This window comes from Bufo gargarizans, chromosome 3 (assembly GCF_014858855.1).
Source record: "Bufo gargarizans isolate SCDJY-AF-19 chromosome 3, ASM1485885v1, whole genome shotgun sequence".
NCBI classification, from domain to species: Eukaryota; Metazoa; Chordata; class Amphibia; order Anura; family Bufonidae; genus Bufo; species Bufo gargarizans.
Genome location: NC_058082.1, coordinates 492453020 through 492525108, shown reverse-complemented (window position 1 = coordinate 492525108; position 72089 = coordinate 492453020).

Sequence of the window (72089 nt, the reverse complement as noted above, 5' to 3'; positions counted from 1 at the left end):
CTACGCGACTAGTTTTTCAACCATAAATTCTCTTTACATTGTTGTCTTATTACTGTACTTGCAGTAATTCAGAAATACATAATAGTGCCACAATACTGAAAACAAGCTAACAGTGCTAGAAATTGTCTCTAATAATTATAAAGGTAAACAGATGGTGCCATATACAGTAATAGTGCCCCAAATTGTGCCTCAGGCTGTAGCCTCCTAAGCATTACTAGTACCGATATAGTACTCCATATGTATACAGGCTTTGTTTACATCAGCTTATGCACCATGGCCAAAACCCAAAGGACTCCATTATGGTTGATGGGATTTGTCAAGGGCCTTCAGTGTCTGCCTTTTGACAGATTTGTGATCAAAAGGCCAAGAGAGGAGAGAAGGCGCTCATAGGTGAGGGTAAAACAAATTGATGTCTCTTCCCCCTACCCAGGATGAGTGAAGTTACTCACCTGGTTTGGTTTGCACTGATTGTGGTGCAACCTTAGTGGAGGGAGGTTCGAATGGTGGAGGTTGTCTGGGTTGGTGCTGCCAGTAGGTGTCCGAGACGACCCTGGGCGGGGGCCAAACCGCCGCTTGGGTAGATATGTGGATATATAAAAAAAGGTATCGTCTGCACTGGATTAGTGCGGTGAGCCGATGGACTTAAGGCGCAAATCACAACCCGAGCTTGGATACGAGATTTTTATTTTGAAAAGACGACGCGTTTCGGGGTACTCAGGACCCCTTTATCAAGTCTGAAAAAACATATAGTTATTACAGTAGTCTGGGCAGTGTAAGTGATCAAAAGTTCATAGTAGTTGGAAGACAGTAGTTAAAATAGTGTGTATACATATGTGCATACATGTACACATACACACAAGCACGCATTTATATTTCTAAAAGCATGAACATAATGTATATCCATAAGTAGTTGTTGGTAGCTTCAATATTTTAGCTGGATGATTGGTTAGACAAATATTTAAATAGAGGGTAGAAGTAAAAAAGAGAATCTCTCTGAGTACCCCGAAACGCGTCGTCTTTTCAAAATAAAAAATCTCGTATCCAAGCTCGGGTTGTGATTTGCGCCTTAAGTCCATCGGCTCACCGCACTAATCCAGTGCAGACGAGACCATTTTGACATATTTGTCACTGCAATTATTTTAGCTTTTTGGTTTCCGTTCTGGCTCCAGCAGAGGGAGATTCATTTCAGTTCATGTCTATTTCATTTCTAATTCATTCTGCTGCAATTTCTGTATTCCTGTAGTTATTAGTTAGGTAACAGCGCTATCTAGCGGTGGTAAAAATGTATTGCACCTTGTTTTCTTGTTAATAAAGATTATTGTATATGTGGGAGGTGCAAAGCATTGTGGGAGTGTAATGCATGCTGGGAAGGAGAAGCCCAGTCTTCAGTCTCTATGTTACAGGACATCAGCAGAGATGTCTCCTCCATTTTTCCTTCCTAAACTGCACCATCTTTGTGCAATTATATCTGGTTAGTGACATCTACCTTGTCTCAGGAATAGGGATGAGCGAACCAGAACTGTATATTTTTTTAAAAATTTTGGGGTGTCCGTGACATGGACCCGAACCCGAACATTTTCGTAAAAGTCCGGGTTCGGGTTCGGTGTTTGTCGCTTTCTTGGCGCTTTTGTGACGCTTTCTTGGTGCTTTTTAAAAGGCTGCAAAGCAGCCAATCAACAAGCGTCATACTACTTGCCCCAAGAGGCCATCACAGCCATGCCTACTATTGGCATGGCTGTGATTGGCCAGAGCACCATGTGACCCAGCCTCTATTTAAGCTGGAGTCACATAGCGCCGCCCGTGACTCTGCTCTGATTAGCGTAGGGAGAGGTTGCGGCTGCGACAGTAGGGCGAGATTAGGCAGATTAACTCCTCCAAAGGACTTGATTATTGATCGATCTGCAGCTGTGGGTCATTGAGCTGCTGATACTCAATTGCTCACAGTTTTTAGGCTGCCCAGACCGTTTGTCAGTCACTTTTTTCTGGGGTGATCGGCGGCCATTTTGTGTCTTGTGGTGCGCCAGCACAAGCTGCGACCAAGTGCATTTAACCCTCAATGGTGTGGTTGTTTTTTGGCTAAAGCCTTCATCAGGGTGAAGCTGTCACACCAAGTGCATTTAACCAGCAATAGTCTGTTTATTTTTTGGCCATATACTACCATCTACTATTGGCATGGCTGTGATTGGCCAGTGCAGCATGTGACCCAGCCTCTATTTAAGCTGGAGTCACGTAGCGCCGCACGTCACTCTGCTCTAAACAGTGTAGGGAGAGGTTGCAGCTGCGACTGTTAGTGCGAGATTAGGCAGTGATTAACTCCTCCAAAACACTTAAGTCAGTGATCGATCTACAGCTGTGGATCATTGAACTGCTGCTATTCAATTGCTCACTGTTTTTAGGCTGCCCAGAGCGTTTTTCAGTCACTTTTTTCTAGGGTGATCGGCGGCCATTTTGTGTCTTGTGGTGCGCCAGCACAAGCTGCCACCAAGTGCATTTAACCATCAATAGTGTGGTTATTTTTTTGCTATATCCTACATCAGGGGCAAGCTGTCACCAAGTGCATTTAACCATTAATAGCGTGGTCATTTTTTGGCTATATCCTACATCAGGTGCAAGCTGTCACCAAGTGCATTTATGTCACGAGGGTGTCAAGAGCCACGTCTGACTCCGTTGTACCCGGGGTCAGGAAGTCGCAGCGGGTGGCTGCGCGCTCTATGTCTAAAGATCACGCTGTTTCTTAATGATAGTTTTCTGTGTTTGCCTTACTATCCTTTTTGTCTCACTCAGGGATCCGTAGCTTCTCCTCCTCAGCTGTTTCTTGTCTGTCACTCCCAATCTCCTTATATTCTCCTCTCTCACTTCTCTGGTTGCCAGATATAGAGCTTCCTGCCTGGACTTCTATACTGACCCACTGGAGCTGTGAATCCTGGTTGTTGTTCTAGAGTGTTACCCTCCGGATCCCTGTTGGGCTTTTTTGTTGTCTTCTGTTGTCGCCCACCTGGGATTATATGTTGTCTGTATTGTCTGTCCTCCCCTTGGTGTTTTCCTTTAGAGTTAGTGGTGCGGACTAGTGTTCCCACCGCCCTATTCACTATCTAGGGCTCATCTTAGGGAAAGCCAGGGTTTTAGGCACGCGATAGGCGTATGGGTGAGGAACCCGTCTAGGGACGTCAGGGCAGTCAGGTGCCAGCCTCAAGGTGAGATAGGGGTCACCACCTTTCCCTCTCCCTTGGACAGAGCCTTCCCTTTTCCTTCCCTTTGTGTCACGTATGTGATAGGCACGCCGGTCGTGATAATTTAACCATCAATAGTGTGGTTATTTTTTGGCTATATCCTACATCAGGGGCAAGCTGTCACCAAGTGCATTTAACCATCAATAGCGTGGTCATTTTTTGGCTATATCCTACATCAGGTGCAAGCTGTCACCAAGTGCATTTATGTCACGAGGGTGTCAAGAGCCACGTCTGACTCCGTTGTACCCGGGGTCAGGAAGTCGCAGCGGGTGGCTGCGCGCTCTATGTCTAAAGATCACGCTGTTTCTTAATGATAGTTTTCTGTGTTTGCCTTACTATCCTTTTTGTCTCACTCAGGGATCCGTAGCTTCTCCTCCTCAGCTGTTTCTTGTCTGTCACTCCCAATCTCCTTATATTCTCCTCTCTCACTTCTCTGGTTGCCAGATATAGAGCTTCCTGCCTGGACTTCTATACTGACCCACTGGAGCTGTGAATCCTGGTTGTTGTTCTAGAGTGTTACCCTCCGGATCCCTGTTGGGCTTTTTTGTTGTCTTCTGTTGTCGCCCACCTGGGATTATATGTTGTCTGTATTGTCTGTCCTCCCCTTGGTGTTTTCCTTTAGAGTTAGTGGTGCGGACTAGTGTTCCCACCGCCCTATTCACTATCTAGGGCTCATCTTAGGGAAAGCCAGGGTTTTAGGCACGCGATAGGCGTATGGGTGAGGAACCCGTCTAGGGACGTCAGGGCAGTCAGGTGCCAGCCTCAAGGTGAGATAGGGGTCACCACCTTTCCCTCTCCCTTGGACATAGCCTTCCCTTTTCCTTCCCTTTGTGTCACGTATGTGATAGGCACGCCGGTCGTGATAATTTAACCATCAATAGTGTGGTTATTTTTTGGCTATATCCTACATCAGGGGCAAGCTGTCACCAAGTGCATTTAACCATCAATAGTGTGGTTATTTTTTGGCTATATCCTACATCAGGGGCAAGCTGTCACCAAGTGCATTTAACCATCAATAGTGTGGTTATTTTTTGGCTATATCCTACATCAGGGGCAAGCTGTCACCAAGTGCATTTAACCATCAATAGTGTGGTTATTTTTTGGCTATATCCTACATCAGGGGCTTGGCTGTGCATGCTATTTTATTGAGGGGTGAAATACAATTGCCAAAATAGCAGTACCCTAAATCTGGTGTTTCAGCTGTGGCCAGCCAATTGTAATACTGTCTGCTGTCTAGCAAAGGATATATTTTTGTTCAGGGTTGAAATACAATTCCCAACTTAACAATTTCCTACATTAGTGGTTTCTGCTGTATCAGGGCTACTTTAAATCTATTCATTAAAAGGGTATATTAGATTCAAGGTGCTGATAGGGTCATTCTCAATAACTTCACACACACGCTACTGTGCAATTCCAAGTCTAATTCTGTCTGTAAACGTATACCTGTCACCCAGCGCCTAAATAATAGGCCTCAAATTTATATTCATCTAAATCTGTGGTTATTGCTGAGGCTGGTCAAGTTATTTTGGGTCCGTCAAAGCACAGTTTTTGTTCTGGGTTGAAATACAATTCCCAACTTAGCAATTCTCTAAATTAGTGGTTTCTGCTGTATCAGGCCTACTTTAAATCTATCCCTAAAAGGGTATATTAGATTCAAGGTGCTGATAGGGTCATTCTCAATAACTTCACACGCATGCTACTGTGCAATTCCAAGTCTAATTCTGTCTGTAAACGTATACCTGTCACCCAGCGCCTAAATAATAGGCCTCAAATTTATATTCATCTAAATCTATGGTTATTGCTGAGGCTGGTCAAGTTATTTTGGGTCCGTCAAAGCACAGTTTTTGTTCTGGGTTGAAATACAATTCCCAACTTAGCAATTCTCTAAATTAGTGGTTTCTGCTGTATCAGGCCTACTTTAAATCTATCCCTAAAAGGGTATATTAGATTCAAGGTGCTGATAGGGTCATTCTCAATAACTTCACACACACGCTACTGTGCATTTCCAAGTCTAATTCTCTCTGAAAACGTATACCTGTCACCCAGCGCCTAAATAATAGGCCTCAAATTTATATTCAGCTAAATCTGTCATTACTGCTGTGCCTTTATTAGTGTAATACGGTACCTAAATAGATAGCCAGATAGTGTTAGGTGTCTGTAAAAAAGGCCTGAATTTGAATTCAATACATTGGGCCAAATAATATTTTTCTTATTGTCGTGAACGGTAACAATGAGGAAAACATCTAGTAAGGGACGCGGACATGGTCGTGGTGGTGTTCGTGGACCCTCTGGTGCTGGGAGAGGATGTGGCCGTTCTGCCACAGCCACATGTCCTAGTTCACAAACTACCTCAGGTCCCAGTAGCGGCCATAATTTACAGCGATATTTGGTGGGGCCCAATGCCGTTCTAAGGATGGTAAGGCCTGAGCAGGTACAGGCATTAGTCAATTGGGTGGCCGACAGTGGATCTAGCACGTTCACATTATCTCCCACCCAGTCTTCTGCAGAAAGCGCACAGATGGCGCCTGAAAACCAAGCCCATCAGTCTGTCACATCACCCCCATGCATACCAGGGAAACTGTCTGAGCCTCAAGTTATGCAGCAGTCTCTTATGCTGTTTGAAGACTCCGCTGGCAGGGTTTCCCAAGGTCATCCACCTAGCCCTTCCCCAGCGGTGGAAGACATAGACCCCACATGGAATGAAGGTCGTGCCACTGACTTTCACAGTTCGGAGGAAGAGGCAATGGTGAGACCGAGCCAACAGCGTAGCAAAAGAGGGAGCAGTGGGCAAAAGCAGAACACCCGCCGCCAAGAGACTCCGCCTGCTACTGACCGCCGCCATCTGGGACCGAGCACCCCAAAGGCAGCTTCAAGGAGTTCCCTGGCATGGCACTTCTTCAAACAATGTGCTGACGACAAGACCCGAGTGGTTTGCACGCTGTGCCATCAGAGCCTGAAGCGAGGCATTGACGTTCTGAACCTTAGCACAACCTGCATGACCAGGCACCTGCATGCAAAGCATGAACTGCAGTGGAGTAAACACCTTAAAAACAAGGAAGTCACTCAGGATCCCCCTGCTACCTCTTCTGCTGCTGCCGCCTCGGCCTCTTCTGCTGCTGCCGCCTCGGCCTCTTCCTCCGCCTCTGGAGGAACGTTGGCACCTGCCGCCCAGCAAACAGAGGATGTACCACCAACACCACCAACTCCGTCACCAAGCATCTCAACCATGTCACACGGCAGCGTTCAGCTCTCCATATCACAAACATTTGAGAGAAAGCGTAAATTCCCACCTAGCCACCCTCGATCCCTGGCCCTGAATGCCAGCATTTCTGAACTACTGGCCTATGAAATGCTGTCATTTAGGCTGGTGGACACAGACAGCTTTAAACAGCTAATGTCGCTTGCTGTCGCACAGTATGTTGTTCCCAGCCGGCACTACTTCTCCAAGAGAGCCGTGCCTTCCCTGCACAACCAAGTATTTTGGTTGGTCGCCTGTCTGCGCTACAGCGTAACTTCGGCCTTCCCGCTCACCGCCTCATATGCGACGTGCCCACCAGGTGGAACTCCACCTTGCACATGCTGGACAGACTGTGCGAGCAGCAGCAGGCCATAGTGGAGTTTCAGCTGCAGCACGCACGGGTCAGTCGCACTGCAGAACAGCACCACTTCACCACCAATGACTAGGCCTCCATGTGAGACCTGTGTGCTCTGTTGCGCTGTTTCGAGTACTCCACCAACATGGCCAGTGGCGATGACGCCGTTATAAGCGTTACAATACCACTTCTATTTCTCCTTGAGAAAACACTTAGGGCGATGATGGAAGAGGAGGTGGCCCAGGAGGAGGAGGAGGAGGAAGAGGGGTCATTTTTAGCACTTTCAGGCCAGTCTCTTCGAAGTGACTCAGAGGGAGGTTTTTTCAACAGCAGAGGCCAGGTACAAATGTGGCCAGCCAGGGCCCACTACTGGAGGACGAGGAGGACGAGGAGGTGGAGGAGGATGAGGATGAAGCATGGTCACAGCGGGGTGGCACCCAACCCAGCTCGGGCCCATCCCTGGTGCGTGGCTGGGGGGAAACACAGGACGATGACGATACGCCTCCCACAGAGGACAGCTTGTCCTTACCTCATGGCAGCCTGGCACACATAAGCGACTACATGCTGCAGTGCCTGCGCAACGACAGCAGAGTTGCCCACATTTTAACCTGTGCGGACTACTGGGTTGCCACCCTGCTGGATCCACGCTACAAAGACAATGTGCCTTACTTCCTGCACTGGAGCGTGATAGGAAGATGCGCGAGTACAAGCGCACATTGGTAGACGCGCTACTGAGAGCATTCCCAAATGTCACAGGGGAACAAGTGGAAGCCCAAGGCGAAGGCAGAGGAGGAGCAAGAGGTCGCCAAGGCAGCTGAGTCACGGCCAGCTCCTCTGAGGGCAGGGTTAGCATGGCAGAGATGTGGAAAAGTTTTGTCAACACGCCACAGCTAACTTCACCACCACCTGATACGCAACGTGTTAGCAGGAGGCAACATTTCACTAACATGGTGGAACAGTACGTGTGCTCACCCCTCCACGTACTGACTGATGGTTCTGCCCCATTCAACTTCTGGGTCTCTAAATTGTCCACGTGGCCAGAGCTAGCCTTTTATGCCTTGGAGGTGCTGGCCTGCCCGGCGGCCAGCGTTTTGTCTGAACGTGTATTCAGCACGGCAGGGGGCGTCATTACAGACAAACGCAGCTGCCTGTCTACAGCCAATGTGGACAAGCTGACGTTCATAAAATTGAACCAGGCATGGATCCCACAGGAACTGTCCATCCCTTGTGCAGATTAGACATTAACTACCTCCCCTTAACCATATATTATTGTACTCCAGGGCACTTCCTCATTCAATCCTATTTTTATTTTCATTTTACCATTATATTGCGGGGCAACCCAAAGTTGAATGAACCTCTCCTCTGTCTGGGTGCCGGGGCCTAAATATATGACAATGGACTGTTCCAATGTTGGGTGACATGAAGCATGATTTTCTGCTATGACATGAAGACTGATTCTCTGCTGACATGAAGCCAGATACTCTGTTATGGGACCTCTCTCCTCTGCCTGGGTGCCTGGGCCTAAATATCTGACAATGGACTGTTCCAGTGTTGGGTGACGTGAAGCACGATTCTCTGCTATGACATGAAGACTTATTCTCTGCTAACATAAAGCCATATTCTCTGTTACGGGACCTCTCTCCTCTGCCTGGGTGCCGGGGCCTAAATATCTGACAATGGACTGTTCCATTGGTGGGTGACGTGAAGCCTGATTCTCAGCTATGACATGAAGACTGATTCTCTGCTGACATGAAGCCAGATTCTCTGTTATGGGACCTCTCTCCTCTGCCTGGGTTCCGGGGCCTAAATATATGACAATGGACTGTTACAGTGGTGGGTGACGTGAAGCATGATTCTCTGCTATGACATGAAGACTGATTCTCTGCTGACATGAAGCCAGATTCTCTGCTATGGGACCTCTCTCCTCTGCCTGGGTGCCGGGGCCAAAATATATGACAATGGACTGTTCCAGTGGTGGGTGACGTGAAGCCTGATTCTCTGCTATGATATGAAGACTGATTCTCTGCTGACATGAAGCCAGATTCTCTGTTATGGGACCTCTCTCCTCTGCCTGGGTGCCTGGGCCTAAATATCTGACAATGGACTGTTCCAGTGTTGGGTGACGTGAAGCATGATTCTCTGCTATGACCTGAAGACTGATTCTCTGCTGACATGAAGTCATATTCTCTGTTACGGGACCTCTCTCCTCTGCCTGGGTGCCGGGGCCTAAATATCTGACAATGGACTGTTCCAGTGGTGGATGACATGAAGCATGATTCTCTGCTATGACATGAAGACTGATTCTCTGCTGACATGAAGCCAGATTCTCTGTTATGGGACCTCTCTCCTCTGCCTGGGTGCCGGGGCCTAAATATATGACAATGGACTGTTCCAGTGGTGGGTGACGTGAAGCCTGATTCTCTGCTATGACATGAAGACTGATTCTCTGCTGACATGAAGCCAGATTCTCTGTTATAGGACCTCTCTCCTCTGCCTGGGTGCCTGGGCCTAAATATCTGACAATGGACTGTTCCAGTGTTGGGTGACGTAAAGCATGATTCTCTGCTATGACATGAAGACTGATTCTCTGCTGACATGAAGCCAGATTCTCTGTTATGGGACCTCTCTTCTCTGTCTGGGTGCCGGGGCCTAAATATATGACAATAGACTGTTCCAGTGGTGGGTGACGTGAAGCCAGATTCTCTGTTATGGGACCTCTCTCCAATTGATATTGGTTAATTTTTATTTATTTAATTTTTATTTTTATTCATTTACCTATCCACATTTGTTTGCAGGGGATTTACCTACATGTTGCTGCCTTTTGCAGCTCTCTAGCCCTTTTTTGGGCTGTTTTACAGCCTTTTTAGTGCCGAAAAGTTCGGGTCCCCATTGACTTCAATGGGGTTCGGGTTCGGGACGAAGTTCGGGTCGGGTTCGGATCCCGAACCCGAACATTTTCGGGAAGTTCGGCCGAACTTCTCGAACCCGAACATCCAGGTGTTCGCTCAACTCTACTCAGGAATATTATGTTATGCAGCGATGTATAGCTAGCTGTAGTATTACTTTTTTGGAGGACAGGAATGGTTTATACTGAATGCCAGACTGCACACTGTGTGAACATGTATGAAGACAGAACAGTTTCTATAATGGAACAGAAAAATGGAAATATGGACTCAGATATGAGCCTAGCCCACAAGTGTCCTTCTCTGTGCTCCACATACTAACGATACTCACTTTTGACCCCACCCTGTAGCAGTGCTTCTCAAAGTTCTCCCCACAGTAGTTACATTGCCTCCTTTGAGTCCCACATAGTAATAACAGGCACACAGAGTTAATGAATCCCTTAGTGCTTCACTACAGTAAAAATGTCTCATTTTTTGTCTACAAAAATAACTAAAATGTCTACTGACATAACCATAACCTGAACTGATATTCTTGGATCGGTGCTCTGCTGCCACATAAACTCTTCAGGATGTTTTTTTTATCAGCTGTGAACATATCTTCTTACTTGCGCTTCTGACTTGATTGTTTTTTTCTTTTCTTTTCACCCTGGCGGTTCATGTTTCATACTTGTTCCCACTCTGCCCACTTCTCTGTTTGCGCTCTCACGACACTCATCTTTCTCATTGTGCTTCCACTGCCCCCTGCTCTTATTCCTGTACGGAAACATTTTGTTTCCCTCTATTTACTCCAAAAGTGGTCAATTTTCTTACTTGTAGATCTGCTGCTATTGATATCGACTGAGGGGTTAGGGGAATCTGGGATTCCTCCTCATGACATTTACACACCAGCCTCCTATTATTCTTGGGGTAGAGGTGACTTTCCTCTCAGGACATTTTGGTGATATCTTCCTGTATACTACTGTATAGTGGCCTGTTTCATATATGAGTGAATAGTGGGGACATTGGCTCCATGATCCACGACAGTGTTCCCTGCATGAATGAGGTTGAGAATTACTGTATTATAACAAAGCTGGAAATGCTATTAAAACTTACATTAAGCCAGATGTATGAGGCGTTTGTAAATGTATTCATTGTATTGCAATTAACCTGTGTAAAACTATGTTCACATGTAATTTGCATGCTGGTATTACACACTTTTTCTGCACCATTGTATCTTTGTGACCTACTTGATAAAAATGTATGCAAATTATATGATTAGTGTAAAGTCTGTTTACAGCATTGTGGATGAACTGCATAGTCTAAAGATGGCCAGATACATTAGACAATGTTACAGATCAGTGGCTGTGGAACCACTTTTTTAAGTAACTGGATTGACGTTGGGCCAATCCTTGGGGGCATTATTCTGACACTCTCCTAGTTTTCACCCGTAAACCCTTGTACAGGGATATGGACTTTGCAGCATGAGAGTAACCGGACTGCTACCTCATGGGATGGTCTTGGTGTACTTGGCAGCTGACCCTCTGGAATCAGGAACTCTGGTACAAGCACCAGGAGGCTCAGGAACTAGAAAATGAACCAAAACACATAAAAATGCAGGCTCAGTCTAAACAGTCACCAAGACTAGAATGCAGCACTCTGGGATCCACATAGCACACAAAAAATAGGCAGGCTGTAAACAGAACAGAAACGCCAAACTGTTAATAAAGTAAGAGGATCCAGCTTCTGGTAAAACGATATACTTTATTTGATGCGGTAAAATCCATACAGTGCAAGACACTTATTGTTATTTTTTTTCTTAGATAACATTTTATATCAGGAGTAAGAATTGGTAACTTGGGATCTGAAACACGTCGATTTTGCACTTGTCTTGCACTGTATGGATTTTACCGCATCAAATAAAGGATATCGTTTTACCAGAAGCTGGATCCTCTGATACAATACGCAGGAGAGCACTGCATTTCTGACTTTCTATACCTAGAAACACCAAACTGGATGACAAAAACATGAACTGAACCAAATTTTGACCAAACAAGCAGGGTAACACAGGCTGATTACAGCATGAACTGTCATACCGAGAAATGACGCAAGTTTCATACCCACAAGTAACCGACATGAATATGTAGAGAACAGTGGCACTTGCAATCACCATTATAACAGATAAATGTTGGCCAAAAACTTACCATATTTTAATGATATTTATCTTTTGCAACCCCTACGCACACTTGCACACAAATGCATGTGTCCTGAATGTGAAGATGAGACAGCGGCTTAAAGGGTTTTTCTACATTATTTCTTAATTAATGCAAACAGCCTGGGCCCTTATAAAAGTATAGAAACAGCTACACTCAGTTTTCCTGGTTCCATCGATCCAGTGCCATCGCTCCTTCCTTTCCTTAGATTACAGCCAATTACATATTGTTATGGCTGCAATGGTGATATCCTGTACTGCAACAAATCACTGGCCTAACTGTTCATGTAGTATACACTGCTGGGCCAATGAGTGACTGCAGTGGTATACAAGATGTTACCACTGTCACCACTGCAGCCACAATATTTATATATGTTACTGGCTGCAACCCAGGAAGAGGATTTTATTATTTTATCAGGGCTCAGGCTATAAAAGAAGATCGGGTAAAGGCCTTTAACTCTCCAAGAACAGTTAAAATACAAATAATCAAAGCTGATGACGTGGAATTCGTTTAGAATTTTAGGAAAAATTTGATTTGCAATCGTGGTAACGAATCACAATTTTCTAGGGTTGAGCTAACCCGAACTGTAAAGTTCGGGTTCAGACCGAACTTTAGGATTTTTTTTTTACCACTGTGTTCGGCAAATTTAATGGCGCTTTTTAGAAGCCATTACAGCCATGCCTACTAATGATATGGCTGTGATTGGCCAGTGCAGCCTGTGACCCAGCCTCTATATAAGCTGGAGTCACGTAGCGCTGCACATCACTCTGCTGTTACTAGTGTAGGGATAGGATGCTGCTGCTGTGAGGGAGAAAATAGGAAATAATCCGATATCAGAACTTTTTGTTAACTCTGCGATCTACAGCATTTTTTTTTTGTGGGTGCAATGCAACATTTTTTAACCCTGCCCTGAACCCAGTGACACAGAAAAATAAGTTTTAACCGTCTGTTAGATAGGTGGGCGTCGGAGGCCATTTTTTGCAAGTTCAGTGCACCAGCACAGCATATATGCTAGGGACAATAATTTTATCCTATTCTTTTAGTTCAGTGGGTAACATATACCCATTTTTTAAGCGCACCTGCACTGCATATGTGCCAGGGTAAGGGAAAATAATATAGGCAATCCGTCTGTCAGTTCAGGGACCCAGGGGGTGACATATTCACATATTTTTCTGTAAAGTACCCCTGTGCTGCATATGTGAGTGTAATCAATTCAGTAAATCCATGTGTTAAATTCTGGGGGGACAAACTTATATTTTTTTTGCTAAAAAGTACATTTGCGCCATTTGTGATAGTGAAAGAAAATCAGTTAAATCCATCATTTTCATGTGTTGGTGAAAAAAATCATATCTTTTTTTTCCATAAAGTACCTTTGCCCCCTGCACTGCAAATCTAATAGTGAAATGTGATCAGTAAATTAATCTTTTATACTGTGGGTAAAAAAAATAATCTTTTTTCCCGATAAAGTACCTTTCTGACAGTCCAATAAAACAGTAAAATACTGCTGTTACATTGTCGTTTGAAAAATACTCACTTTTTGTGCTAGATAGTACATTTGTGGCCTGCACTGCATTTCTGACAGTCCAATACAACCGTCTGTTTATTCTGTGGCTGACCTTCCTACAGCAATTTTTCGGTGGGCGCAATGCAACATCTAAAATAAATATTAATAATGTAATACTTAATCCGTCTATTAGTAAGGTGGGCGACAAACCAATTTTGGTGTGAAGTACACCTGCAACTGCATATGTGCCAGGTACAATAATATAGGGGTTGACATATTTGCATTGTTGGCTGCTTTATACCCCTGCTCTACATCGCAGACAGGGAATTAATGTAAAAAAAAAATTGTCTGTTATATTGTTGGGTGACATTAACAATTAACATTTTGGCTGTTTTAAAACCCTGCTCTACAGAGCAGACAGTGAAATCATTTTTAAAAAAAGTGTCTGTTCCATTGGTGGTCGACATTAACCCATTTTTTCAGTTGAAAAACCCCTGCTTTGCATAGGTGATAGGGACCGAATCTTCTAAAAATCGTCTGTTCCATTGGTGGGTGACATTAACCCATTTTTTGCCGTTGAAAAACCCCTGCTCTGCATAGGTGACAGGGACTTAAATTTCTAAAAAATTGTCTGTTCCATTGGTGGTTGACATTAACCAATTTTTGCCGTTAAAAAAACCCTGCTCTGCATAGGTGACAGGGACTTAAATTTCTAAAATTCGTCTATTCCATTGGTGGGTGACATTAACCCATTTTTGCAGTTAAAAAAACCCTGCTCTGCATTGCTGACAGGGAACAAAATTTAGTAAAAACGTCTGTTTCTTCGGTGGGTGACCGTAAAAAATGAGGAGAGCGTCAAATAAGGGACGTGGCCCTGGTCGTGGTGCTGCTGGTGTTGGTGGAGCTCCTGTTGCAGGGAGAGGATGTGGTCAATCTGTGCCAGCTACAGTTGAAAGAAAAAGTATGTGAACCCTTTGGAATGATATGGATTTCTGCACAAATTGGTCATAAAATGTGATCTGATCTTCATTCATGTCACAACAATAGACAATCACAGTCTGCTTAAACTAATAACACACAAAGAATTAAATGTTACCATGTTTTTATTGAACACACCATGTAAACATTCACAGTGCAGGTGGAAAAAGTATGTGAACCCTTGGATTTAATAACTGGTTGAACTTCCTTTGGCAGCAATAACTTCAACCAAACGTTCCCTGTAGTTGCAGATCAGACGTGCACAACGGTCAGGAGTAATTCTTGACGATTCCTCTTTACAGAACTGTTCCAGTTCAGCAATATTCTTGGGATGTCTGGTGTGAATCGCTTTCTTGAGTTCATGCCACAGCATCTCAATCGGGTTGAGGTCAGAACTCTGACGGGGCCACTCCAGAAGGCGTATTTTCTTCTGTTTAATCTGCTCAGGACCGCCGTACGAAGGATTGCGTCCTGCCGGCGGCCCTGCTCTTCTGGGTGGACGCATATACGCGTCCTCCCGCGAGAGCCGAGATTTCCTGTGAACGCGCGCACACAGGCGCGCGCGCTCACAGGAACGGAAGGTAAGCGAGTGGATCTCCAGCCTGCCAGCGGCGATCGCTCGCTGGCAGGCTGGAGATGTGATTTTTTTAACCCCTAACAGGTATATTAGACGCTGTTTTGATAACAGCGTCTAATATACCTGCTACCTGGTCCTCTGGTGGTCCCTTTTGTTTGGATCGACCACCAGAGGACTCAGGCAGCTCACTAAAGTAGCACCAAACACCACTACACTACACTACACCCCCCCTGTCACTTATTAACCCTTTATGAACCACTGATCACCCCATACAGACTCCCTGATCACCCCCCTGTCATTGATCACCCCCCTGTCATTGATCACCCCCCTGTAAGGCTCCATTCAGATGTCCGTATGATTTTTACAGATCCACGGATACATGGATCGGATCCGCAAAACACATGCGGACGTCTGAATGGAGCCTTACAGGGGGGTGATCAATGACAAGGGGGTGATCACACATATAGACTTCCTGATCACTTCCCTGTCATTGATCACCCCCCTGTCATTGATCACCCCCTGTAAGGCTCCATTCAGACGTCCGTATGATTTTTACGGATACATGTATCGGATCCGCAAAACACATGCGGACGTCTGAATGGAGCCTTACAGGGGGGTGATCAATGACAGAGGGGTGATCACCCATATAGACTCCCTGATCACCTCAGTCATTGATCACTCCCCTGTAAGGCTCCATTCAGACGTCCGTATGATTTTTACGGATCCATGGATCCATGGATTGGATCCGCAAAACACATGCGGACATCTGAATGGAGCCTTTCAGGGGGGTGATCAATGACAGAGGGGTGATCACCCATATACACTCCCTGATCACCCCCTGTCATTGATCACCCCCCTGTCATTGATCACCCCCCTGTAAGGCTCCATTCAGACGTCCGTATGATTTTTACGGATACATGGATACATGGATCGGATCCGCAAAACACATGCGGACGTCTGAATGGAGCCTTACAGGGGGGTGATCAATGACAGAGGGGTGATCACCCATATACACTCCCTGATCACCCCTGTCATTGATCACCCCCCTGTAAGGCTCCATTCAGACGTCCGTATGATTTTTACGGATCCACGGATACATGGATCGGATCCGCAAAACACATGCGGACGTCTGAATGGAGCCTTACAGGGGGGTGATCAATGACAGAGGGGTGATCACCCATATACACTCCCTGATCACCCCCTGTCATTGATCACCCCCCTGTCATTGATCACCCCCCTGTAAGGCTCCATTCAGACGTCCGTATGATTTTTACGGATCCATGGATACATAGATCGGATCCGCAAAACACATGCGGACGTCTGAATGGAGCCTTACAGGGGGGTGATCAATGACAGAGGGGTGATCACCCATATACACTCCCTGATCACCCCTGTCATTGATCACCCCCCTGTAAGGCTCCATTCAGACGTTCGCATGTGTTTTGCGGATCCGATCCATGTATCCATGGATCCGTAAAAATCATACGGACGTCTGAATGGAGCCTTACCAGGGGGGTGATCAATGACAGGGGGGTGATCAGGGAGTCTATATGGGTGATCACCCCCCTGTCATTGATCACCCCCCTGTCATTGATCACCCCCCCTGTAAGGCTCCATTCAGAAATTTTTTTGGCCCAAGTTAGCGGAAATATATATTTTTTTTGTTAGTTTTTTCTTACAAAGTCTCATATTCCACTAACTTGTGTCAAAAAATAAAATCTCACATGAACTCGCCATACCCCTCACGGAATCCAAATGCGTAAAATTTTTTAGACATTTATATTCCAGACTTCTTCTCACGCTTTAGGGCCCCTAAAAAGCCAGGGCAGTATAAATACCCCACATGTGACCCCATTTCGGAAAGAAGACACCCCAAGGTATTCCGTGAGGGGCATATTGAGTCCATGAAAGATTGAAATTTTTGTCCCAAGTTAGCGGAAAGTGAGACTTTGTGAGAAAAAAAAATAAAAATCAATTTCCGTTAACTTATGCAAAAAAAAAATGATTTCGATGAACTTGCCAGGCCCCTCATTGAATACCTTGGGGTGTCTTCTTTCCAAAATGGGGTCACATGTGGGGTATTTATACTGCCCTGGCTTTTTAGGGGCCCTAAAGCGTGAGAAGAAGTCTGGGATCCAAATGTCTAAAAATGCCCTCCTAAAAGGAATTTGGGCCGCTTTGAACATCTAGTCTGCAAAAAAGTGTCACACATCTGGTATCGCCGTACTCAGGAGAAGTTGGGAAATGTGTTTTGGGGTGTCATTTTACATATACCCATGCTGGGTGAGAGAAATATCTCGGCAAAAGACAACTTTTCCCATTTTTTTATACAAGGTTGGCATTTGACCAAGATATTTATCTCACCCAGCATGGGTATATGTAAAATGACACCCCAAAACACATTCCCCAACTTCTCCTGAGTACGGCGATACCAGATGTGTGACACTTTTTTGCAGCCTAGGTGGGCAAAGAAGCACACATTCCAAAGTGCACCTTTCGGATTTTACCGGTCATTTTTTACAGATTTTGATTGCAAACTTCTTCTCACACATCTGGGCCCCTAGAATGCCAGGGCAGTATAACTACCCCACAAGTGACCCCAATTTGGAAAGAAGACACCCCAAGGTATTTTGTGATGGGCATAGTGAGTTCATGGAAGTTTTTATTTTTTGTCACAAGTTATTGGAATATGAGACTTTGTAAGAAACAATAAAAATAAAAAATAAATCTTCATTTTCCGCTAACTTGTGACAAAAAATAAAAAGTTCTATGAACTCACTATGCCCATCAGTGAATACCTTAGGGTGTCTACTTTCCGAAATGGGGTCATTTATGGGGTTTTTCTACTGTCTGGGCATTGTAGAACCTCAGGAAACATGACAGGTGCTCAGAAAGTCAGAGCAGCTTCAAAAAGTGGAAATTCACATTTTTGTACCATAGTTTGTAAATGCTATAACTTTTACCCAAACCATTTTTTTTTTTACCCAAACATTTTTTTTTATCAAAGACATGTATGGATGTCGTTTTTTTTGCTAAATTTTACAACTGAAAGTGAAAAATTTCATTTTTTTGCAAAAAAATTGTTACATTTTGATTAATAACAAAAAAAGTAAAACTGTCAGCAGCAATGAAATACCACCAAATGAAAGCTCTATTAGTGAGAAGAAAAGGAGGTAAAATTCATTTGGGTGGTAAGTTGCATGACCGAGCAATAAACGGTGAAAGTAGTGTAGGGCAGAAGTGTAAAAAGTGGCCTGGTCATTAAGGGGGTTTTAGCTAGCGGGGTTGAAGTGGTTAAGCCATTCTGTTGTTGATTTACTTCTATGCTTTGGGTCGTTGTCCTGTTGCAACATCCATATTCTGTTGAGCTTCAGCTTCAGAGACTTTTGTAAGTCTTTAGCTGACACTCTAGGATTCTTCTTCGCCTCACTGAACAGTCTGCACTGTGCTCCTGCAGTCATCTTTACAGGACGGCCACTCCTAGGGAGAGTAGCAGCAGTGCAGAACTTTCTCCATTTATAGACTATTTGTCTTACCATGGACTGATGAACAGCAAGGCTTTTGGAGATACTTTTATAACCCTTTCCAGCTTTATTCAAGTCAACAATTCTTAATCGTAGGTCTTCTGAGAGCTCTTTTGTGCGAGGCATTATTCACATCTAGCAATGCTTCTTGTGAAAAGCGAACCCAGAACTGGTGTGTGTTTTTTATAGGGCAGGGCAGCTGTAACCAACACCTACAATATCATCTCATTGATTGGACTCCAGTTGGCTGACACCTCACTCCAATTAGCTATTGGAGATGTCATTAGTCTAGGGCAGGCATCTCAAACTGCGGCCCTCCAGCTGTTGTAAAACTACAACTCCCACAATGCCCTGCTGTAGGCTGATACCTGTAGGCTGTCCGGGCATGCTGGGAGTTTTAGTTTTGGACTGGAGTTTCCAGTTTCAGCTGGAGGGCCGCAGTTTGAGATGCCTGGTCTAGGGGTTCACATACTTTTTCCACCTGCACTGTGAATGTTTACATGGTGTGTTCAATAAAAACATGGTAACATTTAATTATTCGTGTGTTATTAGTTTAAGCAGACTGTGATTGTCTATTGTTGTGACTTAGATGAAGATCAGATCACATCTTATGACCAATTTGTGCTGAAATCCATATCATTCCAAAGGGTTCACATACTTTTTCTTGCAACTGTACACGCCCAAATGAAACACCTTCCTCAGTTGCGCATAGGCGACAGAGCTTTCAGCGCTATTTAGTAGGCCCGAATGCTGCTCTACTAATGGTGAGGCCAGAACAAGTACAGGCGCTAGTAGATTGGGTGGCTGACAGTGCCTCCAGTTCCTTCACATTTTCTCCCACCCTGTCCCCTGCTGAAAGATTAGAGTTGGCACTTGCAGCCCATGGCCATCAGTCTTTCACCTCACCCCCTTGCAAATCACCCAAGCAGTCTGAGCCCCAAGTCATGCAACAGTCTCTTCTGCTTTTTGATGACTGTTAGCAGGGTTTCCCAAAGCCATCCACATAGCCCTTCCCCAGAAGTGGAGGAGATTTAGTGCACTTATGGCTAACTACTTATGTTTCAGAATGAGTACATGGGAGGACCACCGCAGCACGTCTCGGATAATGACAAAACACAGGTGCCGACTGCTGTGGCTTTCCGCAGTGTTCAGACCGACAAGGAGGGCAGGGGTGAAGACTGGTGGAAGATGATGTGGAGGATGATGAGGTCCTCGACCCCACATAGAATCAAGTTCATGCGAGTGACCTGTGTAGTTCGGAGGAAGAGGCGGTGGTCGCACAGAGCCACCAGCAAAGCAAAAGAGGGAGCAGGATGCAAAAGCAGAGTGGCCATCCCCTAGACAGTACGCCTGCTACCGTCCACCGCACCAAGGGACTGAGCACACCAAAGCGAGCTCCAAGGAGTTCCCTGGCTTGGCAGTTCTTTAGACAATGTGCTGATGACAAAACACGATTGGTTTGCATGCTGTGCAATCAGAGCCTGAAGCGAGGCATAAACGTTCTCAACCTGAGCACAACCTGCATGACCAGGCATCTAAGTGCAAAGCACGAGCTGCAGTGGAGTATGTCACAAACGTACCTGTACGCAGACGGATACATCACTTGACAATGGGTGGTTAACTTCTGGTTAACCCTTTATAGATACAATTCAGTATAGTGCCACCACATGTTTTAACAACATACAAACTGACTAGTGTTGAGCGCGAATATTCGAATTGCGAATTTTTTTCTCGAATATCGCGATTTCGAGATTTCGCGAATATTTTGAATATAGTGCTATATATTCGTGAAATCGAATATTCGTTTTTTTTGTTTTTTTTTATGCTCCAGTCAGTGCCCGTTGCCGCTTCTGCCGACTTCCGTGCTCATGGAGCGTCCCCATCAGCATGGGAACGTTTCCATATACTAGAATGTACTGTCGGATTTGAGAATTACGTTGAAATCGCAATTCGATTAATTCAAGTTATAATAATCAAATTGAGATTTCAACTTAAGCACTGCTATATTCCATATTCGTTAATTCTAGCCTTATATGGAATATAGCAGTGCTAAGTTGAAATCGCCATGCGATTATTTCGAGTTATATTAATCGCATTGCGATTTCAACTTGGACCTGGTTTACTATGGTTGGCTTCAATGGCTTGGTAGAATTTGCGAATATGACGAATGTATTCGTCATATTCCACAAAACGAAGATAACGAATGTATTTGTCTATTCCACAAAACAAAGATATTCTCCATCTTCGTTTTAGCTACCTATTCATCAACTTTGTGAATTCTAGCAATCGTATAGGAAAGTTTACTATAGAGACAGCTAAGTTTAATTCGCTATTCGATTATATTACTTAGCTTTTTTTAAAAATAAATAGAATAATTATAATACCTGATAATTATTATAATTATTCTATTTATAAAAAAAAAGCTAAGTAATATAATAGCATAGCGAATTAAACTTAGCTGTCTCTATAGTAAACTTTCCTATACGATTGCTAGAATTCGCAAAGTTGATGAATAGGTAGCTAAAACGAAGATGGAGAATATCTTCGTTTTGTGGAATAGACGAATACATTTGTTATCTTCATTTTGTGGAATATGATGAATACATTCGTCATATTCGCAAATTCTACCAAGCCATTGAAGCCAAACTGTCACGGCTGAGGATGGGGGAAACCCTCAGCCGTGTGATGCCAGATGCTGTAGTGGCTACTCGGCCATGAGAACAGGATAGGGAGCAGGTCACCTCCTACAACGTCCCTACCCTGACCCTAACTCCTAACCTGCATGGGCCGACCTTTAAGGTAGGAGGACCCATGCGCAGGAACCTCGGAGCCCTGTCTTACCCTCCGCAGATCCCTGAGCTAGGAGCTGGGTAAGACGACCTACTCCTCCTTGGCACGGAGGAGCAGGAGTCTCAATGGCCAAGCTGTTGGGAAAAGGGGAACACAAACAGCTATACGGGAATGGCAGGCGAACGAGAAGTTCAACCAACCTGCCACAGCCTTGCTGACTGGATCCCTAAGCAGACAGGAATCCAGAACCGTATGCTGCACCAAACACATAGGAAGGTCCCAACAGAACATAACATAAACATCACACACATAAAGACATCTACGTAACGACAATTTTTTTCTTTATGACCACAGGGGTGGCTCTCACTGGCAAGGAAGATAGAGGTCACAGGAGGCTGCTCCAGCAAGCATGGCTGAAGCAACCCACTGAGCCATGCTAACACTCAGGCTATATAGGCCAAGAAGCCACACCCCACAGTCGGACACACCCAGTGACATCACACACACACTGGGAAGGGAGTTAACCCTTCCAGCACCACAGAAGGGAAAACACACACATAGGGGAAAGTGTCCAACTGCATCCCACACTGTGGCTGTTGCCGCTGGCAACGACATGGGTGGCAACCATGTCCAGGGAGTCAGCCCGAAGGCCGAGACAGTGCCACCACATGTACAGACTAAACAAACGTTGCCACGGGCAACCACAGTGCGGGGAAGGATGTCAGTGCACACCACAAAACACCGTGCACACAGACATACCAAAAGTGCATACACACATGCACACAACTCCCAGGAAACCGCACACAATGCTGTTGTCCGCGGCAACCGCACTGAGGCTAACTTCATTATGCCTCAGCTGCGGTTGACACAACAACCCAAACCGCGGGCAACTGTATGCGGCTCCCCAGGAGTCACGGCCATAACCGCGGCCGTGACACAACCATAGTAAACCAGGTCCAAGTTGAAATCGCAATACTCTAACTTCGTCTTTTAGAATATTCGTAATATTCTAAAAGACGAAGTTAGAGCAATATTACGACATTTCGTAAAATACACATATTAGCCTAGCCATAGTCAATTAGTCATGTGAAAAATTACAATATGCGATTAATTAGATCGCATATTATTCGCGATAATTGGGAAAATTACGAATATTCGATTTCGACGAATATATCACGAATATTCAATTGAATATTCGCGAAATATCGCAAAATCGAATATGGCACCTCCCGCTCATCACTAAAACTGACTACCGGTCACTCACCCTCACGCAGAGCAGAGAATGAACCAGTTACTGCTTGCTGACTGATTGTAATCTTTCAGCCAAGTAACAATCAAAATGACCTTTCTCACACAAAATGGTAACGTTATTCTCTTCAGAGACAGGATACGTTAATTCCTTTGCTTAGAACACGGAAGACTTAGCAAATAAGATTATTCAATCTTTTAATAAAAGGTTAAAGTAAAAACAGTGCATATATACATTTACAGAAAAAGACTATTCTAGGTAATAATAATTCATGGTAATATTAATTCACGACAGTTAAAATAAAAGGGATAATGGATGAAAAGTATACTTAAAGAGGACCTTTCACTACTCTACAAACTAAAAACTAACTACACCTGTGGGCAGAGCGGCGCCCAGGGGTCCCCCTGCACTTACTAGTAAGTCTGGGCGCCGCTCCGTTCGCCCGGTATAGGCTCCGGTGTCTGCGCTCCCTCTGACTGATTTCTTGTAGCAGGCGTGTCCCTTGCTGCACTGCTGGCCAATCGCAGCGCACAGCTCACCACCTTGGTCACCAAGCATCTCCACAATGTCTCATGGAAGGGTTCAGCTGTCTAGCTCCCAAACACTGGAGCAAAAGAGGAAGTACCCCCCCTACCCACCCGTGATCCCTGACCCTGATCGCCAGCATTTCAAAATTCCTGGCCTTTGAAATGCTGTCATTCCGTCTGGTGGACACGGACAGTTTTAAGAATCTTATGGCGGTGGCTGTCCCACCGTACGTTGTGCCCAGCCACCACTATTTTTCAAGGCGAGCCATCCCTTCCATGCACAACCAAGTGGGGGACAAAATCAGGTGTGCACTGCACAAAGCCATCTGTGGCAAGGTCCACCTAACTACGGATACGTGGACCATTAAGCATGGTCAACATTATATCTCCCTAACAGCACACTGGGTAAATGCAGTGGTGGCTGGGCCTGAGGCGGATAGCAGTTTGGCGCATGTCCTTCCACCACCGAGGATTGCAGGGCGTTTCTCTTTGCCTCCTGTTGCTTCCTCCTCCTCCTCTGCTTCCTCATCTTCTACCGCATCCTGATCCGGTCAGCGTAACACCTTCACCACCAACTTCAGTACAGCCAGGGCTAAACGATAGCAGGCAGTTTTGAAACTTATCTGTTTGGGGGACAAACCCCACATTGCGCAGCAGCTGTGGACAGGCATGGAACAACAGACCGATAAGTGTTTGGTGCCACTGAGCCTCAAGCCCGGCCTGGTGGTGTGCGATAATAGGCAAAATCTTGTAGCAGCTTTGGGCCTAGCCGGTTTGACGCACATCCCTTGCCTGGTGCATGTGCTGAATTTAATTTAATAACTTATCCCACATTTCTGCCCGATCAGATTTCAGCTATTGACCTCCCTTTCTCAGGCTCCATCTCTGGAATGGTACCCTGATTTCCCGTTACCCGTGATCACCATGGTAGGCGCACAAAAGAACATCAAAAGTTGATAGGGAAGATTTCAAATTGGATTGTGGCCGTCACAGGGACGTGAGATCAGGCAGAAGTTATCTAGAGTCAACAAAGCTGCAGCAGGGCCTCTCCTGTATAACGTTTCCTAATCTAAAATACTGCAGTGACATTCCCTGTAATTTTTTATTACTCATTCAAATAACAGGGCATCTTAAGAGTCCTGTATTGTTATTTATCATCACTACCTCCCCGAGTCGGAAGTGGGTAATTGCCGTGCGCCTGCTGCCTTCCTTGGAATAATTTGATAATTTGTACCACATTTCCGCCCGATCAAATTTCAGCCATTGACCCCCCTTGGATGTGGTATCCCTTTCTCAGGCTCCCTCTCCGGCATGGCACCCTGATTCCCCGTTACCCGCGATCACCATGGTAGGCGCATAAAAGAACATCGAAATTGGATCGAGGACATCACGGGGACGTGCAACATGGTGGAGCAGTATGTGTACACACGCCTACACGTACTGACAGACGCTTCAACTTCTGGGTCTCCAAATTTGGCACACGGCCTCATCTTGCCCTTTACACCTTGGAGGTGCAGTCCTGCATGCAGCCAGTGTATTGTTTGAACATGTGTTTAGCGTAGCAGGGGGCGTTATCACAGACAAGCGCAGCCGCCTGTCCACAGCCAATGTGGACAAGCGCACGTTCATTAAAATGAACCAGGCAGGGATCCCACAAGACTTGTCCATACCTTGTGCAGAATAGACATGTATACCGGCCTCACAGCCTCACCGCCACATCCAATGTCTCCGCAAACTCCTACTCCATATGGACCTCCTCATCCTAGATCAAGATGATTGTTTTTTATTTTTACGTATTTTATGTTATTTGAAATTATTTCCCTATCCACATTTGTTTGCAGAGCACTTGCCATGCTCTTAACCACATTATGCTGCCTTTTGTAGCCCTCTAGCCATTTCCATGAGTTTTTTAGAGCCATTTTAGTGCTCCAAAGTTTGGGTCCCCATTTACTTCAATGGGGTTTGGGTTCGGGGTCAAGTTAGGGCCCCGAACTCAAACTTTTTTGCGAAGTTCAGCCGAACCCGTTGAACCCGAACATCCATCTGTCCGCTCAACTCAAGTTTCCTAAAATGGCGGCTACACATGTGAGGACTGAGGACATGGGGCAAGGAACTCTGGGAAGGTGGGATCACCCTGATTGACATGATTGCATGCATCCAATCAGCAGCCAGCCAGCCCTGTGATGTCACAGCCTTATAAATACATCGGCCATCTTACAGCCAGATATTTTCCAGCGTTCAGAGTGCAGGGACAGACGGGGGAAGGCACTAGGGACAGCAATTGGATAAATGATTGTGGAAAAAAAATAGAAAAAAACGATTTATAAGTGCTGGGAAAGGATAGGGAGGAATCATTTCACAGCATCTTAGTGGAGGGAGAGATGTCAGAAGGCTCTAGAGACCTTGATAGGAAAGTGATTAACAAGTGCAGGGAGCCATTATTTGGGGATCTAAATAGTCATTAGACGGCTCTGTCACTCCAGCTTTTTGTTACTGCAAGTGTTATGTTAAAAAGCCTTTAGTGGCTTATACCTTAATATCTTATTCAGTACTACAAGAAAAATATATACACATTTCACTTCTGCAGTTATTTCTGTTGAAAGCGTATAGGGGCGTACTTCTGTAAAAAAAAAGAAAACTATATATGCACTGCACTGTTGCAGTTATTTCTGTTGAAAGCGTATAAAGCATATAGGGGCATATTTCAGTACTACAAGAAAAATATATATACACTTCACTCTTTAATTGTTTTCTAGTGAAAGTGTATAGTGGCCTATTTCAGTCCAACAAGAAAAAATATATTCTCAGGTTACTTCTGCAGTTATTTCTGGTGAAAGCGTATATGGGTAGTGAAGGACGAACATCTGCCGGGACGGCAAGTTTGCGGCGGGTCCCATTCATTTTAATGGCAGGTGAACATGAAAAACCTTCAGCTCATATTTGCAGCCAAGAAATAATTATTAGAAGTGCACAAATAGTCCCACAACATGGACAGTGACATACCAGATGTATTATTCGAATTTACGATCTCCATTATTATTTTTTTCAATGCGAAATATTGGCAATATAATCTTCACATTTGCGCATGCGCAAATGCACTATACAGTACCCAAATGCACTATAAAGAAAGTATATTGGTATATAACACCCCAATCAGTTTTTTGGGGGGCGACTGGTTTATCACACCAGTAGAAATTATTTGTTCCAATAACGCTTGTCCCTCTATATACCTGCAGTATCGCAGCAGAACCGCACACAACTGCCGCACAATACAAATGCACTATAATATACTTTCTAACATAGAAAGTTTATTATAACATTGTACAAGGAAGGCAATCCATTAGAATATACATAAAGATAAAACGTAACCTTAAGTGTTTTGAAGATCCGCAAAACACGGACACCGGCAATGTGCATTCTGCAATTTGTGGACCGCACATTGCTGACACTATAATAGAAAATGCCTAATCTTGTCTGCAATTGCGGACAAGAATAAGACATGTTCTATTTTTTTGCAGAAACGGAAGCACATTCCGGACCCATTGAAAATTTATGGGTCTGCACCCGTTCCGCAAAATTGCGGAATGAATGCGGACCCATTTTGCGGACGTGTGAATAGAAAAGATATCCCTCAAAATGAAAATAAATTAAATTATTAAAGTAAAGCAGAAAGCATAGATGTGGTAGGCAATAACAAGTGCTCGGCGGCACTAAATCAGAAACCATATGTCCTACCACAATCTGGGGGGTTCCAGTGCACATCCCAGGAGGGAAAGCAAAAAAATATCCATCCCTGGGCTAGATAATGATGTGGTATTGAAGGACAGGGTGGGCAAAGAACTGTCCCTGATATTTCCCTACAGGGGGGGTGCTATTCTGGCCCTAATAGCCTAACCACAGACCACCCGCCCTGATAAGAGCGACCCGTCCGGAACCTTACCCTATATAAAAATGGCCCTAGTAAGCGCCAAGCCCCTAGGCACCTGACTTCCAGATGATCACTATATAGATCTATGTGTTTTTGACTCATTATAAAAACATATTATAAGTATATCGCACCCCTCTGTGTATCACACATATCGATAGCACACGTATACTAGTGCTTAAAATGACTTTTGTGGCCCTTTTAGCTATCGTTTGTTGTCCCTAACAGCCTGTCCCTGCTCCACACAGAAACATCTCCCTACATTGGCAAAACACTGAATGTAAAATGGCGGCCAGATCATTTTTATTTATTTTTTTATAAGTTAGGGGGTATGTCCATGAGCTAAAATGTCTCAATTGGCTATCCTGTACCACCTGATGGATGTGTCATGGGTCAAAGTTCTTCACAATGTAAAAGAATATGGCGGACACGAATTTCTCCATATGTTCGCATGTTCGGCGAATCGCGAACATGCAAAGTTCGCCGCAAAATGACCGCCGGGCGAACCGCAAGGCCATCTCTATATATGGGTGTATTTCAGTACAGCAAGAAAAATATATTCTCAGTTCACTACTGCATTTATTTCTGTTAAAAGCATATAGGGGCGTATTACAGTAAGAGATATATATATATATATATATATATATATATATATATATACAGTACAGACCAAAAGTTTGGACACACCTTCTCATTCAAAGAGTTTTCTTTATTTTCATGACTATGAAAATTGTAGATTCACACTGAAGGCATCAAAACTATAAATTAACACATGTGGAATTATATACATAACAAAAAAGTGTGAAACAACAGAAAATATGTTATATTCTAGGTTCTTCAAAGTAGCCACCTTTTGCTTTGATTACTGCTTTGCACACTCTTGTCATTCTCTTGATGAGCTTCAAGAGGTAGTCCCCTGAAATTTATATATGCACTGCACTGTTGCAGTTATTTCTGGTGAAAGCGTATAGGGGCGTATTTCAGTAAAAAAAAGGAATATATATACGCACTGCACTGTTGAGGTTCTTTCTTGTTAAAGCGTATAGGGGCGTATTTCAGTAAAATAAGAAAAATATATTTGCACTGTTGCAGTTATTTCAGGTGAAAGCGTATAGGGGCGTATTTCAATAAAAAAAGAAAAATATATACATACTGCACTGTTTCAGTTATTTCTGTTGAAAGCATATAGGGCTGCATATTTCAGTACTACAATAACAATATATTCCTAGTTCACTTCTGCAGTTATTTCTGGTAAAAGCGTAAAGAGGCGTAGTTCAGTACAGCAAAAAAAATATATTCTCAGTTCACTTTTGCAGTTATTTTTGTTGAAAGCATATATTGGCGTATTTCAGTAAAAAAAAAAAATATAAGCACTGCACTGTTGCTGTTATTTCTGGTAAAAGCGTATAGGGGCGTATTTCAGTACTACAAGAAAACTATATACACACTTTACTCTTTTATTGTTTTCTGGTAAGAGTGTATAGTGGCCTATTTCAGTCCAACAAGAAAAAATATATTCTCAGGTCACTTCTCAGTAATTTCTGGGGAAAGCGTATAGGGACGTATTTCAGTACAACAAGAAAAATATATTCTCAGTACATTTCTGCAGTTAATTGTGATGAAAGTGTTTAGTGGACTATTTCAGTATAAAAAGTAAAATAAATTTGTCGTTTGAGGGATGTTTTAATTTCTATTTAATTTGTTTACTTCAGCTACAAGTATGTCAGGCAGAAAAGTGCCAGGCCATGCACAGGGGATTGGCAGAGGTCTGAATATTTCTGGCGCAAACAGAGGTCACAGCAGAGTAAGGGGGCATTGCAGCAGGGGTCACTTTGAGAGGCCTGAGCTCCCAGTGTCAGCTAGCGGTCATGTCTTGACCAGCAACCCAGCAGTTCTTGATTTGTTGACTTGATCTTTGACTTCATCGCAAGTAACAGCAGAGCCAGCAGCCTTAGTCTAGAGTCACCAATGAGCAGATTTCTTCACCCACATAGTGAAGAAACTACTCATCAGCAGGTAGACATAGAGCAGAACCTGAACCAGCAGGTGGTGGGATACTTGGAGTGCACCCTGCCAGCCATCATTGAAGATCCGCTGGACTACTGGGCAGCCAAACTGGATTTGTGGCCGCAACTAGCAGAGTTGCTCTGGAAAATTTGTCCTGCCTGGCCAGTAATGTGGCATCAGAGTGGGTCTTTAGTGCAGCGGGGGCTATAGTTACCCCAAGGAGAATTTGCTTGGCCACCCAAATTGTGGAGCGACTAACCTTTGTCTAGATGAATCAGGGGTGGATCAGCCAGGATTTCGAACCACCAATTCCTGATGCATCAGACTAGATCATCCATGGTGCCACACCAACACTTTGAAAGAAGAGACCGGTTTCTTCTGACTACCTGCCTCAGATACTACTCTGTTGCTGCCACCCGCCTGATGCCACACATCTGATGCCAACTGCTCCTTCTTTCAGCCACCATCATCAGCGGGTACTGGTATTGCCACCCACCGCCCCACTCTGTCACTGGGTCACTTTGTGGTCACCTGATGCAGATGCTGCTGCCTTCTCCAAACTATGTCACCTTGTCACTCTGTGGTCTCTTGATGCTGCTGTTGCCGCCATCTCCACACTATGTCACCTTGCCACTCTGTGGTCTCCTGATGCTGCTGCTGCCATCTCCACATTATGTCACCTTATCACTCTGTGGTATACTCCTGCTGCTTCCATATCCACATTATGTCAACTTGCCACTTTGTGGTCTCCTGATGCTGCTGCTGCTGCCATCTCCGCACCATGTCACCTTGCTACTTTGTGGTATCCTCCTGCTGCTGCCATATCCAGATTATGTCACCTTGCCACTTTGTAGTATCCTGCTGCTACTGTCATATCCACATTATGTCACCTTGCCACTCTGTGGTCTGATGATGCTGCTGCTGCCATCTCCACATTATATCACCTTGCCACTCTGTGGTATCCTGATGCTGCTGCTGCCATATCCATATTTTGTCACCCTGCCACTCTTTGGAATCCTCCTGATGCTGCTGCTGTTGCCGCCACCTCCACACTCTGTCATTGGGCCACTCTGTGGTCTCCTCATGCTGCTTCCACCTCATCAATATGTCATAGGTCCACTCTGTGTACTTCTCATGCTATTCCCACCCTCCCCACATATCCTCCTGCTGCTGCCATATGCAGATTATGTCACCTTGCCACTTTGTGGTATCCTGCTACTGCTACTGTCATATCCACATTTTGTCACCTTGCCAATCTGTGGTCTGATGATGCTGCTGCTGCCATCTCCACATTATGTCACCTTGCCACTCTGTGGTCTCCTGATGCTGCTGCTGCCATATCCACATTTTGTCACCCTGCCACTCTGTGGAATCCTCCTAAAGCTGCTGCTGTTGCCGCCACCTCCACACTCTGTCATTGGGCCACTCTGTGGTCTCCTCATGCTGCTTCCACCTCATCAATATGTCATAGGTCTACTCTGTGTACTTCTCATTTAGATCCAGTCCTGTTTTTTTGGGGCTTTAGCAATACTGATTTATTATTGAGCAAATGCTGACCGAGTGATGGCGTATAGAGTTGAGCGGACACCTGGATGTTCGGGTTCGAGAAGTTCGGCCGAACTTCCCGGAAATGTTCGGGTTCGGGATCCGAACCCGATCCGAACTTCGTCCCGAACCCCATTGAAGTCAATGGGGACCCGAACTTTTCGGCACTAAAAAGGCTGTAAAACAGCCCAGGAAAGGGCTAGAGGGCTGCAAAAGGCAGCAACATGTAGGTAAATCCCCTGCAAACAAATGTGGATAGGGAAATGAATTAAAATAAAAATAAAATAAATAAAAATTAACCAATATCAATTGGAGAGAGGTCCCATAGCAGAGAATCTGGTTTCACGTCAGCCACCACTGCAACAGTCCATTGTCAGATATTCAGGCCCCGGCACCCAGGCAGAGGAGAGAGGTCCCGTAACAGAGAATCTGTCTTCAAGTCAGCAGAGAATTAGTCTGCATGTCATAGCAGAGAATCAGGCTTCACGTCAGCCACCACTGCAACAGTCCATTGGCATATATTTAGGCCCAGCACACAGGCAGAGGAGAGAGGTCCCGTAACAGAGAATCTGTCTTCATGTCAGCAGAGAATTAGTCTGCATGTCATAGCAGAGAATCAGGCTTCACGTCAGCCACCACTGCAACAGTCCATTGTCAGATATTTAGGCCCAGCACCCAGGCAGAGGAGAGAGGTCCCGTAACAGAGGATCTGGCTTCATGTCAGCAGAGAATCAGTCTGCATGTCATAGCAGAGAATCAGGCTTCACGTCAGCCACCACTGCAACAGTCCATTGGCATATATTTAGGCCCAGCACACAGGCAGAGGAGAGAGGTCCCGTAACAGAGAATCTGTCTTCATGTCAGCAGAGAATCAGTCTGCATGTCATAGCAGAGAATCAGGCTTCACGTCAGCCACCACTGCAACAGTCCATTGGCATATATTTAGGCCCAGCACACAGGCAGAGGAGAGAGGTCCCGTAACAGAGAATCTGTCTTCATGTCAGCAGAGAATCAGTCTGCATGTCATAGCAGAGAATCAGGCTTCACGTCAGCCACCAGTGCAACAGTCCATTGTCATATATTTAAACCCAGCACCCAGGCAGAGGAGAGAGGTCCCGTAACAGAGACTCTGGCTTCATGTCAGCAGAGAATCAGTCTGCATGTCATAGCAGAGAATCAGGCTTCACGTCAGCCACCAGTGCAACAGTCCATTGTCATATATTTAGGCCCAGCACCCAGGCAGAGGAGAGAGGTCCCGTAACAGAGAATCTGGCTTCATGTCAGCAGAGAATCAGTCTGCATGTCATAGCAGAGAATCAGGCTTCACGTCAGCCACCACTGCAACAGTCCATTGGCATATATTTAGGCCCAGCACACAGGCAGAGGAGAGAGGTCCCGTAACAGAGAATCTGTCTTCATGTCAGCAGAGAATTAGTCTGCATGTCATAGCAGAGAATCAGGCTTCACGTCAGCCACCACTGCAACAGTCCATTGGCATATATTTAGGCCCAGCACACAGGCAGAGGAGAGAAGTCCCGTAACAGAGAATCTGTCTTCATGTCAGCAGAGAATTAGTCTGCATGTCATGGCAGAGAATCAGGCTTCACGTCAACCACCACTGCAACAGTCCATTGTCAGATATTTAGGCCCAGCACCCAGGCAGAGGAGAGAGGTCCCGTAACAGAGGATCTGGCTTCATGTCAGCAGAGAATCAGTCTGCATGTCATAGCAGAGAATCAGGCTTCACGTCAGCCACCACTGCAACAGTCCATTGGCATATATTTAGGCCCAGCACACAGGCAGAGGAGAGAGGTCCCGTAACAGAGAATCTGTCTTAATGTCAGCAGAGAATCAGTCTGCATGTCATAGCAGAGAATCAGGCTTCACGTCAGCCACCACTGCAACAGTCCATTGGCATATATTTAGGCCCAGCACACAGGCAGAGGAGAGAGGTCCCGTAACAGAGAATCTGTCTTCATGTCAGCAGAGAATTAGTCTGCATGTCATAGCAGAGAATCAGGCTTCACGTCAGCCACCACTGCAACAGTCCATTGTCAGATATTTAGGCCCAGCGCCCAGGCAGAGGAGAGAGGTCCCGTAACAGAGGATCTGGCTTCATGCCAGCAGAGAATCAGTCTGCATGTCATAGCAGAGAATCAGGCTTCACGTCAGCCACCACTGCAACAGTCCATTGGCATATATTTAGGCCCAGCACACAGGCAGAGGAGAGAGGTCCCGTAACAGAGAATCTGTCTTCATGCCAGCAGAGAATCAGTCTGCATGTCATAGCAGAGAATCAGGCTTCACGTCAGCCACCAGTGCAACAGTCCATTGTCATATATTTAGGCCCAGCACCCAGGCAGAGGAGAGAGGTCCCGTAACAGAGGATCTGGCTTCATGTCAGCAGAGAATCAGTCTGCATGTCATAGCAGAGAATCAGGCTTCACGTCAGCCACCACTGCAACAGTCCATTGGCATATATTTAGGCCCCGGCACCCAGACAGAGGAGATGTTCATTCAACTTTGGGTAGCCTCGCAATATAATGGTAAAATGAAAATAAAAATAGGATTGAATGAGGAAGTGCCCTGGAGTACAATAATATATGGTTAAGGGGAGGTAGTTAATGTCTAATCTGCACAAGGGATAGACAGGTCCTGTGGGATCCATGCCTGGTTCATTTTTATGAACGTCAGCTTGTCCACATTGGCTGTAGACAGGCGGCTGCGTTTGTCTGTAATGACGCCCCCTGCCGTGCTGAATACACTTTCAGACAAAACGCTGGCCGCCGGGCAGGCCAGCAACTCCAAGGCATAAAAGGCTAGCTCTGGCCACGTGGACAATTTAGAGACCCAGAAGTTGAATGGGGCCGAACCATCAGTCAGTACGTGGAGGGGTGTGCACACGTACTGTTCCACCATGTTAGTGAAATGTTGCCTCCTGCTAATACGTTGCGTATCAGGTGGTGGTGCAGTTAGCTGTGGCGTGTTGACAAAACTTTTCCACATCTCTGCCATGCTAACCCTGCCCTCAGAGGAGCTGGCCGTAAAACAGCTTCCTTGGCGACCTCTTGCTCCACCTCTGCCTTGGCCTTGGGCTTCCACTTGTTCCCCTGTGACATTTGGGAATGCTCTCAGTAGCGCGTCTACCAACGTGCGCTTGTACTCACGCATCTTCCTATCACGCTCCAGTGCAGGAAGTAAGGTGGGCACATTGTCTTTGTACCGTGGATCCAGCAGGGTGGCAACCCAGTAGTCCGCACAAGTTAAAATGTGGGCAACTCTGCTGTCGTTGCGCAGGCACTGCAGCATGTAGTCGCTCATGTGTGCCAGGCTGCCCAGGGGTAAGGACAAGCTGTCCTCTGTGGGAGGCGTATCGTCATCGTCCTGCCTTTCCCCCCAGCCACGCACCAGTGATGGGCCCGAGCTGCGTTGGGTGCCACCCCACTGTGACCATGCTTCATCCTCATCCTCCTCCACCTCCTCCACCTCCTCCTCATCCTCGTCCTCCTCGTCCTCCAGTAGTGGGCCCTGGCTGGCCACATTTGTACCCGGCCTCTGCTGTTGCAAAAAACCTCCCTCTGAGTCACTTTCGAAGAGACTGGCCTGAAAGTGCTAAAAATGACCCCTCTTCCTCCTCCTCCTCCTCCTCCTCCTGGGCCACCTCCTCTTGCATTATCGCCCTAAGTGTTTTCTCAAGGAGACATAGAAGTGGTATTGTAACGCTGATAACGGCGTCATCGCCACTGGCCATGTTGGTGGAGTACTCGAAACAGCGCAACAGGGCACACAGGTCTCGCATGGAGGCCCAGTCATTGGTGGTGAAGTGGTGCTGTTCCATAGTGCGACTGACCCGTGCGTGCTGCAGCTGAAACTCCACTATGGCCTGCTGCTGCTCGCACAGTCTGACCTAATAACTGAATTATCAACTCATCTTTACAGGTCGATGTTAGCGTAGGAGAAGCACTCCTTTTACACCCTCGTCAGCTGATTCCACATAGATGTCTACAGAACCTTTTCTTTTAAACGCTTTTATAAGTAGAGCCTCCCTGTCAGCAGTACGTTTGTGTTGACGTCACTGATTAATTTGCCTTTCCTTTGATCCGTCAAAGAACAATAGCCCACAAAAAACAAATTCTGTTTGTGGAGCATACGCCATTAGGGATGAGCGAACCCGAACTGTATAGTTCGGGTTCGTACCGAATTTTGGGGTGTCCGTGACACGGACCCGAACACGGACATTTTCGTAAAAGTCCGGGTTCGGGTTCGGTGTTTGTCGCTTTCTTGGCGCTTTTTGAAAGGCTGCAAAGCAGCCAATCAACAAGCGTCATACTACTTGCCCCAAGAGGCCATCACAGCCATGCCTACTATTGGCATGGCTGTGATTGGCCAGAGCACCATGTGACCCAGCCTCTATTTAAGCTGGAGTCACATAGCGCCGCCCGTCACTCTGCTCTGATCAGCATAGGGAGAGGTTGCGGCTGCGACAGTAGGGCGAGATTAGGCAGATTAACTCCTCCAAAGGACTTGATTAATTGATCGATCTGCAGCTGTGGATCATTGAGCTGCTGATACTCAATTGCTCACTGTTTTTAGGCTGCCCAGACCGTTTGTCAGTCACTTTTTTCTGGGGTGATCGGCGGCCATTTTGTGTCTTGTGGTGCGCCAGCACAAGCTGCGACCAAGTGCATTTAACCCTCAATGGTGTGGTTGTTTTTTGGCTAAAGCCTACATCAGGGTGAAGCTGTCACACCAAGTGCATTTAACCAGCAATAGTCTGTTTATTTTTTGGCCATATACTACATCAGGGGCAAGCTGCGCCTGTCACCAAGTGCATTTAACCCTCAGTAGTGTGGTTGGTCAAGCTGTCACACCAAGTGCATTTAACCATCAATAGTGTGGTTATATTTTGGCAATATCCCAGTCTAATTCTGTCAGTAAACGTATACCTGTCACCCAGCGCCTAAATACTAGGCCTCAAGTTTATATCCAGCTAAATCTGTCGTTACTGGTGTGGCTGGTCAAGTTATTTAGTGTCCGTCAAAGCACATTTTTTGTTCTGGGTTGATATACAATTCCCAATTTAGCAATTTCATAATTTAGTGGTTTCTGCTGTATCAGAGCTATTTGAAATCTATCCCTAAAAGGGTATATCATATTCAAGGTGCACATAGGGTCATTCAGAATAACTTCACACACCCGCTACTGTGCATTTCCAAGTCTAATTCTGTCAGCAAACGTATACCTGTCACCCAGCGTCTAAATACTAGGCCTCAAATTTATATCCTGCTAAATCTGTCGTTACTGCTGTACTGTTGTGGCTGGGCAAGTTATTTAGTGTCCGTCAAAGCACAGTTTTTGTTCTTGGTTGAAATACAATTCCCAAATTAGCAATTTCCTAATTTAGTGGTATCTGCTGTATCAGGCCTACTTTAAATACATCCCTAAAAGGGTATATCAGAATCAAGGTGCTGATAGGGTCATTCTGAATAACTTCACACACACGCTACTGTTCATATCCCAGTCTAATTCTGTCAGTAAACCTATACCTGTCACCCAGCACCTAAATACTTGGCCTCAAATTTATATCCTGCTAAATCTGTCGTTACTGCTGTACTGTTGTGGCTGGGGAAGTTATTTAGTGTCCGTCAAAGCACAATTTTTGTTCTGGGTTGAAATACAATTCCCAATTTAGCAATTTCCTAATTTAGTGGTTTCTGCTGTATCAGAGCTATTTGAAATCTATCCCTAAAAGGGTATATAATATTCAAGGTGCACATAGGGTCATTCTGAATAACTTCACACACACACTACAGTGCATTTCCAAGTCTAATTCTGTCAGTAAACCTATACCTGTCACCCAGCGCCTAAATACTAGGCCTCAAATTTATATCCAGCTAAATCTGTCGTTACTGCTGTACTGTTGTGGCTGGGCAAGTTATTTAGTGTCCGTCCAAGCACAGTTTTTGTTCTGGGTTAAAATACAATTCCCAATTTAGCAATTTCCTAATTTAGTGGTTTCTGCTATATCAGAGCTATTTGAAATCTATCCCTAAAAGGGTATATAATATTCAAGGTGCACATAGGGTCATTCTGAATAACTTCACACACACGCTACAGTGCATTTCCAAGTCTAATTCTGTCAGTAAACGTATACTTGTCACCCAGCGCCTAAATACTAGGCCTCAAATTTATATCCTGCTAAATCTGTCTTTACTGCTGTACTGTTGTGGCTGGGCAAGTTATTTAGTGTCCGTCAAAACACAGTTTTTGTTCTGGGTTGAAATACAATTCAGAAATTAGCAATTTCCTAATTTAGTGGTTTCTGCTGTATCAGGCCTACTTTAAATACATCCCTAAAAGGGTATATCAGAATCAAGGTGCTGATAGGGTCATTCTGAATAACTTCACACACACGCTACTGTGCATATCCCAGTCTAATTCTGTCAGTAAACCTATACCTGTCACCAAGCGCCTAAATACTTGGCCTCAAATTTATATCCTGCTAAATCTGTCGTTACTGCTGTACTGTTGTGGCTGGGGAAGTTATTTAGTGTCCGTCAAAGTACAGTTTTTGTTCTGGGTTGAAATACAATTCCCAATTTAGCAATTTCCTAATTTAGTGGTTTCTGCTGTATCAGAGCTATTTGAAATCTACCCCTAAAAGGGTATATAATATTCAAGGTGCACATAGGGTCATTCTGAATACCTTCACACACACGCTACAGTGCATTTCCAAGTCTAATTCTGTCAGTAAACCTATACCTGTCACCCAGCGCCTAAATACTAGGCCTCAAATTTATATCCAGCTAAATCTGTCGTTACTGCTGTACTGTTGTGGCTGGGCAAGTTATTTAGTGTCCGTCCAAGCACAGTTTTTGTTCTGGGTTGAAATACAATTCCCAATTTAGCAATTTCCTCATTTAGTGGTTTCTGCTGTATCAGAGCTATTTGAAATCTATCCCTAAAAGGGTATATAATATTCAAGGTGCACATAGGGTCATTCTGAATAACTTCACACACACGCTACTGTGCATTTCCAAGTCTAATTCTGTCAGTAAACCTAAACCTGTCACCCAGCGCCTAAATAATAGGCCTCAAATTTATAGTCAGCTAAATATGTGGTTACTGCTGTGCCTGTATTAGTGTAATAAGGTACCTAAATAGATAGCCAGATAGTGTTAGTTGTCTTTAAAAAAAGGCCTGAATTTGAATTCAATACATTGGGTCAAATAATATTTTTGTATTTGTGGTGAACGATAACAATGAGGAAAACATCTAGTAAAGGACGCGGACGCGGACATGGTCGTGGTGGTGTTAGTGGACCCTCTGGCGCTGGGAGAGGACGTGGTCGTTCTGCCACAGCCACACGTCCTAGTGTACCAACTACCTCAGGTCCCAGTAGCCGCCATAATTTACAGCAATATTATATTTGGTGGGGCCCAATGCCGTTCTAAGGATGGTAAGGCCTGAGCAGGTACAGGCATTAGTCAATTGGGTGGCCGACAGTGGATCCAGCACGCTCACATTATCTCCCACCCAGTCTTCTGCAGAAAGCGCACAGATGGCGCCTGAAAACCAAGCCCATCAGTCTGTCACATCACCCCCATGCATACCAGGGAAACTGTCTGAGCCTCAAGTTATGCAGCAGTCTCTTATGCTGTTTGAAGACTCCGCTGGCAGGGTTTCCCAAGGGCATCCACCCAGCCCTTCCCCAGCGGTGGAAGACATAGAATGCACTGACGCACAACCACTTATGTTTCCTGATTATGAGAACATGGGAATACCACCTAAGCATGTCTCTGATGATGACGAAACACAGGTGCCAACTGCTGCGTCTTTCTGCAGTGTGCAGACTGAACAGGAGGTCAGGGATCAAGACTGGGTGGAAGACGATGCATGGGACGATGAGGTCCTAGACCCCACATGGAATGAAGGTCGTGCCACTGACTTTCACAGTTCGGAGGAAGAGGCAGTGGTGAGACCGAGCCAACAGCGTAGCAAAAGAGGGAGCAGTGGGCAAAAGCAGAACACCCGCCGCCAAGAGATTCCGCCTGCTACTGACCGCCGCCATCTGGGACCGAGCACCCCAAAGGCAGCTTCAAGGAGTTCCCTGGCATGGCACTTCTTCAAACAATGTGCTGACGACAAGACCCGAGTGGTTTGCACGCTGTTCCATCAGAGCCTGAAGCGAGGCATTAACGTTCTGAACCTTAGCACAACCTGCATGACCAGGCACCTGCATGCAAAGCATGAACTGCAGTGGAGTAAACACCTTAAAAACAAGGAAGTCACTCAGGCTCCCCCTGCTACCTCTTCTGCTGCTGCCGCCTCGGCCTCTTCCTCCGCCTCTGGAGGAACGTTGGCACCTGCCACCCAGCAAACAGGGGATGTACCACCAACACCACCACCACCACCTCCGTCACCAAGCATCTCAACCATGTCACACGGCAGCGTTCAGCTGTCCAGTCACAAAAACCATTAAGCGCTACAAAGAAATTGGCTCACATGCGGACCGCCCCAGGAAAGGAAGACCAAGAGTCACCTCTGCTGCGGAGGATAAGTTCATCTGAGTCACCAGCCTCAGAAATCGCAAGTTAACAGCAGCTCAGATTAGAGACCAGGTCAATGCCACACAGAGTTCTAGCAGCAGACACTTCTCTAGAACAACTGTTAAGAGGAGACTGTGTGAATCAGGCCTTCATGGTAGAATATCTGCTAGGAAACCACTGCTAAGGACAGGCAACAAGCAGAAGAGACTTGTTTTGGCTAAAGAACACAAGGAATGGACATTAGACCAGTGGAAATCTGTGCTTTGTTATGATGAGTCCAAATTTGAGATCTTTGGTTCCAACCACCGTGTCTTTGTGCAACGCAGAAAAGGTGAACGGATGGACTCTACATGCCTGGTTCCACCCGTGAAGCATGGAGGAGGAGGTGTGATGGTGTGGGGGTGCTTTGCTGGTGACACTGTTGGGGATTTATTCAAAATTTAAGGCATACTGAACCAGCATGGCTATCACAGCATCTTGCAGCGGCATGCTATTCCATCCGGTTTGTGTTTAGTTGGACCATCATTTATTTTTCAACAGGACAATGACCCCAAACACACCTCCAGGCTGTGTAAGGGCTATTTGACCATGAAGGAGAGTGATGGGGTGCTGCGCCAGATGACCTGGCCTCCACAGTCACCGGACCTGAACGAAATTGAGATGGTTTGGGGTGAGCTGGACCGCAGAGTGAAGGCAAAAGGGCCAACAAGTGCTAAGCATCTCTGGGAACTCCTTCAAGACTGTTGGAAGACCATTTCAGGTGACTACCTCTTGAAGCTCATCAAGAGAATGCCAAGAGTTTGCAAAGCAGTAATCAAAGCAAAAGGTGGCTACTTTGAAGAACCTAGAATATGACATATTTTCAGTTGTTTTATACTTTTTTGATAAGTATATAATTCCACATGTGTTAATTCATAGTTTTGATGCCTTCAGTGTGAATCTTCAATTTTCATAGTCATGAAAAATAAAGAAAACTCTTTGAATGAGAAGGCGTGTCCAAAATTTTGGTCTGTACTGTATATATATATATATATATATATATATATATATATCTTATATCTGTGGCCAGCCATTACAAAGGTGCGTGCAGGCTGTTAAGAACCAGAGACAGTGCACTTGTGACCTAAAGGTTGCTAGAGGAAAGACAGAGCTTGCGGGAAGCAGGAGAAGGCTGGACAATGTGAAATGACAGCAGCATTACAGAAATTTACACTAGGGACAGGGAGGAGGACAACAGCAGGCATTCACCACCAGAAGTGCAGAATGAAAAATCGTGTAAGCTCTTTGGCAGTCATGTCCACAATGCTTGGCACAGATTGCTAGTATAATAAATTGCCAAACCTTCAGCGATTGGGAAAGAGACCCTCATATACAGTCATTTTCAATAAGATAGCAGTTCAACATCATAAACCTATTAAATCACTGTTTCTGGTTGAAGTGATATTTCTATAAAGCAAATAATTTACTTGTAAGTGTGGCAGAGTAATAGAAAAAATATAGACCCAGCAATTAGGAAATGCATGCCACTTATACTGAATAATTAAATCATTAATTAAAAGAGGTATGTTCAAAATAATAACAGTGAGGAGTTAAATTGATATAGTCATTTATTATGTGAAATAACAGATTTTAATTTGGCTCTTATTATGGTAGGATGGTGGCAAATATTGCATGTTGGTTATAGTGCATTTCCTTCAGAAATATTGGGTAAAATTGGTTGTTCCAGACATTGTTCAGATAAAGAACATACTTAAAAAGTTGATTGAAGAGGAAAAAACATAGTGAACTGCAGCAAATTATAGGCCCCTCAGCTCAAAGGATCTCAAATGCCTTGATGTGGCAAAACTTGAACGATGCTGAAGGAAGCAGGAAACTACTGTTTGAATGGATCAAAGGATAGACAAAATGGCAATGGTTCAGGGAAAGATTCCCTTCAGAAAGATCAAAGATCTGAAGTTTCCAGTGAGTACTGCTACAATCAGAAGACAATTAAATGAAGCCAAGTTTCCAGCAAAATATCCCCACATTTCGGGAAAGGAAATTGGTTAAAAATATCCAAACAACACCTTGACTGGCCCAAAGAGAAATGGTGCAACATTTTGTGGTCTGATGAAAGCAAACTTTTTCTTTTTGGGTGCAGTGGCCACACAAAGTATGTCAGATGACTAGCAAGCTCTGAATGCAAGCCACATTACACTGTGAAGACAGTAAAGCTTGGTGGTGCAAAAATCATGATATGGGAATATTTTTAATACCATTGTTTTGGGCCTACTTATCGCATATGAGGGATCATGAGTCAGTTTGAATATATCTAGGCTACTTTCACACTAGCGTTTTGGCTTTCCGTTTGTGAGATCCGTTCAGGGCTGTCAAAAGCAGTCCAAAACTGATCAGTTTTGCCCTAATGCATTCTGAATGGAAAAGGATCCGCTAAGAATGCATCAGTTTGCCTCTGATAAGTCACCATTCTGCTCTGGAGGCGGACACCAAAACGCTGCCTGCAGATCCAAACAGATCCGTCCTGGCACACAATGTAAGTCAATGGGGAAAGACATGTTTTCTCTGACACAATCTGGCACAATGAGGCCCTTCCTGAGGCTTGCTCTACTAAGTGGCTTCTTATTAAGTGGATAAAAAAAAAAAAAAGGAGTTTAAGAAAAGGAGTTGGAAATTAAGGTTTGGTTATAATTTCCTTGTGTGTTGTTGGCTTAATTTTAGGTAGTCCTTCAACTACAGCAGACAGGGTCTAATTCTAAATCATTTTTACTGTTTTACTTTTTTACTGTTGTAATCCCCATTTAGTATGTGTTGCACAATTGACAACGCAGTCAAGTGCACATCTTGCATGATGTATGCAGTCCTGGAACTGCCGTTCCAGGGTGTATATCTTTGTTCAAGATGTGAGCAAATTACCCGTTTGGAATCGCTAATCGAGTCTCTAAACGGGCAGGTTGCAACACTGAGAGGCATTGACAATTTGCAAAAGAGTTTGCTTCTCACCGAGCAAGCACTCTTTGGGGTAGATGAGGGGGAGGGTGACAGGGAGGAGGCTGAGGAAAAAGAGGTAGCTAGCTAGGTAACAGTTAGAAAGCGGGGTAGAGGGACTAGTGCCAGTGAGGCTAGCCCTGATCTAACACACCCCAAGTTTGCACGTTTGGCAGATGAGGGGGATGTCAGTCCAGGGATGGCACTGCTGCAGCCGGACACTTCCTCTGCCAGTCAGGGGAATGTCAGCTCCAGTAAGCAGGGAACCAGGAGAGCAGGGCAGGCCAGACAGGTGCTGGTAGTGGGAGACTCCATTATTAGGGGAACAGATAGGAAAATCTGTCACTAAGACCGTGATCACCGAACAGTGTGCTGTCTTCCTGGCGCTAGAGTTCGACACATCGCTGATCGGGTTGACAGATTACTGGGAGGGGCTGGAGAAGATCCAGTGGTCATGGTCTATATCGGAACCAATGACAAAGTTAGAGGTAGGTGGAGAGTCCTTAAAAATGATTTCAGGGATTTAGGTCAAAAGCTGAGGGCAAGGACCTGAAAGGTAGTATTCTCCGAAATACTGCCTGAACCACGAGCCACACAAGAAAGGCAACGGGAGATTAGGGAGATTAACAAGTGGCTCAAGAACTGGTGTAGGAAGGAGGGGTTTGGGTTCCTGGAGAACTGGGCCGACTTTTCTATCGGCTACAGGCTCTATCGTAGGGACGGGCTGCACCTCAATGGGGAAGGGGCAGCTGTGCTGGGGAGAAAGATGGCTAGAAGGTTGGAGGAGTGTTTAAACTAGGGACTGGGGGGGAGGTAAATTACATTATAGGAGGGAAAGATAGGGCAGATAGAGACTGGGAGCAAGGTAGTGGGACTGGGGGAGGAATGGAAGAAGGGACTAGAACAGTTCAGACGGAAAGGTGTAGGGTAAAAAATATACATAAACCTCTCAAATGTATGTATACTAATGCCAGAAGCCTGACTAATAAAACTGGGGAGCTGGAATTAGTGATGTGTGAGGAGAACTATGACATAGTGGGAATAACTGAGACATTGCTGGATGAATGCTATGACTGGGCAGTTAATGTACAAGGTTACAGTCTGTTTAGAAAGGATCGTCAAAACCGGAGAGGGGGAGAGGTTTGCCGTTATGTAAAGTCTTGTCTAAAGCCCACACTTCGCGAAGATATAAGTGAGGGACATGAACATGTGGAGTCACTGTGGGTAGAGATACATGGAGCTAAAAACAACAATAAATTACTAATAGGAGTTTACTATAAACCACCTAACATACCAGAATCCACAGAAAATCTACTACTAAACGAGATAGACGAGACGGCAAATCATAATGAGGTGGTTATTATGGGGGACTTCAACTACCCAGATATAGACTGGGAAACTGAAACTGTCACCACCAGACATCTGAGAAGCTCTGACAGACGTCCTTCAGAACCTCGTCCTTGAGGTTCCTTTTGTTTTGCTTTCATTTTCTCATCTCGTTAGCCTCTCTCAGCTGTCATGTAGTTGCACTGATTGCATCCCTTTAAATCCCTCCCCATACTGCATCACTTTGCGGTTTATATTACTTCCTGGAGTGTGTGCATGCTGATCCTACTACTGAGTCTTCTACAGATAAGTTTTGTTCGTTCATTTGTGTTTTCCTGTTTGCTGGATCCCAGGTGACCCTGACTCCCTCCGTATCAAGTGTAGGGAGCCGGTGGTCGTGTCCCCTCACTATTATAGGGTCTTCAGGTGTTATACAGTCGAGGTACGAGGATATGCGATCATCTACCATTGGGATTTTTGCATAGGCTGAGCAGTTAGGGAGAGAGCAAGGTCTGATGCAGGGCTCTCCCTTTTGTTCCTTAGTTTTGGATCCAGTCAGTCGGATCTTCATTTTGTGTTTTCTGTACACCTTCCGTGACATTATAAACTGCCAAAACCGTCTCAAGCATGGATCCGGTTTCACTTTTGACTGAACGCATGCAGGGTCTTTCATTGGAGGTAGCAGATCTCCGTAAGACTCTTTCTCAGTTTCAGGTGACCGTTTGAGCTTGCGTTCATGGAGTTTGTTCTGAGCCTAAGATCTCGCTCCCGGATATGTTCTCCGGGGGTAGTGAGAATTTTGTTCGTTTTAGAGATGCTTGCAAACTCCATTTTCGCTTAATTCCCCATTCCTCTGGTGATGAGGAGCGGAGGGTGGGGATCATCATCTCGCTGCTCAGGGATAACGCTCAGTCCTGGGCCTTTTCGCTGCCGGTGGGGGCACGGCCCCTTCGTTCAGTGGATGAATTCTTTTTAGCCCTGGGTCAGATATATGATGATCCGGATCGTATTGCTCTGGCTGAGTCTAGACTACGTCTTTTATGTCAGGGTAAACAATCCGCAGAGATATACTGCTCAGAATTTTGGAGATGGGCAGCTGATACTGGTTGGAATGATGCTGCACTCCGAAGTCAATTTTGCCATGGTCTTTCAGAGGGATTAAAAGATGCATTTGCCTTTCATAAGAGACCTACCTCCTTGGACTCTGCCATGTCTCGGGCCGTTCGTATTGACAGGCGTCTTAGAGAGAGAGGAGAGATCACTCCTTCCTGTCATACTCAGTCCAAAGACACTGCGGCGGTCTCAATTAGTGCACAGGGGTCTCAGTCGCTCTCAATCCCTTCTGAGCAGGGGCCCATGCAGCTGGGTTTGCTTGCATCTGACAATAGAGGATTCAGCTCTCATAGAAAGGTTTGTTTCTGTTGTGGAGGTATAAATCATTTGGCAAATGTTTGTCCCTCTAGCAGATTCAGGCAGTTTTTTGAGAGTAATAAAGAAACAAAAAGAAAAAAATCCTCTAAAAACGTTCCATCTGTTACTATTGGCAAGGTTGATGCGGAAATTGAATGTTTTCCGTTTGCTTGTAGTTCCCGTTTTGTCCTACCTGCCAGGGTGGCGCTAGAGAGCAAGAACATTTTTTGTGAGATTTTTGTAGATAGTGGAGCAGCTGTCAATCTCATTGATAGTCAATTTGCTATAACTCATGGTTTCCAGGTATGCACTTTGGAAAATGATATACCTGTTTTTGCAGTTGATTCGGTTCCACTTTCTCAGAAATCGTTAAAGGGCATAGCTCACAATATCCGTTTGATTGTGAGTGATACTCATGTTGAGGATGTGTCATGTTTCGTCCTAAGCGGGTTGCCTACTCCTCAAGTGTTGGGGTTACCCTGGCTCACTAAACATAACCCCACCATTGATTGGCAAGCGAGGCAAATAAATGGTTGGAGTGACTTTTGCTGAGAGAATTGCCTCACGACATCTGTTTCTGAGGTTTCTACTAAGACTGTACCATCTTTTCTCTCTGAATTTTCGGATGTGTTCTCTGAGAGTGGTGTTCAGGACTTGCCCCCGCACAGGGAGTACGATTGCCCTATTAATCTCATCCCAGACGCCAAGCTGCCTAAATTTCGTTTATACAATCTTTCCCAACCTGAGAGGATCGCTATGCGTGCTTATATCTCTGAGAGTCTGGGAAAAGGACACATACGACCCTCGAAGTCACCTGTTGCAGCTGGTTTTTTCTTTGTTAAGAAAAAGATGGTTCTTTAAGACCATGTCTGGATTTCAGGGAGCTGAACAGTATCACAATTCGTGACCCTTATCCGCTTTCTCTGATCCCGGACCTGTTTAACCAGATTGTTGGGGCTAAAGTCTTTTCCAAGTTGGATCTAAGAGGGGCATACAACCTGGTCAGGGTCAGAGAAGGAGACGAATGGAAGACGGCCTTCAATACCCCTGAGGGCCATTTTGAGAATTTGGTTATGCCTTTTGGTTTGATGAATGCTCCAGCCGTCTTTCAGCATTTTGTGAACAGCATTTTTTATCATTTAATGGGGAAATTTGTATTAGTGTATCTAGATGACATTTTGATTTTTTCTTCTGATTTCAAAACTCATAAGGAACACTTACGTCAGGTCTTGCTCATCCTGCGGGAGAATAAATTGTACGCTAAACTGGAAAAATGTGTGTTTGCGGTTCCAGAAATTCAATTTCTGGGGTTTCTTCTCTCCGCTTCTGGTTTTCGCATGGACCCCGAGAAGGTCTGCGCTGTGCTTGAGTGGGAGCTTCCTAAGAATCAGAAGGCGCTGATGCTTTTTTTGGGTTTTGCCAATTATTACAGGAAGTTTATTTTGAATTATTCCTCTGTTGTTAAACCACTCACTGATATGTCTAGAAAGGGGGTAGATTTTTCTTCCTGGTCGGTAGAGGCGCGTAAGGCCTTTTCTAATATCAAGGAGAGTTTTGCTTCCGCTCCCATCTTGGTACAACCTGATATTTCTCTACCCTTCATAGTTGAGGTTGATGCTTCTGAGGTGGGTGTGGGTGCGGTCTTGTCTCAGGGTCCCTCTCCTGCCAAATGGCGACCGTGTGCCTTTTTCTCGAAGAAACTCTCCTCCGCAGAGAGAAATTACGATGTGGGAGATAGGGAGTTGTTGGCCATGAAGTTGGATTTTGAGGAATGGCGCCATTGGCTAGAGGGAGCCAGACACCCTATTACCGTGTTTACTGACCATAAGAATCTGGCCTACTTGGAGTCAGCCAAGCGTCTGAACCCGAGACAGGCCAGATGGTCTTTGTTCCTTTCAAGGTTTCTTTTTGTTGTCACGTTCTGCCCTGGGGTCAAGAATGTGAAGGCGGATGCCCTGTCACGTTGTTTTCCGGGAGGTGGGAATTATGAAGACTCGGGTCCCATTTTGGCTGAAGGTGTGGTGGTCTCTGCTCTTTATCCTGAATTAGAGGCAGAGGTTCAGGTAGCCCAGTCAGAGGCTCCTGATCTTTGTCCTCCTGGGAGGTTGTTTGTGCCTCTCGCTTTAAGACACAAGATTTTTAAGGAACACCACGATACGGTCCTTGCTGGGCACCCGGGGGCAAGAGCCACAGTGGATCTCATTGCTCGGAGATTCTGGTGGCCGGCGCTTCATAAGTCGGTTGAGGGTTTTGTGGCAGCCTGCGAGACCTGCGCTCGTGCCAAAGTCCCTCATTCACGGCCATCAGGTCCTCTCCTTCCGTTACCCATTCCTTCCCGTCCTTGGACTTCATTACGGACCTGCCTCGTTCCTCGGGGAAGACTGTGATTCTGGTGGTGGTGGACCATTTTAGCAAAATGGTGCATTTCATTCCTTTTCCTGGCTTGCCCAATGCTAAGACGCTGGTGCAGGCATTTATTGATCACATTGTCAAATTGCATGGTATTCCTTCAGACATAGTCTCTGATAGGGGCACACAGTTTGTTTCCAGATTCTGGAAGGCTTTCTGTTCTCGCTTGGGGGTTCGGTTGTCATTCTCTTCTGCTTTCCACCCGCTTTCGAATGGTCAGACAGAGCACGTCAATCAGAATCTGGAGACATATCTGCGCTGCTTTGTGGCGGAGAATCAGGAGGATTGGTGTTCTTTTTTGTCCCTTGCTGAGTTTGCTTTAAATAACCGTCGTCAGGAGTCATCTGATAAGTCACCTTTTCTTGGTGCATATGGGTTTCATCCGCAGTTTGGGACATTCTCTGGAGAGGGGTCTTCTGGTTTGCCTGATGAGGACAGATTCTCCTCGTATTTGTCATCTATTTGGCAAAAGATTCAGGATAATCTAAAGAGCACAAGTGAGAGATATAAGCGTCTGGCGGATAAGAGACATGTGCCTGGTCCGGACCTGAATGTTGGTGATCTGGTGTGGTTGTCTACTAAGAATATCAAATTGAAGGTTCCCTCCTGGAAGTTGGGTCCTAAGTTTATTGGGCCTTACAAAATCTTGTCCGTCATCAATCCTGTTGCCTACCGTCTTGATCTTCCTCAGACTTGGAAGATCCATAATGTTTTTCATAAGTCCTTATTAAAACGTTATGTCCAACCCATTGTACCCTCGTCTTTGCCTCCTCCTCCGATTGTGGTTGATGGTAATCTTGAATTTCAGTTCTCTAGGATTGTGGATTCTCGTGTTGTCCGCGGTTCTCTCCAGTACCTTGTTCATTGGGAGGGTTATGGTCCTGAGGAGAGGATGTGGGTCCCAGTGACAGACATTAAGGCCACTCGTCTCATCAGGGCTTTCCCTAGGTCCCATCCTGAGAAGGTGGGCTCTGAGTGTCCGGAGTTCACTCGTAGAAGGAGGGGTACTGTCACCACCAGACATCTGAGAAGCTCTGACAGACGTCCTTCAGAACCTCCTCCTTGAGGTTCCTTTGTTCTGCTTTCATTTTCTCATCTCGTTAGCCTCTCTCAGCTGTCATGTAGTTGCACTGATTGCATCCCTTTAAATCCCTCCCCATACTGCATCACTTTGCGGTTTATATTACTTCCTGGAGTGTGTGCATGCTGATCCTACTACTGAGTCTTCTACAGATAAGTTTTGTTCGTTCATTTGTGTTTTCCTGTTTGCTGGATCCCAGGTGACCCTGACTCCCTCCGTATCAAGTGTAGGGAGACGTGTCGTGTCCCCTCACTATTATAGGGTGTTCAGGTGTTATACAGTCGAGGTACGAGGATATGCGATCATCTACCATTGGGATTTTCGCATAGGCTGAGCAGTTAGGGAGAGAGCCAGGTCTGATGCAGGGCTCTCCCTTTTGTTCCTTAGTTTTGGATCCAGTCAGTCGGATCTTCATTTTGTGTCTTCTCGTTTTCTGTACACCTTCCGTGACAGAAACTTGTATATCTCATAAGGGAAACAGGTTCTTGGCAATAACCAAAGACAATTACCTCTCCCAACTGGTTCAGGACCCGACTAGAGGGACGACCATACTGGACTTAGTATTATCCAATAGGCCTGACAGAACAACAGACGTGCAGGTTGGGGGACACCTGGGAAATAGTGACCATAAAGTAATAACCTTCCAATTATCATTCAAAAGAGCGTTTCTACAGGGAGGAACAAAAATACCAAACTTCAAAAAAGCTAAATTTAGCCAACTAAGAGAGGCCATAGGCCAAACTAACTGGGACAAAGTCCTCAAAAATAAAAATACAGCCACAAAATGGGAAATCTTTAAAAACATCCTAAAATCTCATTGTGAGAGGTATATACCGTATGGGAATAAAAGGTTAAGGAACAAAAAGAAACCAATGTGGATAAATAGAACTGTAAAGAAAGCAATAAATGACAAAAAGAAAGCATATAAAACACACAGGAGGGTAGCACGGAAGCACTGAAAAACTATAAGGAAAAAAATAGAACATGTAAAAAACAAATAAAAGCGGCCAAACTAGAGACCGAGAGATTAATTGCCAAAGAGAGTAAAACAAACCCTAAAATGTTCTCCAATTATATAAATGTTAAAAAGTATAAATCTTAAGGCGTTGGCCCTTTAAAGAGTAATGAGGGGGGAGTCGCAGAGAGCGACGAGGAGAAAGCAAAGCTGTTAAATATTTTTTTCTCTAATGTATTCACTGAGGAAAATAAACTGTCAGATGACATGCAGAATGTAAAAATAAATTCCCCATTAAAAGTGTCCTGTCTGAGCCAGGAAGAAGTACATCAGCGACTTAAAAAGATTAAAATAGACAAATCGCCAGGACCGGATGGCATACACCTCTGTATCCTAAAGGAAGTAAGTAATGTCATAGCCAGACCCTTATTTCTGATATTTGCAGACTCTATACTGACAGGGAATGTCCCACAGGATTGACGCATGGCAAATGTGGTGGCAAGATTCAAAAAGGGTCCAAAAACAGAGCCTGGAAACTAGGTCGGTAAGTTTAACATCTGTTGTGGGTAAACTGTTTGAAGGTTTTCTGAGAGATGCTATCTTAGAGCATCTCAACGGAAATAAGCAAATAACGCCATATCAGCATGGCTTCGTGAGGGATCGGTCATGCCAAACTAATTTAATCAGTTTCTATGAGGAGGTAAGTTCTAGACTTGACAGCGGCGAATCAATGGATGTCGTATATCTGGACGTCTCCAAAGCATTTGACACTGTACCACATAAAAGGTTAGTATATAAAATGAGAATGCTCGGACTGGGAGAAAACGTCTGTATGTGGGTAAATAACTGTCTCAATGATAGAAAACAGAAGGTGGTTATTAACGGTACACACTCAGATTGGGTCACTGTCACTAGTGGGGTACCTCAGGGGTCTGTATTGGGCCCTATTCTCTTCAATATATTTATTAATGATCTTGTAGAAGGCTTGCATAGTAAAGTGTCAATTTTCGCAGATGACTCTAAACTGTGTAAAGTAATTTACACTGATGAGAACAGTATGCTACTACAGAGGGATCTGGATAGATTGGAGGCTTGGGCAGATAAGTGGCAGATGAGGTTTAACACTGACAAATGTAAAGTTATGCACATGGGAAGGAATAATGCAAGTCACCCGTGCATACTAAATGGTAAAACACTGGGTAACACTGACATGGAAAAGGATCTAGGAATTTTAATAAACAGCAAACTGAGCTGTAAAAACCAGTGTCAGGCAGCTGCTGCCAAGGCCAATAAGATAATGGGTTGCATCAAAAGGGGCATAAATGCCCGTGATAAGAACATAGTCCTACCACTTTACAAATCGCTAGTCAGACCACACATGGAGTACTGTGTACAGTTCTGGGATCCTGTAAACAAGGCAGACATAGCAGAGCTGGAGAAGGTCCAGAGGAGGGCAACTAAAGTAATAACAGGAATGGGGCAACTACAGTACCCTGAAAGATTATCAAAATTAGGGCTATTCACTTTAAAAAAAAGACGACTGAGGGGAGATCTAATTAATATGTATAAATTTATCAGGGGTTTATCAGGGGTCAGTACAGAGATCTATCCCATCATCTATTTATCCCCAGGACTGTGACTGTGACGAGGGGACATCCTCTGCGTCTGGAGGAAAGAAGGTTTGTACACAATCATAGAAAAGGATTCTTTACGGTAAGAGCAGTGAGACTATGGAACTCTCTGCCTGAGGAGGTGGTGATGGTGAGTACAATAAAGTAATTCAAGAGGGGCCTGGATGTATTTCTGGAGCGTAATAATATTACAGGCTATAGCGTCTAGAAAGGGGTCGTTGTTGATCCAGGGAGTCGGGAAGGAATTTTTTATTCCCCTAAAGTGGGGAAAATTGGCTTCTACCTCTTTTTTGCCTTCCTCTGGATCAACTTGCAGGATAACAGGCCAAACTGGATGGACAAATGTCTTTTTTCGGCCTTATGCACTATGTTACTATGTTACAATAGAAAACCGTCCGCCATTGACTTTCAGTGGTGCTCAAGACAGATCTTTCATGGCTATATAAGACATAATACAACCGAATCCTTTCATAGCGGATGCATATGGTTGTATTATTGTAACGGAAGCGTTTTTGCAGATCCATGACGGATCCACCAAAAACGCTAGTGTGAAAGTAGCCTAAATATTTGAGGAGATCATGTTGCCCTATTCCAAAGAATAAATGCCCTTCAAAACACACCAGTAAGAGAAGAACATCTTAGTTAAGGACAAACAGGATTAAGATAATGGAGTGGCCAGCCGAATCCCCTAACCTCACTGTCATAGAGAAAAATCCCAGCACTACGATCTTTTTTAACAGCCTAATATTTATTTTTCTTGACTTTTTGTAAAGGATTAGCACAAATTGGATAAATGTTGCCATTGTTTTAATTTCAAATTGAATGAGTAGTATAACATGTGCTCTTACATTTATGAAAAAAAACAAAAACATTATTATAGTGATTTTGCACTTTATTTAGATTTGTTTTAACACTGCTTCACATTAGATGTTCGTTCAGTCAAAGAAATTAGAAAGTTCAGCCAACATTAATCTAATTTGTAAGGCTAATTTAAGGCTGGCCATGGGTTACCTGTTGGCCAACCACTTGTTCAGGTGGCAGCTGTCTCCCCTGACCCTCCCATTCTCACTAAATTTAGCCATGAGTGTATGTGTTATGCATAGGTAGAGGGGAATAACGCTCTGCCAGAAACCTCTGGTGGTTTATCTCCCTAAGAACAAAATGATCAGGCAAGTTAAAATGCAATACCTTGATCCTTATATTTCTTAAAGAGTTATTCCAGTTTTAATTATAATATTTATCTGATTAGAGAATAGGCTTTTATACAATTTTCTTATATGAATGTATTTAAAATTTTGCTTGCAAGCTTTTATTATATCTGCACAATAGCCTTTAAAAAAATAAAAAAATAAAAAAAAAATGGTATCGCCCATTTTAGTCCTGTAAAATTTGAATTGGACTAAAAATGGTATCACTCATGTGACCATCAAGCTTGTCGTGTGACATTCAGTTAACTGTCTAGATATGTGACAGGTATTGAGATGCAGGACATATGTATACAGGATATACAGCAATTCTGCATACAGCAGCATCTCATCATGTCTGTCAGTGTCTGTGTAGTAGCACATTATTCTGTTTTCCCTATGTTTGTATTTTTTTTACAGTTAACTTAAAAAAACACATCACCTATAGACGTAAAGACATTTTACAAATCACCTGCACATAGAAACCATGTTACCAAGTATACAGTGAAGTAGTTGTTCTAATAGCCAAAAGGGTTTCCATCATTAGTTCACTGTAGTCATCGCATGGACGTGTTCTGTGTGCTGAACTGCTGGCCTAGCATACAGTAGGTACATATGCCATTTAACACAGTTGCTTACTGAATTAGATTATATAATGGGAAGAGTGTCATATTATTGATGCCATTAGAATCAAGTAGTGGCCATAGCACTCGTCCTAATAGCTTTTTTGGATGCACGTCCCCAAGTTGATCCCTCTCCAGCCAAGGATTCATATTCTGGTATATAATATAGTAGAAGACAGCACAGCTATTTCTTTATTTGAATTATTGCTTATTTTCATTTATTTAATTTCAACATCAGTAGTATGCAGTGCAATGTTTCAGGCACCTATTGTAGGATGCCCTTTATCAAGCTATTCTGGCTATGTTGGAAATCGTTAGGGTGGCTAGTGCTTATATGGCTGAGTCCATGTTTTATTTTGGCCATGAATGTATTACACAGAACATATTGATTCATGGGCTATAAAGGTATGTAAGCAAATATGTAAATACACATATACATTATTTGAAAATTATATAATTTAATATTACATAAACAAATAAATTAAAACATCTGCCTTCAAAGGAGAGTATGGGTGTGGTCAGCTTAAAGTGTAAATGGCTGATTTGTGTGGGTCCCACCTGTGGGACCTAAATCTTTCTTCAGAACTAGGCCCCACCTTATGGCCAGAATGAATGTACTGTGCATGCACGGCACTCTCCATTCACTACTATAGGAATTCTGAAAATAGCTGAGGAAGTGTTCTAGGCTATTTTCAGAATTCTCATAGAAGTGAATGATCAGATCTGTCCATACATGGCCACTTTCCGGTTGCACAGGACGATGGCCCTGTTCTCAAGATAGATGCAGAACCTGGACCTATCAGACATGTGCAATAGGAATACACCTTTAAGATTAGTATCACACTATAGTTATGCACAATGCATATATGAAAGTTAGGCACAATTCATAATGAAGACTGCATTGCATAGTCAATCTTCCTTTTTAATGGTTGCACCTTTAAACAGGGGCTGTTGCTGGTATGGGGTTTGGCTGGTTAGTTGGGGGCACAATATCCATATTAATGCTGTTCAATATCCTGCTGGTTATTTGACAAACACAGAATATTAATGAGCTCTGGCATACCCACTTCTCCAACCCCAGTGTTCTCCTGTCCTACAGGTGGTAGCCCTTATTTTCCCATCTGCTTTTCTTCCCTTTCCACATCATGCAATACACATGAGAATATGTAATCAGGAACATCCAGCTTCTTCTCTCTCTGCATATTGCTGACTTTTTAAGACATGGAGACTTTAAAGGATGATTTGAAAAAAGTTAAACCAGCAAAAGATGAGGTTGGTCATCATTAAGATCTGGCCCTCCTAAGGGGTGCAGAGTGGATGGTATTGGGAGGCACATTGGCACCGGAATAATAAAGGTTTCCATCTTATTAGTATTTAATTACATTTACAGTTGATGTAGGAATAGGTAAATGTAGGAATAAATAAAGAAAACTGAATAAGTCTTCCTGCACTTTCCCTGCACTCTCGCTGCATTCCAATATTCTTCTACTAATCATTTCAAGCAACACTGTCCCTAGCGCATGAGTGCTTGCCACATCTCGCCCTACAGTATGCTCAGCTCACAGGAAAATGGTGGAAACCACGTGGGATAAGGATTTTATAGGGCGGTCTGCGGATTGGCTGGCTGCATGGCATTATGGGTGATCTCGTATTCCTGGGCTTCTTACTTTCACTTTGTAAATCATGCAGCCTCCATTTTAGGAAAAACTGATTCATTACCATGAAGCACGAGGAAATTCAGATTCCTTGTAAATCAAAGTTTTCCTAAATTCTGCTTCGAATACGTCTCTTCAACTATCTAAGCATACAGTTGCATACATCTGGAGCATAAACGTGCAAGTCTAGTCCAATGTCGTTCCATGAATGTGAACCTAGCCTAACTCAAACATTTATTAGACTTTTCCTACTATTACATTTACAGTTATTAGTTATTTAGCTGCAATAACTGGTGCAGAAAATACAATACATATTTGCATCTGGTAAAAGTAAGATATATAATTTTCCAGAGAGCCATAAAAATCAACCACATATCAATCAGGGTACTTTTATAAAACTTTAGCCACTAGGAAAGTAAAAGGTGCTTAACTAAGACATTTTTGGCTATAAAGACTGCCAAGTGAACAAAAGTGACATTATAAATCCAAAATGGCGGCCACAGTTCTTAACAAGAACAGAGTCTTCCAGGCAACTGTAGCCAGCACTATAAATTAAAAGCTTTTTATTAAGGAGGGCTAAGTTGCCAAACTGTTTCATTGCACGTCAACTAAATCAATGAAATAATACCACTTAGTGGCACTTATGGTACTAACCATAAAAAGTCTCCTGCAAAACAAAGAAAACTTATAGCATAGTAACGTGATCAGCATAGAGAAATGATTAAAAAGAATTTCACCTTATGAATGCTACATAATAGATAGCATCATTATTACTAGTAAATGTCTCATCATGATTCTAGCCCTGTTCATGGACATTGTAAAAATACTTGACTTTTGTAACTGCTATCTCTGTAAATGATGGACAGTGGTACAAAAATGATGATCTGCAGAGTGTTTCCTTTATCATTCTGAGGCTGAGGTCTATATACTGTATAATAAAATAAAACTATTGTCCAAAATAAAATCACACTGCATGCTACCCAAAAAATCATGCACTGAAAAATTCATATTAAAAATGTAGCATACATTGTGTCTAACAATGATGACTTATATACAGGCAAGCCTACAGAGATGAACTTTGCCACATCACATCCACTAAAATATGGAAAGTCTGCAACGTTTTAGGCTATGTATGTTTGCACCACACTGGTGAAAAACAAGCTGTTATTATTTCTGCCAGCATTTATTGGGCAGTGGAGCAGTCCTGGAATTAAATCTCAGGACTCTGTAAGCAGGTGTCACAGCATACATGTACTGAGACAACTGCTACATAAAGAACTATAATCAACTCCAACAAATAAACAAATCACAGCCAATAATGTCTGATAATGCAACAACAAACACCAATTTGAAAGCACACATATTCAAAATATCAAATGTTATTATATACCATGATTACATTATAGACACAATACAACCCATAAGGGACAGATTATGTAGGAGAGAATATGGAAACAATGTGTGTCCCCTGATTACCCTGAACTGGTAAGGACAGAAAGGCAATAACATCAAATTATACCCATCCTGATTAAGTAACAAACACTGCCCGAATCCTACAGCATCCATCAATAACACAGACGGTACAATGTCTAACTGTGTAATAGAGACAAGTGCCTGCTAACAGCAAGTCCCCAACACCCTATTACTCTTGAGCATCCAAGTAGCATACACATACATGGACACAACTGTGGGGATACCAACCAGTGATCAGGAGACATACCACCCCGACATACAAGTACAGACCAAAAGTTTGGACACACCTTCTCATTCAAAGAGTTTTCTTTATTTTCATGACTATGAAAATTGTAGATTCACACTGAAGGCATCAAAACTATGAATTAACACATGTGGAATTGTAGTGTCCCACTAGGTAGGGGTGGGCACTACACAAGGGTCAATTGGGTAGCGTGTACTTCTACTCCCAAGGGACAGTGCTATTGTATTGATCTATGCATTTAAAGGGATTCTGTCACCTCCCCTCAGCCAAAAAACGATTTAAAAGCAGCCATGCAGCACAGCTTACCTGGATTAGGCTGTGCTCTTTTATCTTGAAATCCGTCCAGCAGTTACTTCAAAAAACGACTTTGATCGATAAGGAAATGTGTCCTGAAGGTGCCCAGAGGGGCGTTTTTTTCTTCTTAGTGTGCCCAGTACCGCCCCTCTTTCAGTGCCCAGCCCGCCTTCCTTGTACTTTCTAACCGCCACCCCCAGCCTGCCACAGCCTCTCCTGCCTCTCCTCCCCCTCCCTCACGCCGAACGAAGTCTCGCACAGGCGCAGTACCTACTGAGGGCTGCGCCTGTGCGATCATCAGGAGACTGAGGGCGGCAGCTTCATCTTCGTCACTGGGCATGCGCCGAGCCCAGTGACGTCCGATGTTAGCTCTTTCCCTCAGTCAGCCTGGTAGGAAGCGCAGAGGATTGCCGATCGGCTGCTGCACCCTGCGCTTTCTCCAGTCTGCCTGCCACAGTGAAGACGGCCAGCGATTTCTTTCCCCACCCTCCCTTCAGGAAAGAAATAAGTATTTGTTGGGGCGAATTAGGTATTATTATATTAAGTAAAGGTTTACTGAATTTATACATTTTCACTGAGCAAAAACAAATACTTATTTCTTTCCTGAAGGGAGGGTGGGGAAAGAAATCGCTGGCCGTCTTCACTGTGGCAGGCAGACTGGAGAAAGCGCAGGGTGCAGCAGCCGATCGGCAATCCTCTGCACTTCCTACTAGGCTGACTGAGGGAAAGAGCTAACATCGGACGTCACTGGGCTCGGCGCATGCCCAGTGACGAAGATGAAGCTGCCGCCCTCAGTCTCCTGATGATCGCACAGGCGCAGCCCTCAGTGGGTACTGCGCCTGTGCGAGACTTCGTTCGGCGTGAGGGAGGGGGAGGAGAGGCAGGAGAGGCTGTGGCAGGCTGGGGGTGGCGGTTAGAAAGTACAAGGAAGGCGGGCTGGGCACTGAAAGAGGGGCGGTACTGGGCACACTAAGAAGAAAAAAACGCCCCTCTGGGCACCTTCAGGACACATTTCCTTATCGATCAAAGTCGTTTTTTGAAGTAACTGCTGGACGGATTTCAAGATAAAAGAGCACAGCCTAATCCAGGTAAGCTGTGCTGCATGGCTGCTTTTAAATCGTTTTTTGGCTGAGGGGAGGTGACAGAATCCCTTTAATGTAATTTACTGTGTGTTTTTACATGCAATGTTTCTCCTGTCATATGCTTTGCAGGCCTAGTGGGGTGTAATTTAGCCTCCCAGACACTAGAGGGAGATAGGGAGCCCCTAGGATAAATGTCCAGACCCAGACAGGGAGTGGTTAGGTCATAGTCAGGAGTCTGTGGAGACAGAAGTGAGAAGGCACCAGCCCGAGATATGCTGAGGGCCTCCTCCTGACATGCAGCTGGACAGTCCTGGTTCCTAGCTGTACCAAGAGTCTAGATGGAGTACAGCCTGCTTGGAGACCGTAGTGTATTCCAGGGGACTAGAGGAGTTACCTCGTCAGCCTGAAGCTCCTGAGGCTAAGGATAGCTCAGTTGAGATACCCCAGTAGTAGGACAGCACCAGCATTTAGGCATCCGGGCCTTGGGGTAAAAACCAGACAGGAGTTCTAAAAGAACAGTGTACACTATTTCTGAGGAAAGGTACAACCTGATTCTGAGTGTATTGTGGATTTATCCTCTGAGTATCTTGCACCGAATTATACCTGCCAGTATTTGTATTGAGGCCTGTTTGTGAAGTACTTGATATAAGGAACTGCATTACCATCTTGATGTATAAAGTTGGACTGTTGTCACCAAGTAAAGCAACGTTTGGTTCACCATATCATTCGTGTACCTTACTTATTGCTACTGGAAACCGGTGTGCCACCGTTAAAGGCACTGGCGTCACGTACCTTAAAGGGACCTTGCCTCTGGAACTCTAAACACCTGCAACAACCAGGGCACCTCACCCAACATCAGGCCAGGTCTCTACACCCAGAGTGTGCCCCAGAGGAATTAGTGTCTGCCTCTCATTCACTGCTACATGCCTGCCCAGGGTCCTCCAGAAAGTGAGTAACCCTCGATTGCCCATACCGTGACCTCACTGTCGCTATACCCTGCAGGTCTGGCGTGTTGCAGAATTATATACATAACAAAAAAGTATGAAACAACTGAAAATGTCATATTCTAGGTTCTTCAAAGTAGCCACCTTTTGCTTTGATTACGGCTTTGCACATTCTTCACCTGAAATGGTTTTCACTTCACAGGTGTGCCCTGTCAGGTTTAATAAGTGGGATTTCTTGCCTTATAAATGGATTTGAGACCATCAGTTGCATTGAGGAGAAGTCAGGTGGATACACAGCTGATAGTCCTACTCAATAGACTGTTAGAATTTGTATTATGGCAAGAAAAAAGCAGCTAAGTAAAGAAAAACGAGTGACCATCATTACTTTAAGAAATGAAGGTCAGTCAGTCTGAAAATTTGGGAAAACTTTAAAAGTTTTAACAGCAGCTCAGATTAAAGACCAGGTCAATGCCACACAGAGTTCTAGCAGCAGACACATCTCTAGAACAACTGTTAAGAGGAGACTGTGTGAATCAGGCCTTCATGGTAGAATATCTGCTAGGAAACCACTGCTAAGGACAGGCAGCAAGCAGAAGAGACTTGTTTGGGCTAAAGAACACAAGGAATGGACATTAGACCAGTGGAAATCTGTGCTTTGGTCTGATGAGTGCAAATTTGAGATCTTTGGTTCCAACCACCATGTCTTTGTGCGACGCAGAAAAGGTGAACGGATGGACTCTACATGCCTGGTTTCCACCATGAAGCATGGAGGAGGAGGTGTGATGGTGTGGGGATGCTTTGCTGGTGACACTGTTGGGGATTTATTCAAAATTGAAGGCATACTGAACCAGCATGGCTACCACAGCATCTTGCAGCGGCATGCTATTCCATCCGGTTTGCGTATAGTTGGACCATCATTTATTTTTCAACAGGACAATGACCCCAAACACACCTCCAGGCTGTGTAAGGGCTATTTGACCATGAAGGAGAGTGATGGGGTGCTGCGCCAGATGACCTGGCCTCCACAGTCACCGGACCTGAACCCAATCGAGATGGTTTGGGGTGAGCTGGACCGCAGAGTGAAGGCAAAGGGGCCAACAAGTGCTAAGCATCTCTGGGAACTCCTTCAAGACTGTTGGAAGACCATTTCAGGTGACTACCTCTTGAAGCTCTTCAAGAGAATGCCAAGAGTGTGCAAAGCAGTAATCAAAGCAAAAGGTTGCTACTTTGATGAACCTAGAATATGACATATTTTCAGTTGTTTCACACTTTTTTTGTTATGTATATAATTCCACATGTGTTAATTCATAGTTTTGATGCCTTCAGTGTGAATCTACAATTTTCATAGTAATGAAAATAAAGAAAACTCTTTGAATGAGAAGGTGTGTCCAAACTTTTGGTCTGTACTGTACGTTTCTTCATCGCTTCCTCTTGGGGGCATATCTCAAGATCTACCACCTACTCTTATTATAGTACCCATAATAGGTCATAATTTATGATTGACAATTCAATTCAACTGCCTATCAGCCTCACTTTCTGTTGTAATCCCCTCCCACTCCTTATGTGGGAACATACCCATGATGCCTCTTGTTCCTTGTATCACCTGCGATGTTCTGATGTGAAAGTAGTGCCTCTAAGCACTCCCTCCCCTTATGCGTCATTATCGCCTATCACATGACCGCAGGTCCTGCATCCACCAAAGTGTGTACAAAATCTATATATGGTTATCTCTTATATAAGTTTATAAATAAATAGATAGACACAACAACACTTTGGTTACATTAAAGGGATCAATATATATACAGGTAGGTTTGTGTTGCTCTTAGTAGTACCCACGTCACTGTTTATGTTTTAACTGGTTATTTTAATTATACATACATTTTTAACATTGTTTTTAATTTTATTATGTGTCAATCTGACTTACCACCTCATTATCCTCACTAATATCTGTTGATCTAATTATAGATTACATTTTGGATCGTACGACCCTCCTTAGATGATTGTAGCTTTCATCATTTGATAACAGCTCCCGATGGACCCTGGAGGAAGTAGTGTCCTGTACACCCAGGGGGTGACCTTCGGCCTCAATTAATAGGGACATGATATTTATTGTTATCTAGTGTTACATGTATGTTTGTTTATGTATAACTTTAAGAGTGGATGTGGACATTTGCTACAGCCATGAATTGCACTTTATGTACTATTGTATTCAATATAGGGTATTGTACTTACATGCATTAGCTGTGATACATTACGTGTTGGGGCAACAGTCTAAGATGCATAAGACTTAATCATATAGAACTTGCACTTCTGCACTTGCATGGGGCACAGTTTCCCTTTTTCTCTTTCATTTCCTTTTTCTTTCTTAACATTGCATGTCACTTATCCCTCACTTTTTTGCGCATTGGGTTTGGCACTTATCACTTTTGCACGCACACTCGGCACTTTAGATCAGCAAACGCTGACATAGATGTAGATGAATTGGTATCTTATTGGTTTTTATGAATATTTATTATATATCTATATATATAATTTTTGGGTACTTTGTATTTTGATGTTTATCTGGATAGGAGTCATGGCTGTATGCAGATTTTAGTATTGACGCTGTTGAATATATCGATCCCTTTAATGTAACCATAGTGTTGTTGTGTCCACGTCTATCTATTTATTTATTTATAAACTTATATAAGAGATAGCCATATATAGATATTGTACACACTGTGGTAGATGCAGGACCTGCTGTTATGTGATAGGCGATCATGTGATCGCATTACATGACGGATAAGGGGAGGGAGTGCTTAGAGGCACTGCTTTCACATCAGAACATCGCAGGTGATACAGGCAACATGAGGCATCATGGGTATGTTCCCACATAAGGAGTGGGAGGGGATTACAACAGCAAGTGAGGATGATAGGCAGTTTGAATTGTCAATCATGGTTTATGACCTATCATGGCTACTACTGTATATCAAGAGTAGGTGGTAGATCTTGAGATCGCTGGTTAGTATCCCCACAGTTTTTTCCATGTATATGTATGCTACTTGGCTGCTCAGGAGTAATAGGGTGTTGGGGACTTGCTGTTAGCATTCCCGGACAGGGGAGCAGGCACTTGTCTCTATTACACAGTTAGGCATTGTGCCCTCTGAGTTTGAGTGTTATTGATGGATGCTGGGTGGGTGTAGGATTCGGACAGTGTGTGTTACTTAACCAGGATGGGTATAATTTGATGTTATTGCCTTTGAGTCCTTAACAGTTCAGGGTAATCAGGGGACACACATTGTTTCCATATTCTCTCCTGCATAATCTGTCCCTTATGGGTTTTATTGTGTCTATAATGTAATCATGGCATATAATCAAATTTGATATTTTTAATATGTGTGCTCTCAAATTGGTGTTTGCTATAAAGAACTATAATGCAGCATAAACCCTGAAAACCTGGCGACCACTTACTAACTTCATTTGGTTGAAGCTTATGAGACCCAGTGTGAAATCTCTAGCAAGCCATCATATTACTTTTTATGGTGGCCTCAGGGGGAATTATTAGCTTCAAATGGGACTAAAGGCAACATTATTACTGTCTAGCAGGAAAAGGGGGCACAATTAATTTCTAAGGGACAGTAATACTTTCTTGGAGGCACACAGTGGACATTATTATGTTCTAGAAGATACAAAGGGAGCATAAATACTTTGCATAGGGCACAAAGGTGGGCATTATTAATTTGTGGAAGCACTAAAAAGGCATTATTACTATGTGGAAGTAAAATGGAGACAAAATTACCGAGTGTGGCACAAATATGGTCACTTTTACTCAGTAAGCGAGAAAAAAAAAAACTTTTACTGTGTGGTGCAGTATTACCATCTGGGGCACTATGGGGGACAGTATATCTCTGGCACTATTCATTTTGGACAGTGCTGTCTATGTGACACTATTTTGGGGGAGTAACTATAGTTATGACTGTAAACTATTTGGGTGTATCAAATGACACAAAAGGGTAGAGTAATCAGTGTGCAGTAGCCCAGAGGGACTACTGCAAATGGATACTAAAGCCAAAAGAGTTGATGACATGTTATTGAGTTAAATGTTGTGATTTATTGTACTTTATGTACTTAATTACAATGTATGGGCAACAAATTTGGCAGACTGTTTTGGGTGCCTGGGTGATGGACTTGGTCTAACTTCTGGTTAGTTAGTGGAATGTTGAGCAGAGCATAGAGAATACATGCATGGGAAATCTCCTTCTATCTAGGCCTTAGCTCAAAGGACTTTTGTCTCTGGGAGTTCAGCTGCCAAGAAAGCAACTTCTTTACCAAACTTTACATGAGAAAGGGTGATAAGAAGATATAGAACCTAGCAGGCTATGCAAGCTTCAGATAGCAAGGTATCAACTCATTTATGGCATGAGACCTTACTGCTAGGGATGAGAGAACCCGTGGAAATTTGGGTTTGCTGTGTTCGGCCGAACTTCAGCTCAAAGTTCGGGTTCGGGACCCGAACTTGACTCCGAACCTGGACCCAATTAAAGTCAATGGGGACCCGAACTTCACTTTATTTTTTTCCGTTATAATATGGTGGTGAGCGTGGTGATGTCATCACAGGTCCTTTTGCAGGTCCTGAAGAAAGAAGAGGTGAGTTGTTTTTTTTTTTTTGTTTTTTTTTTAACCCCTCAATAGCCATTTTATTTAGTATTCTGTCTTAATAATGCTATTATTTTCAGTTATAACCATGTTATAATGGAAAATAATAAAATCACCCGAACACCGAACCTGAACTTCAGTGAAAAAGTCTGGTTTCGGGTTCGGGTACCCGAACTCACAAAGTTCGGTATAAACCCAAACTTTTTAGTTCGGGGTCGGTCAACCCTACTTACTGCCATACATGAGGAGTGGCCATCCTCATGTAAAATCTGCCCCCATCAGCCTGGGAATTGCAGTTAATTAGACCCTAACTGCATGTGTATAGTTTTGTTGACAGACTCCAAAGTGTTCTTAGAATGAGACACAGGGATTACTACGACTACCATCTATGTTCATGCACATAAGCTGCTATTGGTAAAATCCTTCAGTTTGAAACACTTTGGAATGGTACTTTTGACTGTTCAAGTCAGTAAAGAAATACTTTATTTATTACAACCTGTGGCTGGGTTAATGACTCCATCATACATCAACCAGTACTGTATTCCTGCCTTGCACCCTGCTCACTCTAAGGACATCCCATCTACCACCAGACAGGAGCCACAATACCAGGTTGTGCCAAAAGGGAAGAATGGATGTGCCCTCCAGTCACTGCATGGCAACAGAGTGGAGACTACGACTGTGAACTTTGAGTATACTACCACTCTCAGAGCCACAACTACCCCTTCCATCCTCCACGAACTTCCCTATGGCTTTCTGGAGGTGCAGATGGGGCAGCATCAGGCACAGCACTGGGGACTTTAGTAGAATAAGTATTTGTAGGTTGGGAAAGTGAGGAAGATGTTGATAAAGTGAAGTACCAAAGGTATCTCTGTTACAAACTCAGCAGACTCAAGTCGTGGATGAAAAAAGTCATCATAGTGGTCCTGGCTAGACAGAAAAGAAGGGTAAAGTAAGCTATTCCAGTCAGAGACATGTACTGTAAGTAACTGAATATAAATGTGCTGTAATTAATATGCAGAATGCCTATGTAAACCTAATATCTACCACTATATGGTGTCTGTACGGTGGTAATTTTTTATTTTTTGTATAGTTTTAGTAGTATTATTGGTTTTGCATATAGCTGAGAGCCTAATCAGACCTCAAATGTGTTTCCCTTCCTTGTTCTGAACCCTAGCTATGTTTATGTGAAATGTCTGATCGCTGGGACCTCACCACTGGGATTTTCCACTGATTACTAGATTGGGGGTTCAGAGTCCCCCATTTCTTCTTATTGCAGAGTTACAGTGAGGAGGAGTCTGAATAGAGTAGTGGTCTTGCATGTGCACTGCCATTCCATTCAATGACTATGGGGCTGATACATGTAGGTTATACATTTCCTTTTTTAGGATAACCTGTTTAAGGAAAGTGAACAAAGCAAAAAAGATAAGTTTTGACTGAAGGTCAAGAGTTCTGTAAATGGAAAGAGCTTTCTGACTACTGTGATGACCTACTGTACAGAGGGAAATTATGCAAGATTTGTATCCATAGTGGGAATACCCTTTGTATAAAGACTGGTCCTATCACCTTGACAATTACTGTTTTGTACCAAGAATAAATATCTGATCGGGTGATTCATGGTGCCATTAACAATATTTCATAATTTACTTCTGTCATTATTTTTAAGAGTATTTGAATGTTGTCATGCAAATTTGCTGGCTGAAGAAAAATAACTCAAGAGTCTTTACTTCCTTCAGATCTTTATGACTAGAAGAAAATCTATTATAGATCTGGTAGTTTTTATCACCCAGGGAAACTAAGTACTGTGTGTTTTGAAATCCAACATGCCCTATTCTTCTTTCTCCCAATTGCAGATGTCGAGGAACAGCCAGTCTTCCCCCATACACATTATTTAGTCAACTGTTCTCACCAAAGTTTGGCGGATTCAGCCAATGTTGTATGTGTACAGTCAACTTTAATTTTTCTAGGACAAATACATTTTCAATTACATCAAACAGAATTCATACAATTAGTAAAATAGAAGACCCTTCTCTATTTGACAATTAAAATGGGTATGGTTTAAGCTCGCTTGATACATACCATACAATCAAAAGGGCATATAGTATTTTCCAATTCAAAGAAAATCTGTAAGACCAGTTTAAAAAGTTATGATTAACATTATTTGAGCAATTTGTCAAAAGATGACATAATGCTATTCTTTGCAGACCTTTCTATTAAATTGCCTGTTTGAGCAAGATTAAATTACAGTCTTTTCTCCTGGTAGAAGATCAATTGTTAATTGTCCATGTCATACTCCTTCATTACTAGTAGTTATTCCTCTACCATATTTTGCATACTTTTTTGAGGGGGCATTGTCCTTTAAGACTATTGTCCTTTAAGGCTATGTACACCTTAGGAGGCAATTTTTTTAATTATAGCATGTTTTTGGCAAAAAAAATATATTTTAATTGGCAATTCTTAAAAATATTGATCTGTTCTGTCATACAGGGTTAATAGTTTTTTCAGCTGTGTGACTGGTACTTTCACTGTCTTCTAATAAACCTTATCTCTAAACTACTGAGAGGTCATAAACACTAATGTAAGCCACATTCTTATCAGTAAGATCCAAGCTATAATGAATGTTTATAAGGGCAAAGAGCAGAGATAAGGAGTCCGTCTGCTCCTGGTCTGACGGAAAAGACAGAAAATCCAAAGGGTGCTCAGCTCTGTACAGAATAAGGATTCCATATTTTAATAAAGACCAATTTCAAAAAATATTTTTAGCTCAAAATGAGTAAAATGCAATAATAAAAAAAACATTCCCCAAAGGTGTACATAACCTTTAAGAAACCCTACCAGCTGGATCTACACAATAAAAATCCTGAAAGCAACTTCCAAGGTATCTGTTATAGCCAGCCATGTATACTATATTGTCCCATGAAGTAGCCACTTATAGGTTTTTGCATACATTTTCCAAGGATCATTGTCTCCAAGATTCACAACTTGTATTTGTATTTTTATTAAACCATGAATTTCTAACAACCACATTCACAATGCCAGTCATATAATGAATTAAATGAATTCTGAAGTGGCATTGAGGAAAAAAATGAATATTCCACTATACATACAACCTTTTTTCTGAAAATTTGAAAGTAAATAACCCGGAAACCAAAGAAAGGAAGAAAAGATACCGAGGACAGAGTAAAGGCCAAAATAATCATAGATGTTTTATGTGGTCTTGGAGAAGTGAGGTCCTATTGCAACACCTCTACCAAAATCATTTGACTGTAAGCTTAAAGGTAATCTGCCACGATTATGGATGATTATCTACTGCACATAAGGAGTTCCGATCACCTTTTTTTACTTGTCTACTGCCCTCAATTCCCCTACTTTCAATGCTCAAAGCTGTGTTTTACAACACAGCCCAGTCTGTTAAGCTTCACCAACATAATGGAGATGACTCTTGAGCGCATGCACAGCAGTCCTAACAATGTATTTATGTGCAGCTTTAAATGCTGACAGTGGGGGAACAGGGACAGTAGGAAAATTTAAACAATAGTATTATTTATTACAGTAGATAATAGTCCAAAATCATGGTGGCAAAGTCTTTTCAAAGGGGTTGTCCAGGTTCAGAGCTCCAATGCTCTCACTTGCCCTGTGCTAGATCATGCAGGGCAAGGGCCTTTTTGTTTATATTATTACATTGCTAGGCGGAAGCTTATACCTAGAAGTGTTTGCTGTGATGTCACCGGCTCTGATGGGCGGGCTTTAGCGCTGCCCTAGCTGTTACAGGCTAGGGCAGCACCAAAGCCTGCCCATTAGTGTCGGTAACATCACCGGCTCACTGCTAGGCTGAAGCCTCCGCCTAGCAGTATAATAGTATAAACAAAAAAGCCCTTGCCCTGCGTGATCTAGTAAGAAATTGGAGCAAGAAATTATCTGATGCTCATATCAGGGGGGCTGAGTATGGGAAGAAAGGGATATGTCCAGGTTCAGCTCTGAACCCAGACAACCGCTTAAATGTGGTAGGACTCACTATCCTACTCTGTCTGTTACTCTATCTGTTAGGGAAAACTTACTTTTTTGATGATAATAATAATAATAATAATATAACCCTGGGGATGTTAGGGAGATTGAATTTGTTCAGGTTGAAAACACTGAAATTTGTAAATTTGTACACGGTTTATTTGTAGGATAAATGTTCACATTAAACATAGATTTTATGTTTTCAGCCTGTGTTTTAAAACATTTGATACAATGCATCATAATAAGAGAAGGAGACTATTCAATTGACATTTGCATTACCAGCAGTTGGTGTGTGTGTAATCTTTTATATTTGCCCGAACTTAGACACTGCGTATTGTGTGCTAGTTGCTATTCTTCCTGAAGCCTGCAATGACGGCCAGGAGTGCTTTGCAGTATAAAGAAAATGTTGAAGCGTAGGACTTCTACAGTCATTAATCCAATCATAATCTCACATTATTGAAACATAAATTTAAGCAGCCAATGCTCTGAACAACATCAGCCTTCATCAGCCGTTATTATTCCAAGAAGAACCCCGCTAAGAATGAAAACTGGAATAAATCAATTCTGGATATGCCAGCTATCAGCAGCTCTCTCAGTCATAAAAGAAGTGTCAGATAGTCTAAGTGAAGATCAATCTTTACGTCAGAGTGGTAAATACCATAATCTTTTTTTTCCCCACTATGGTTTAGAAATTGTAGCTGCCAAGACCAGGATTTATAGGTGGCTATTGCACCAGCCTCTTTGAAAATGGTGATTCAAAGTGATTTTGAGCAGAGGTCACCACTATTGAGGATATTTTGGGGTTTAATGAAAGAGGCATGTGTCTGCCAAATATAGTTAAATCAGCACTTGAGTTAACATTCCCCCTCCCAATGAATCTGTGTTTTTTTAATGACAGAAAAAAATCTGTGTCGGATTGACTGAACGGGCTGATTTGCTATTTTTCCATCTGCAATGTCAGGGCCACTGCTGTATACAAATGCTGCCAATGGTATAGAATTAATATAGTGTTGATCGAGCACCGTGGTGCTCAGAGGCTCGGGCCGAACACATCTGGATGTTCGGGTGCTCGACCGAGCACCCGAGTATAATCAAAGTCAATGGGAGAACCCGAGCTTTAAACCGGGTACCCCCTGCTCTGAAGAGGAAAGGGTGTCTGGTTCATAGGAAAAGTTTAGAAATTTATGGAAACACCACCGAAATGGTACTGTAACAGCATAGAGGATGTCTGTATGCATCTTAGACTCGCAGGTCGCTGCTGGGAGCGATATTGTCTGAATAGTACGCCACTTTTACAGACTGACAATAATATGCATAAAACCGAATAAAAAACTGATTTTAGAGGAAAAATTGATAGGAAACATTCTTTCCTGTATATTTACTTGTATATAAAGTACAAGTGCTGCCAAAAATTACAAGGAAGAGGCACTCCGATACAACCTGTATATCACATAAAGGAGGGCCTCATTCACATTGTGGTACAATTGTACAGGTAGTACAGGGGACTCCTACACTCATTAAGCCTATGCACTAAGTGAAAGGGCTGCCAAAAATTACATAGAACCAGCACTACAATACACCCATTATTACACATAAAGGAGGGCATCATGCACACACTTGAAAAATTATGATTGATGGCCTGTTGGTGACCCTCAAAAACATTTGGATCAAGGGCCTGCTGATCTGACCATCTAAAACCCATTATGGGTGAGGGCCTTCTGCCGCTTGGGTGACTCTAGTTAACCTGGGGCCGATCGCACGTCCCCATGACGGCGATGATCCGTTCGGATGTCTGGCCTATCAACTTTCTATGTTATTGTCAGCGCAAACAATTGTAACTATCAGTAACGGGGAATTAGTGTTTGATTCAGGAGAGGGAGCCTGAGAAACGGCTACAGCTACCACATCCAAGCAAAGCAGCATGTGCATAAATTACCTATTAGGTATAATCAGGTGAGGGCCTGCAGGTGAGCTGACCCAGTAACATAGTAACATAATACATAAGGCCGAAAAAAAACATTTGTTCATCCAGTTCGGCCTGTTATCCTGCAAGTTGATCCAGAGGAAAGCAAACAAAAAACCTGTGAGGTAGAAGACAATTTTCCCCACTTTAGGGAAAAAATAATTTCTCCCCGACTCCAATCAGGCAATCAGATAACTCCCTGGATCAACGACCCCTCTCTACTAGTTACAGTCATGTGAAAAAATTAGGACACCCTTTGAAAGCATGTGGTTTTTTGTAACATTTTTAATAAAAGGTTATTTCATCTCCGTTTCAACAATACAGAGAGATTAAAGTAATCCGACTAAACAAAGAAAACTGAAGAAAAGTCTTTTCAAGATCTTCTGTAAATGTCATTCTACAAAAATGCCTATTCTAACTGAGGAAAAAGATAGGACACCCTTGCCCCTAATAGCGAGTGTTACCTCCTTTGGCTGAAATAACTGCAGTGAGACGGTTCTTGTAGCCATCTACCAGTCTTCGACATCGGTCTGAGGAAATTTTACCCCACTCCTCAATGCAGAACTTTTTCAGCTGTGAGATGTTTGAGGGGTTTCTTGCACGTACAGCCCTTTTCAAGTCACCCCACAGCATCTCAATGGGATTCAAATCTGGACTTTGACTTGGCCATTCCAGGACTCTCCATTTCTTCTTTTTCAGCCAATCTTTGGTTGATTTACTAGTATGTTTTGGGTCATTGTCATGTTGCATGGTCCAGTTCCGCTTCAGCTTTAATTTTCTAACTGATGGTCTCACATGTTCTTCAAGCACCTTCTGATACACAGTAGAATTCATCGTGGATTCTATGATGGTGAGCTGACCAGGTCCTGCTGCAGCAAAGCAGCCCCAAACCATGACACTTCCACCTCCATGCTTCACAGTTGGTATGAGGTTCTTTTCTTGGAATGCTGTGTTTGGTTTACGCCAAACATGTCCTCTGCTGTTGTGTCCAAATAATTCAATTTTGGACTCATCTGTCCAAAGAACATTATTCCAGAAGTCCTGGTCTTTGTCAACTTTATCTCTGGCAGATGTCAGTCTGGCCTCGATGTTTCTCTTGGAAAGCAAAGGTTTCCTCCTTGCACACCTCCCATGCAAGTTAAACTTGTACAGTCTCTTTCTGATTGTAGAGGCATGTACTTCTACATCAACAGTAGCCAGAGCCTGCTGTAGTTCTCGAGATGATACTTTAGGGTTTTTGGAGACCTCTTTTAGCATCTTGCGGTCTGCTCTTGGGGTGAACTTGCTGGGGCGACCAGTCCTGGGCATGTTGGCAGTTGTTTTGAAAGCCCTCCACTTGTAGACTATCTTCCGGACAGTGGAATGGCTGATTTCAAAATCTTTTGAGATCTTTTTAAATCCCTTCCCAGACTCATAGGCTGCTACAATCTTTTTTCTGAAGTCCTCTGACAGCTCTTTTGCTCTCACCATGGTGCTCACTCTCACTTCAACAGTCAGGAGCACACCAAACTAAATGTCTGAGGTTTAAATAGGGCAAGCCTCATTCAACATGCAGAGTAACGATCTACTAATTATGTGCACCTGGTGTGATATACCTGTGTGAGATCTGAGCCAATTTAAGAGGGAATACATGTGAGGGTGTCCTATCTTTTTCCTCAGTTAGAATAGGCATTTTTGTAGAATGACATTTACAGAAGATCTTGAAAAGACTTTTCTTCAGTTTTCTTTGTTTAGTTGGATTACTTTAATCTCTCTGTATTGTTGAAACGGAGATGAAATAACCTTTTATTAAAAATGTTACAAAAAACCACATGCTTTCAAAGGGTGTCCTAATTTTTTCACATGACTGTATAGCCTGTAAAATGATTATACTCCAGAAATACATCCAGGCCCAGCTTGAACTCTTTTAGTGAAGTTACCATCACCACCTCCTCAGGCAGAGAGTTCCATAGTCTCACTGCTCTTACCATAAAGAATCCTCTTCTATGTTTGTGTACAAACCTTTCTAAGAGGCGCAGAGGATGTCCCCTCATCACAGTCACAAACCTGGGGATAAATAGATGATGGGAGAGATCTCTGTACTGACCCCTGATATATTTATACATAGTAATTAAATCTACCCTCAGTTGTCTTTTTTCTAAAGTTAATAACCCTAATTTTGATAACCTTTCGGGGTACTGTAATTCCCCCATTCCTTTAAATACTTTAGTTGCCCTCCTCTGAACCCTCTCCAGTTCTGCTATGTCTGCCTTGTTCACAGGAGCCCAGAAATGTACACAGTACTCCATGTGTGGTCTGACCAATGATTTGTAAAGTGGTAGGATTATGTTCTCATCACGGGCATCTATGCCCCTTTTGATGCAACCCATTATCTCATTGGCCTTGGCAGCAGCTGCCTGGCACTGGTTTTTACAGCTTAGTTTGCTTTTCACTAAAATTCCTAGGTCCTTTTCCATGTCACTGTTACCCAGTGTTTTACCATTTAGTATGAACGGGTGACTTGTATTTTTCTTTCCCATGTGCATAAGCTTAAATTTTTCAGTGTTAAACCTCATCTGCCACTTCTCTGCCCAAGTAAAAGATTTTAGGTGCGGGCCTGCTGGTGAGCTGACCCTGTAAAAAATTATATGCGAGCGCCTGCTAGTGAGCTGACACTGTAAAACATTATATGCAAGGGCCTGCAGGCGAGCTGACCCTCTAAACAATTATATGCGAGGGCCTTCAGGTGAGCTAAGTCTGTAAAAAATTTAATGCGAGGGCCTTTAGATGAGCTGACCCCGTAAAAGATTTCAGTTGTGGGCCTGCTGGTGAGCTGACTCTGTAAAAGATTTTATGTGCGGGCCTGCTGGTGAGCTGACCCAGTAAAAGATTATAGGTGAAGGCCTGCTGGGGAGCTGACCCTCAAAAAAATTATATGCGAGGGCCTACAGCTGAGCTGACCCTCTAAAAAATTATATGCAAGGGCCTGCAGCTGAGCTGACCCTAAAAAATTATATGCGAGGGCCTGCAGCTGAGATGACCCTCTAAAAAATGTAATGCTAGGGCATGCAGCTGAGCTGACCCTCTAAAAAATTATATGCAAGGGCCTGCTGGTGAGGCGCGC